Source organism: Microtus pennsylvanicus, chromosome 12, assembly GCF_037038515.1.
Source record: "Microtus pennsylvanicus isolate mMicPen1 chromosome 12, mMicPen1.hap1, whole genome shotgun sequence".
Lineage (NCBI taxonomy): Eukaryota > Metazoa > Chordata > Mammalia > Rodentia > Cricetidae > Microtus > Microtus pennsylvanicus.
In genome coordinates, this window is record NC_134590.1 from 85,242,841 (window position 1) to 85,314,929 (window position 72,089).

Here is a 72,089-nt window from a genome sequence, read left to right on the forward strand (position 1 = left end):
CTGATGACATCAACATGTGAATAAACATTAACGACAGCAAGTAAAATAAGAAAGCCAGAAAAGATAGTGATGCAATATTTATTTTATGAATGCATCTAGATCACAGTGCAAAGAGGGTATTAAACGTCATATACAATGTAGGAATAAGAAAAAAACAATGTGTTGGTAATAACAAGGACTTATTAGCTGGATATTTATATCTATCTATATCTATCTTTCCATCTCTCTATATATCTAGATATGTATATGCACACACAAAACAGAGGAAATCAAGTACCAAGCTTGCTTTCAATGCATAAATCTTAACTTAAGAACATTATGGGGTCTGGGGTCTATATTAGTTGACAGAGAGTACTTGGCTGACATGCATGGCTCTCTGAGTTCAGTCTTCAATATTGCATAAAACAAATGAGAGTCCCTAGATGATAATAACTCCAAGGCCTATAGACTATGACTATTAAAAAATAAACTGGTGAAATTGGTTAAAAGTGTAAAAAATGTTCTAGACAATGAAACTTTTAACATCAAATTCTGTCAAAGAGAAAATTAAGAACAGAAGTTGAACACCAAAACTGTTTAGGTGACATGAGAATACCAGTTTTCTATATACAACAAATATTTGCATAGAGAATGAAAAATATAGGAAACAAACATGAAAATTAAAGAGAATGAATTTCTACTTTCATTAGAAAAGTAATCAGTCATAAAACAATAATAGCAATGGCACTCTTAAAACCAGTATATTTTACAAAGTATATTTTACTGCCGTATATATAGATACACACACACATATTCTACACACTAAGTTCAAAAAGTAAGAAAAGAGTAGATATTTTAACAAGTTATCAGCCATCTAGATAAATAGAATAAAATATGGAGGGTTCTCTAGGGTATCCATAATGATCCGTTTCTCAAACAGCACTTGCAATCTCTGAAAATGCAAGGAGTTAGACACACAATATATACAATCCTCTCAATACATGCTTGAAAAATAAAAAGTTTTATAAAGAAAATAATGCTACCAATAATTCAAATCTTCCTAAATTTTTGTTTATCCTTTGCTAAGGTACTTAAGAAAGAAACTCAACACTAAAACCAACAAACCAACAACGGCATCTTGGATTACAGAGAAAAAACTGGAAGAACTCACGTGCTGTCAGAGTGTTTAAAGTCTTGAATATGATCATAAGAAATAGGTGGCTGAATTCTAAGAAAATGGGCAATGAACAAGGGAACTATCCTGCTAGGTGTACGACTAAGCCTGCTTAACAAGACAGAACTGATTCTGGAGGAAAATACATTGTGTAAGTTCCACGAGAATCCTAATAATCTAGAAAAGAAAGCCCTATTCACAGTCATGACACTGTAATTCCACAATGGATTCTCAACTTTCCCAAGGCATTAGGCATCACTGAATCTTTGATGTCTACATGCACAGAACTGCATGTCAGGGGCTGTTCTATCTACTGTCCTGTTCTTGCATGGTGTGGGCTCTGGAGTGACAAGTCAGTATAGAAAGGACAGGCACACAGACACCCACACAGAAGAGCTTGAAGGAGGAAGGTTGGACTCTCCAGTGGGTAAACCTCAGCGCCCTAGAAACTCAGCATGTTCCTTATATAGAGTTGAACAGAGAGGCAGGTCTATTGTAGACAGCTTGATCAGGGAGGTGGAGCTATTTCTCACAGATAAATAAGGAGGCAAGGTTATGAGACACAGCTGAACAAGCAGGTAGGGTTAATCTTGGGTAGGTGCAGTCTTAGTAGGGGAGCAGACTTCAGGATATAAACAACTGGAAGAAGAAAGCTAAGACCCAGAAGGGGCATTCTCTTCACACAGACCCAATGAAGGCCTTGCCATCTCCCTGTGCCTCTTCCAGGGAAGGCTTTCCCACTTCCATGGATCTGGAGCACTGGAATCCTTGATGTGACTGTACCCACATCAACAACATGTTCACTCATGATTTCACTCACCCCCCGCCCCATTATCTTCCTCCTGAGTTATTTTGAGACATAAACAAGATAAAACAAAGTGTTCTGAAAGTTATATTATCAAAAAAATATAAAATATTGAATAATCTAAAATAAAATACAGGGTCTCTCTCTCAACTGATGCTCGCCTATTTGGTTAGGTGCCCCACGGACCCACCTGTTTCCAACTTCCCAACTGGAATTACACTGCATACCATCACCCTTGGTTTTCTATTTTCGTGGATTTTGAGGCTGGAACTCAGGTCCTCTTGTTTGCAGGAAGAGCATCTTACTGAGCCATCTCCGCAGCCCAAATTCAACTTACATTGTAAGGTGTTGGCTGTGTCCTTTCTCATGCAGGGAGCTTTTCCCCTTAAGTCCACTCACTATTCTGAGCTATTCACTATTTACGTTCTGTGGACACTACCTTCCGCCATGTATATTACGATTCCTTTTCTCAGCAAATTGCAAAATTCCTTTAATGGGGGAATTGGCTTCTGTATCTTTGCTGCCTTTTGCAGCAATCAGCATAGCATTCCATGAATGATGATAAGAGCAAGCTTCAGTAAATACCGGAGATCCTGATAAAAATGCATGGAAATGAATTAAGTCCATAATTTCTAAAAAAGCAGCCGACAGCCACACCGAAGTCTGTGTGGCTAAGGAGCTATTTCTTTTGCTCATTTTAAATCTGTCCCCTGGAAAGTGCTTTAAAGAGCTACAAATAAACGTTCTCTACCAGGACCCAAGAACAAATCTGCCCCTGTCCCTGACCTATGAAGTAAATCTTTTTAAATAACAAGCCCATACACAGAACTCAAACAAACATGAAATCAATTAAAAGCAAATGGATATAAAATCTAAACAATCCAAAATCTATGTATAATAGGTGGATAACGAGTGTCTGAGCTTCAACAAAGGGAGTGCAAAGTTCCAAGCAAGATCAGACTCAAGGAAGCCAGTCACTAAGGCCCAAGGAAAGAGAGAGAATTCACCTGATCTTGGAACTGGCACCTACGCTGCATCTGATTAAATTCCTGCACATAGGTGTGGATACAAGTGGGTGATGGTACTAAAATAAATAAGCAGGACACAGAATGAAGAAGGGACTAGGTCAGACAGGGAGGAGGGGTGGGGAGCTGGAGATGACATGGGACACACAGGAATGTCTTTGGGGAGGTCCCCGGTCCTCGGTTCTTTCTTCAGCTTCAGAGGTCAGAGAGCTGTTCGCTAGAAACCCAATACAGCTAACTTTGTCATTTCTGTTGTTGTTGTTGTTTCTCTATTTTGTACTCATGCCCAGATTCAAAGTGATGGCTTCATAATAATAAATTAATAATTAAGGAACCCAAGAAAAGATCCAAACGATATGCCAAGAAGGGTTATAAGCTTGGCTCGATCTCTGCTTTTAGTGAGAGACAGAAAATAGGTTTGAATTTGCCTGCCTGGATGGCTGGAAGGCAGTGACAGACATCCAATTACAAAGCTCAGGGGGCATTTTCTCTTGCCACCCGTGGAAGCCAGACTGCCTGGCATTCACATTTTAAAACACTTACTTTTCTTCCCAGACTTTACGCGATCTAGTCGTGTTACCCAAGCCTTTCCAGGGGTTGCGGTGAACAAATATCTTCCCATTGAACTTTGTTCGGTGTAAAGATTGAGAGGTGTTTGGGGAATTCCTGAACTCCTATACTTCTAACATCCTAAAGAACTATGGCTCTGATTTTCCCACCTGAGATTCTCTGCCTTTCAACCTTTGCCTCCGGCTTTCAAGAATGACCAGTGAACAGACAGAACGGGGAGCTGCCGGTGCTGTCCACAAAACGAGGAACCGGACAGTAACTACCAGCTTGAGTTCATGACATGCATTGGTCTCAGTTTATAGAAAGTCCTCAGCTCTGGCCTCCTTTGCACCCTGTGAAGATGGCAGAGTGGAGACTGTCCTTTGCATTGTCAAAGCAGGGCAGAAGCCCAGCAGGCTAATCTGCCTGGTCTCATTCACACAGCTGGTGCACTGCCACTCTGGCACCGGAACCCAGAGACCCCTGAGTCATGTGGACATACGCAGGCTACAGGAACTGAAGGCTGAGCTCCACAGAGCATGAAGCTCAGAGACTTTCTAAAAGATACGGACAGAGATAAAACTCTAACCCAGAAATGGACTTAGCAAATATCAAAGGCCAGCTCCCTCATTTTGAAGATAAGGGTCTCGTGTGAATGACAGACTGACCTAAACTTACCCATCAAACCTACATAAAGAAAGTTCCCAGTCCAGTGTACTCTTTCACTCCATGACCTCCCTCTGTTTGGCGTGGCTTAAACAAAACAAAACAAAAACCTCAAAGGCATTCTAGATAGAAAGTCAGTGAGACAGGAGAGCATTCATTTACGTACGCGGACCAAGTAAATTGGAGGTCTGATCAAACAGAATGAAACTCAGCCTTGCAGGTATGTTAACTAGGGCAAAGAGATTGCCACTAGCAAACTGCGAGCACAGAGGGGGCTTGGAGGCTAGCGCCAGAGCTAGCAGGTCTTCCTTTGCTTCTCTGCCTCCTCCTGGGGAGTAGCTACGAGTCTGAGAAGGAGTCCATGTCCTCATAACCATGTGAACACTACCTGTCCTTCTGGCCGGTGAGAGCAGTTTCTAAGGGAAAATGCTCACTGCAGTGGCGGTAAGGAATAGTCATCCTCTCCCTGTGGTTTGTGTCCTGCACTTTCCCTGGACCTCTGCCAGTGTGTATGGGGCCTGTGCTAGCTGTCTAGTATGACAATGAGAGGCCATAATGTCATCACACCCAGATTACAGGACATAGATTCTCCTTTCTCAGACAAGCATCTTAAAGGACACAGTGAGAGTCGGTGGATACTAAACCTGGAACATGGTATTAAAAACTGAAGAAAAAATAGCTACCATATTACACTGTTATCTGAAAATATGAGTCATATAGGAAATTAGTTATTCGTGACCAAGAAAACTTGGGAACACTCAACTCATAGAATACAGACATTCCCAATCAAGCTAAAACCAAATAGACAGAATAAACGGATTCAGAAATTGAGAGTTTATCAAGGAATCTCTAATATTGTCCTGTTATATGATACTTAACTATCTGAGCTCCAAGAGAGTAGACAAGTCCCTAAGGAACTGAATAAGAACTGGAGGACACTAAAGACACAGGCTTCAATGAATCATGGGAGCCACCAGAAAACGCCCAAGCTTGCGGGATTGTTTTTGCTTTTTATTTCCTCTGTATGGGTATTTAGCCTGCAGTATATCTGTGTACCATGTGTGTTCTTGGGGCCTTCAGAGGCCAGAAGAGAGTGTTAGATCCCTGGGAAATGGAGTTACAGACAGTTGTGAGTGGCCATTTTGGTGATGGGAGTTGAGCCCAGATACTCTAGAGGAGCTGCCAATGCCAATGCTGTTAGCCTCTGAGCCACCTCTCTAAACCCTCAGTTATATTTTCAATGATAAACTAAGAATTATTGCTTGAATTTCCTATGAAATCACATGGCAAACGGCTGGTCCTGACTCTTGTCACCATGTGGTCCTCCTCTCCCTGGTGGCCTTCCTCTCCTCGGTCCTGTTATCCTCGCGGGTCTATACGTTTCAATGCACAGCATCCTCTCCCCGGGAACCGTTACAGAGGCCAGCTCATATCTGTAAACACTACCTGGGTGGAAAGCCACATTTCTCAAGGCATTCAAGAATTCAGCGACTCTTTGACATAAAGCAAACTCCAGAAGAAGGACAATCCCCTGGGTCCCTCCTAACTTTTTTCTTCCCTCAAGAAGCTCACAGAGCCAACAAGCAAGCAGCCCCTAAGAGCCATATGTGAGAGGTACCCAGTCCCCAGAGTAACAGCACTTCTTCTGTAGCCCTGAGCATGCATCCCACAGTGAGGCTGAAAAGCCAGGCCTGATCTAGTCTCCATCAGTCTATAAACAACAGAATTACATGGAAGACTGTGCACCCATCACCAAACAGTTAAACGACAGAGAGAGGGGAGATTTCACTAAACTATTTGAGTTTTTATCTCCTATGTCTCATTACATTTTTATTAAATAAACACATATACTTTTCTCTTCTAAGTCTGCCAATTTTTGATAGGCACCTTGCCCATGAACCTTCATTATACAAGTCGCTTCCACCTGCTCTGTGATCACATCTACGGCTAACATCCCAAACACTTCAGGTTGAAGACAATATTAGTCAATATTAAAAACATTACACTCAAAATCAAGTACAAGTTTAATGCAATTTTTAGTTTTTAGGTTTTGTTGCTGCTTTGGTTTTTCATTCTGGCCATTGTTCCTTTTTTTCTTTTTTATTTAATTTTCTCTGGGTATCTGTGGTATATATGTATGTGCACATGTATAAGAGGGTGTCCTTGCCTGTGGGTGAGAGGCCAGAGAGTCCCATCAAGCTGTCTTACTTGATTGTTTCCCTGTCTTATCCTCTGGGACAGCATCTCTCTGGACAGGATCTTACCCTGTCTACTAGACGGGCTGCCAGGGAACCTCTGGGATCTTCGTACCTGCCTGCCCTCAACCTCCACCACTTCTCCCCATCACCCCCTGTGCAGATCCCCCAGCTTGCAGAGTAAGCACTTTATCACCTGAGCCATCTACCTATCCTCAGCCAGGATTTTCTTTTTATAGCCCAGGCTAGCCGGAAACTCATCATTCACCCCTGTCAATCCCTCATACCTCCAGGCCCCAGCACTGGGATTATATGAGCGCACTGCCAGACACGATGCTAATGTTGATTCTTTCCTTTTTTCTATGCAGTTTTAAAAAAGGTCTGAAATAGAAACCAGTGAGAAAGTACATTAAAAAATAATAAACTTAATGATAATCGAAGTTTAAAAAGTGAATGAGTAAAGTCGGGGGGGGGGAGCCTTTGCAATTAAGTATTTGGAGTTAAGGGGATTATATTACTTTTCAATTAACCAGAAAAAGCAGTTAATCAGAACCACATATTTCTGGTGCTTTTCAGTTAGTGACAATTTTAGAAAATTTAGTATCAATATACATTGGAGTTTGTCACAAAGATAATTTGAGGTTGTTACAAAACGTATTATGTAGAGAATGTCAAAGGGATGTGGAGATTGTTAATAGAGCTAAAAGTGAAGAGGGAAGTGATTATGTTGAGTGCTGCTTATTTCAGAAATAGTCAAGAGTTAAAGGAAGGCAGTATTCCATTGCTCAACCTTAAATCCTTTCAGGATGGGATCATGGCTGGACCAGAAAAACGAGGAAGATGCACAACAAGAGAAAAACAGCAATTCCTTTCCCAAACTTCTTAATCCAAGTGGCCAATTGCTGGTTGTCATTGCATTAATCTAATTATAACTCTCTCCTATTGAATTTAAAAATACATGGAATGACTGGGGAAAAAATAGCAATGTGTAAAAATCAAAGGCTTCTACAGTTAATGTTACATTCAAAGGTAATTACTTAACACAGGCAAAGCCGAACCACACAACCTACAATTCTGGAACTTTCTATGGGCCATTTTTCTTCTATTTTAAATAAAAGAAATTCCTTTCATTTTGTCAAGAAAACTTTTCTCTACCTCACTACTGCCTGACAAGGGAACAGATGGCAATTTAAGGGGAGAATTTATGAGAGCCACAATCTTAATGTTGCATAAAGGAAAGAAAAAGACTCGCATCAAAACCACTGACAAATGTACTTGCTAATATTAATGCACTCCCCATTCATCCAATATGCTTCCTAATTGCTTTTCTGTACATAATAATGTGGCACCTGCTGCTCAACATTGCAAACGCATCAGGATTTCTCCAAAGTCAAACAGCTCTGCAACTGGCCCTCTCCCAGTGATAAATGTAGACCACTGTATCACGCACAGTTCCTGTCAGTGGCATAATTAAAATTTTATACTTACAGAAAAAGATAGTAAACAATCGGTTCTTAAATGGATTCACAAGAGGAACTCTTGTTACAGCCAACTTTATAATTAGCACGCATCATGTGCTGCTAACATATCCATGACAAGAGGAGGGAAGAATCAGGAACTTCGGTTGTTCCCTTTAATGCTACACTCAAGTAAAGAAAAAGAAAAATCTACTGTTACTGTACCACAGGGTACGATTCCACTGTCTACCGTCAAAGTCGCTATAGTTTCCCCCATACAATTAGTCTATGTTTTCTCAAATGACAAGAATACGAGATTAGATTAGGCTGCAAAATACTTGCATGCTCAGCCATCAGTAAAAAAGCACGACTTCAACTTCCTATTGGCTGAGGTCCTCACCTTTGTATTAGGAAGTACCCGGATCCAAAAGCTATATCTTGCTGGCCAAGGGTAGCATTCAGGTAGTATTAGTGAAGTTTGAGGATTTAAAAATGGATTTACCTTCTTACATACTTGAAAGAAAAGTAGAAAGAAAAATAGCATTCATTACACATGAAGATGATATGAAATTCAAATGTGTCCACAAATAAAGTTTTATTGTAACACACTCGGGCATTACACACAGTATAGCCACGGTTCCTGAGCAGAAAGAGTTTACTGACACCTGATCTAAAGCATCTGTAGTCTATAAATCTACGTAACTAGAATGTATAGTTATTTATGTGTGTGTGCACACCTGAAAGATTAGTGATCAAGATAAAAGCAAGGTTCAGCAAGCTTATGTCTATGTGTGAGCACATGTATAAGAGAAAGGCTAAAAATTGTATTTCTAGATGTAATTAAGTGTCAATGTCTGAATTGTGATAAAAATCTAATTATATTAATTAACCATGGGGGCTTTAATCTTGGCTATAATTATATCTAGCAAATTTACTCTTTTGCTTCTGTAACTAAACACTGGATGTGTCTTATGTCCAAGAAGAGTTTGTTCTGCTAAAAACTAAAAGAAAGAACAGCAAAATAATAGTAATTTACTTCTGTCTATCATGCAAAGTTGAACTCAAGAGAGATTCAATACAAGACCTCCACTTTGGGAAAATTGACTGAAACTACAAACACACACACACTAGACACACAAGGATAAACAGAAATATACAAACAAATGTGTGACAAGGTGTGAGGATGAACGAAGACTATTTCCAGGGTGTGACATCATACCAAGGTCAGGCCAGATGTCATCAATGGAAGAAGGGAGGCAAAGTTCACAAGGAGACCTTTACGGACTAATCACACAATTTCCAGTAATTACTGAATCAACAACTTTTTAAAAAATAGGGTTTTTTTTTTTTGGTTTTTTGAGACAAGGTTTTTCTGTGTAGCCCTGGCTGTCCTGGAACTCACTCTGTAGACCAGGCTGATCTCCATCTCAGAGATCCTCCTGCCTCTTCCTCCCAAGTGCTGGAACTAAAGGTGTGTGCCACCACCAACAGACTTTATTTTACTTTTAAAAGACATGTAAAAGACATTTTTATATTTATTGATTATTTATTAATTCGTGTGTGTGAATGTACGCCAGGTGTATGCAGTTGCCACTGGAGGTCGAAAGGGGTATTGGAACCCTGGAAGCTGGAATTACAGGCTGTTGTGAGGTGGGTGCTGGGAAGTGACCTCATGTCATCTGCAACAGTAGCAAGAGCTCTGAAATGCTGAGCTTGATCTCAGCCTCCATCGTTGTTTTCAAAGGAAAAACTTAAGTTACTTGAGAATAAAATGTTTCTTCGGTTCTGCTTAGTCCTTCCATCTGAAATTCTATTTTAACACAATTATCTCAATTGAAAATAAAAAACAGTGAGAAATGGAGAGAAAAATGCATATATGGGTAGATTTCAGCCATCTCCCTCTAAAAAAAAGTGGGGGAAGCATATCACATGACCTCTCATCATTGAGGAGGAGGACATCACGTGATCTTTCCTCATCACTGATGGTGACGGGGCATATCACATGATCTTTCCTAGTCACTGAGACTGTGAGCAGGAGTGATCGCTCCGTGATGGTGAGCTGGACAATGAGGAAGAGGTCTGGTGGACAAAGCATCAAGGTGCCTGACTGACTCTTGGGCTTAAAGTGGATTGACACAGGCTGTTTCAGACAGTCTGACCTGGGAACCGACCAAGGGCTGGTGACTCTTTCCTTACCTCCAGTGTCCCCTCTCTCATCTCAGGTCCCAGTCCCTCTCATTGGCCACAGTCCGTTACTACGGTCAATTACCATCTTTCACATCTGGGTGAAAATCCCTTTCTTCTCGGTTTAGGGCTGAAGAAGAAATCTGAATCTGGAGGTTTTTCTTTGGCTTTTGCTGCACCAGGAGCGCATGCCCCATAAGACGTCAGATCTTTTTTTTTTTTTTAACGGCCATACCTTTGAGCAAATAGTATTAATTCCAGCACTTTCAAAAAGAGGGGGAGAACTATCTGTGAATATAAATGAAGCAACAAATTCCACAGCTAAAGATCTCGGGGAGATTAAGGTCTAAATCAGAGGCACGAATGCAGATAAAATAATTGGTATCATGAATGAAAATGTTACACACTAAACTCCTAGGAAAAACAAAAACCATGTTTTGAAGATTAAAACCACATAAAAACGGCTGCTGTGAGTGAAAGCCTGAAGTATGTGTTCAGATTCCATGCCAGGGAGGAGATGACATTCATTTTTACAGCAGCCCCACGAAGGCAGGCTAGCAACCTGCTTAGAATACAATAGGCAGGATTTAAATTTCCTTCCCTTTACATGGCTTGCTCATTTGCATGCTAGGCCCCAGAATGGTCTTCTCTTTCTGCCATTTCACAGAATCGCTGCGGTCTGAGCGCTGGGAGCAAACTGCAAGGTTCAAGGGTGCTTGTGAGTTCAGCACAAAGCTCTTTTATCAGTGTGTTCGCAAGGGAAAATGCACTTCCTTTCCCACTTCATCGGGCAACTTTCCCTTTGAGGGGCAGCTTCAAAAAATCTCCTCCCTAGAAACAGCTCTTCAGCCTAGAAAGGACTCGATTCCTCCACCACCTCGCCATGGGGACTGCTAATGAAGAGATGAAATTAGTGTTGCCCTGGAAGAACTTTAGAAAAAGGCTCCTCTCTCCGTTTGCACCCTGGTGTCAGTTTCTCAAATTTCTTCATTTAAAAGAGTGCACGTGGCTGTTATTCGGGCTTGTAAGAAAGTCCAGCGGGGATGAGACACGGAAGGAGGACGCCATCAACACTCCGTTCAAACCCATTTCAGGATGATTAAAGCCTATGGAAATGTCCCAAATATCCAGGTCAGAGATGAATAATTGAAAAGAAGAAAAGGAAATAAACTCCAGACATTTTGCAGCTCAAATAGAAAATACCAATCGAATGAGCACAGTTGTTTTTTAGTGCCTAGACAACGCATTCACATCATAAAAGGACATTCTGTATAGAAAGAGAAATGTTCGCTCGTTGCAACATAAAGATCTCAGACAGGATGCTCGACAAAATAATAAAAGGACTATATTCATCAACAGATTTCAAACTGCAGGTTATCCTCTGTCACTGCCAGACAAGTGCTCCTAGGGACTGGGAAAGCCTGGGCTGGCGTTCCTATGTAAATAAGAGGGAGCTGTGCCGAAGTGGTGCTTTCTCCAGCAAGCAAGAGCCCTCACAGCAGGAAATGTTTTATTGTAATGCAAATGTATTTGATTTCTTCCCAAAATCCCCTTTCCTGTCGTTCCTGTCTGAATGTATCATCACCGTATTTGCAGTTCTATTAAGCACCATTTTATATTAGCCTAATTTACCTAACCTGCCTAATAGGAATCGGAAACGTTACAGTTATTTTACTGGATCCAATTAGTATTTCATTGTTTTAGCCTGAACACAATATTGTACAATAGTCCTCAATACTCAGCTAAATGGGATAGGATGTACTCCACGTAATACAATAAATGGAAGCATATGTTTTAAGCTAATTAAAACGCAGTTAAAACCTGCCTGAACTGAAACCAATTGCATCCTTTAATATCTGGTGAGTGACTATTTTTTTTTGAAATCTAATAATGAAATGTCATATCAGGGTGAACTTAAGGAAAACCAAACCAAAGCAAGAGTTAAGTACTGAAAATAGCTGGACTGAATTACCAGGGGATCATTTCCTGGATGCTCATCTCATTCTTCGTTCCTGTCACACAGCGATGAAGAGTGAGTGCTTCTCAAGCTAAATGCACAACTTCAAAAAAAAATGTGTAAACATCGTTGGGACAAATATCTGCCATCAGGCTAGGATGAGAAATGACTTAAGCGTTCTTACAGATAAAAATAGTTTATCATATTTTTTAACATCTGCTCACTCTCATGAAGTATATCAAGTACTCTATATTCTGTGTATCAGAAATAATACATTTAGCAAAAAAAAAGCTACAGAATACAAATCAAGAAAAGTTATTCAGCAAGGGTATTACAAATGTGGCAAAAAAAAAATCAGTTGATATCGGGATGGCCTGAAAGAAACTCATCTGTTCAGTCGAGGTTGTGAAGATAGTCATAGCAAGCACTGCAACTATTAGCAGCGTTAATACTTCACACTTGCTTAGACGAAACTCTTTACCTTGCAGGAAAATATGCTGTTTTAATTGCAGGATTCTCTCTCTGAATTCTTCTGTGTTTCTGTGCAGATTCCTCCCTCCTCTAGGAACTACAAGCACTGCCGAAATACAAGTAGGAAATCTCTACTTCTAGCCAAGAAGACAAAATGCTGACACATGACCCAATTAAAAGCACCTTATTTTTATAACCTCATCTTCCATTTTAATGAACAAAAAATAGAATTTGAACTTGCAGGTTTTCCAAAATACAGCTTTCGGAAAAAGAAAATATACATACAAGAGGGTTTTTGAACATTTAAGAAGAAGCAAAATGCTAATGCTTTAGCAAAATACCAAATGCAATATTTTTGTGGGAAAAAAATCTTATTTTACACATGGACAGTGGTAAAAAACAACACGAACGTGAGCTCCTGTGCTTTCTTCATTTTCCACTGTGACATTAAGATGGTTGTACCTCACACAAGCGTGTACTTCATGTCATTCCCTTTGACTTTGCCATTAACTCCATAACAGCTGGCATCAAATACAACAAATTGTCATATAATGAGCTTGTATATTGCTAGCAATTACAGAGTTAAGTTGGATAAATCCTTAGAGTACAGGAGAAGTGTGCTTTCCACCTGACAATAAATGAAAGGTGACTCTCTCTTTAATTTAAAACGGCCTAAGATCATATATAAAGCTCAACAACAACAAAAAATACAATGATTGAAACCCCATCTCCAAATTTTCCAAGTCTGACTATATCCACTTCATAATGTTTATGATACCTGTCATCTCCATCTATTATTTAAACACCTTTTATACATTCCTGAGTTATGAAGTATGTTTGTGATAACCATACTTATGAATTTGGAAGCTCAAATTGTGAATGCAATATACCTTGGCTTCCTTGTCAATAAATATATTTGAACAGAAGCCAGGTAACCAAGCCGTAATATTTCTTTAAGTAAGACAACAACAGGGCTGTGCTTCAAGGGGAACACCAAAACCAGGTTTTGCTTGGAAGCTCTTGGGAGCCCTATAAACATGACTTCTCCTCCAGTGAATCCATGCATATTAAAGGACTAATTTTTCTTTCATTATTATTTTAAGATATCTAATTTATATAACCTGGAGTTAGAGCTGAAGTTACAGTCAAACATCCAGAGACTTGAACTTGATTTGTCAAGATAAAAACACCCACAGCACATTACGTAAGGGGGCTAGGAGAGACATCAGATCAGGATAAGACTCCTCTTGATACAAACATAGCAAATATGGAAGGAAAATGGGAGCCATGAAATCTAAGCCATTCCAAAGAGGAAGTGGTGATCTGCAAAAAGAGGAAAGAACTGAGCTTCAGCTCCCAATAGAGAACTTAAAATGTTTCCACACACTTCCATTTTCCCATTCTGAATACTTTTAAAGAAGAAAACAATACATTTCCCATGTCGAGCAAGGACTGTACCCCTGAGCTGCATCCCCAGTCCAGAAACAGCACTTCTTAAAATATAAACTATGACATCTTCCATCCTGTGCTTCCCACACAGCAAATGCTGATTAAATGCTCCCCCAAACCTTTTGGAATTCTAGAAGGTATAAAAGTCTTCTTGTGTGATCGATACAAAATAAGATAAAATAAAATAATAATATTAATAATAATAGTAAAGCAAGCTGACTTTGGGGACGTTGACCAATCTTATCATTCCCTCGTGTTCCATAAGCAATTTGTATTATTGGGTTTGGAGACAGAGATTGGCACAGATTCAAAGTACTTAAGCAGATCAGCCCAAAAAGAAATTAAGCTTGTTGACAGGCAAGAATTTGAACTGAAGTGGAAATTGCAAAATGTAGCAATTAACTGTTACTCTCACAGACATTGGTGATATTCCGGGCATGTTACTCTAAAACTCAACACCTTAGTATAGTGAATATTTCAGGCAGGAGAAATTGAGAGGTAAGATTTGTATGAGATCCTCCCCGACCTTGCTGTGCCCTTTCCCCTGAAGTCAGGAAGGTTCTGGGGAACTTCCCTACAGCAGTGTTATAGCAACGGGAAAGGCTCATTGAGAGGACAGACTGGAAAAGACAGTGGAATCAAAGGTCTGGATGCAGACCTAACATTCCAACTGGGCAGGCCAATCACCCGGCTACGAAATCACCCCTCCAGAAGGCGGAGAAGCCATACCAACGAAACAGGAGAAAAAAATTGCCCCTCTAATGAGGCAATGCATTTTCTCCCCCCAGCACCCTTGCCTCTGTGCAACCACTACAGAGCTGCCCTGAGATTCTAGGGGGGTCTGCCCACCTGAGTCTCATCAAAAGAAGAAACTCCTTCTTTGTCTTCTCTTCTTCTTTTGGATTCAGGCCAGAGGCTAAGTATGCTTTTTCTGGTTCTTTGGTAATCTTGGGATTTCTCTGAAGCTCCCTGACACTTTTGCCATGTACTCACTTGTCTTGCCATGAGGCTGGTCTCCATGACTAACTCACAAGGCATGGCTGCTCTCTCTCTCTCTCTCTCTCTCTCTCTCTCTCTCTCTCTCTCTCTCTCTCTCTCTCTCTCTCTCTCCAGATGCTGAGATTTACAATTTGTCCGCACAGTATCTTTTTTTTTTTTTGGTTTCATTTTTTGTTTAAAGTCCAATAAAATTCTCCTTGAACTTGCTTCCTACTCCATTCTTAATTCTTTTATTAACGACACTAAGAACTGAATTCTGGTTTTCCCTGGTATCACATGATAACTCTAAAGGAACTCCTCAAACTTTGCAGTAATGGCAGGTCATAAGACCCTTATGTTGGGGTTGCCTTCCTATACTTAAAGGAAAGGAGCACCTCACCTCTAAGGACACAGAATCACAGAGACTCTGAATGAGCAATGTTCTCTCTGGGTTATCAGTGTAAAATTGCCTATCTGTACACTGCCTACTCTTCGTTAAACCTGCTAAAAAACACTTCCAACTGCTGCTTGGAACTTCATTTCCTTTTGAAGAATCACCTAAAATTTACATTAAATAAATGTGTATGCTATTCTCTTGTCACTCTGTCGCTGTTGCAAAAATTTCAGCTAAATAAACGTTAAAACAGTAAAAGGGAAAACATACTGTATTCCCTTTTAGCATCCACTTCTCACACTATGAGTAGACGGAGACAAAGCTGCAAATGCTATTTCTCATGTTTAATTAGCAGAAATGTTCAATTCCTTTTATAAACTTCAAAGCCTCATCCAGCAGAGGAAGGCTGATGCAGTCACTTAACGTAACATGGAGGAGTGTGCATTCCATCTCCGGGTGAGAAATGCTTCAGTGTCTCTGGCACCAAGAGCCGCATGGACCGCTGATTCTGTTAGTGCTTGGGTGTGGCCAAGCTACTCAGTTACTGCTACAACTAGGGGTAGCACGTAACCCCAAACTCTCCTTCAACATGCTCAACTCTTTGTGAGTTAGCTGTGCAGTATTAAGCAAAAGGACTCGTTCAGGCAGCAATCATAACTGATGGCTCGGATACAAGGACCGCAAAGACAGACTTGGAAATACCATCTGCAAAGTCCAGTTGAATGCACACAAGTACGCACATTTGGGACAAAGCAGAGACTAAGATAGGATCTATAGGACAAAAGAGGAAGAATTACATGCCAGAGTAGACCTTCTTTTAATTAACTTACAACTTTCTCGTGTTGGCTTATCAATGACGATAATAATACCAACAAAAATAATATTTTACAAAAGAAAAACACCTGCAGATGATTTGGAAACAAGAAGTGAGTTTTAGAATCTCAGACTATAAGAAGTATTTTCTATCTTACATGATAAATCTGCTGACCAGCACATGATTAATCTGAAATCTAAACATCAGACAAACTTTGCTTTTACCTCGAACTCATAAAAAACCATAAAGAACTTTCCTTCGATGGCCAGGCCTTCAAATGGGCCAGGCCACTTTACCTTTGTTCTGGGTTGAGGATTTGTGGGCAGATGACAAGGTGCTAATGAGAAGCTAATGTCCCCACATCTGGCAAACTGCCAAGCTCAGGATGCAAGGATTAGAGCATTTGTCTGAATTAGCACTGTACAGGGGAGGGAAGGGCTAGGAGACAGCCAACTCTGGATTGAAAAACTTGACTATCCTGGACTTCATCTCCCACTCCTAAGGAAAGGGGTATTTCAAGATAATTCTATACTTTCTCTTGGTAGCATGGGTGATTCTCATTTTGATACACTTGTCTCGCTTCTCACTGTGGGATAAATTAGTAAGCATTAGCAAGTTCAGTAGCTGTCCCACCTCATCACCACATCTGGATAGAAGAACAATGAAGAAGAAGGTAAAATTCTGTATCTACATTCCTCTCATCCATCATGAGTAGAAAATCAGTTTATACAAGTGTCTAGCCAGAACAGTACTCGCATTCAAAATTTAAGGCATTTTGTTTTCTAATTTTATCATCAAAAATTCACATCATGTGTTTTTAAGTCAGGGAGTTCAGCTGATCCTGCCTAAGCAGAATGGAACAGAGGTGCTTTTACATGGCCCCTTTCCCCAGGGTCAGCAACGTTCATTTTATAGCAATTAACTCTGTTAAATTCAAAACCACGTGAATATGCTGATAGAGATTTTTCTTTATACCAAGAAAACAAAGATAGGTACTAGAGTGAAGATGTGTGTTTAGGGTGAAAAACAAACTGCCTAAGGTCTGCAGCTCACAGCAGCTCATTTTCTTAGATACATAGGAACAGGCAGGGAGAGTAAAGAATGAAGAATGAGAAGAGGTCTTGTAGGACCATGAGACCTTTTAGTTGGGTGGTTGGTTCATTTACTCCTCTTTTCATACGGTTCCAAACTGGAGAGTCCCGCTTACCCTCTGACCACAATGCATAAACCTTCATCTCAGCACTGAGCAGTCCAGCTTCCTGCATCTCAGTTCTATGCTCTCTTCAGGCCCAGGTTAGACTTGTGCTCTCAACGCTATCCTTTCCTAGACTCACACATTCTTTCCAACAGAATAACTGATGCTGGTCATAGTATTGCTGTTGAGTATATTCAAGGAAAGTGATCGGGGGCACCAGATTTAGGAGACATAATAGGAAGAGTAGCCCATAAGCCTGTGGGAAATCAAAGTGTGTGTTATTCTCAGATGATTGGTACGAGCTGAGGAAATGGCTGTAGCAAGCAGACTCTTAACCAAGAGCTTCCAACAGATACTGAAAGGTCAAAGGTCACTTGTGACAAACCAACACTTTTTTAAAAGGCGGGGGGGGGGGCAGTAGTGACAACACAGGAAGAAGGCAAAATATTAAGCCAATTAGTAGACAACAGCTCAAGGGCATGATGAGCAAGCAGGAATTTGGTAAAGGTGCAAAGAGACAAATTCCATGACGATACTGAAAACTATGGCTAGAGAGATGGCTCAGGGCTTAGGAGCAATCGTTATTCTTCCAAAGGATCCCGGTTCTATTCCCAGCATCTACATGGTGGCTCACCACGACCTGTAACACAGTTCCAGAGTTCTGACACCTTCTTCTGGCCTCCCAGAGCTAGGCACACATGTGATACACAGACACACATGGAGGCAAAACACTCAAACAGAAAAATATTATTTAAAAAAAAATATGGTAAAAACTGGATGGCAGGACAAAGGAATAGAGAAAGTACCAAAACCATGAGAAAGATGCGTATTCAGTGCTACTGCTGGCTGTTTGACTTCTTTTGCTTTCATCAAGCATGGACTAACTGAGGAAATTTGCTTGAAAACCTAAGTGTGCAAGTGAGGGTGGGTAGCATTTGATAGCTGAGAGCAATTCCTTTCTGACTTTGCTTAAGCTGTGATGCTATTAATGTACCCTTGACCCCAAGGTTGACGCTTTCTCTGGGGGTAGAGGAGCAGTAATATTTGAGTCTGTCATAGTCGCATCAACGAAAACATTGTACAACAAAGCCAACCGGAGACAGCAGGTGAGAGAGTGAGACAGCAAGAGACAGAGAGAGGGCAGAGAGTGAGACAAGAGCTAAAAACACAAAGAAGGACCAAGTGTCAAAATTGTATCCTAATAGTGCTCTATGATTGAGTTTTCATTTCTTTATTCATTTACTTACCTATTTATTTCTGCACTGTTGAGGACTGAACATAGGAAACTTTTTCTGACAATGACATGTGAATTCCATATGATTGTCATGTGTCATAGGATTTTATTCTTTTTTGATTTTGTTTCAACCACTAAAAAATATTTAAAAAGAATTTGGTTAGACAAAATCAGAAACTGATTTCCTCCTGAGACCATAGTGTTTCAAGCTTGGCCTTTTGCTGTTTGAGGGAGAAAGACCAAAGCAAAATAAACTCTAAGCTGTGCTGTTAAATATCAGTCTCTCGAGTCAGCAAGACGGCTCAGTATGTAAAGGAGCCTGCTGCCAGGACCTGAGATGGATCGCTGCATTCACCAGGTGGAAGGAAGAACCAACTCTTCCAGTTATCCTCTGATCTCTGCACACTTGTGCACGAGTGCCTGCGTGAACACTCATGCTGATGCCCCCCCACACATATATACACACATACACAAAATGTAATTTGAAAAGTTCTAAAGAAGTCTTGGAATATCAGATTTATTTTGGACTGTCATTTAGAACCGTTTATAGAATATAATACCTGCAGGAAAATGTACAACTCAGAAAAATTTCATGAATTTAACACAAGTATTTAATCAGCACCTAGATCAACAAACAGAGCACTACCAGAGTCAGGAGTCTCCCTTGCTTTTCCTTCCCTGCCAATCACCATTACCCCGCTCCTAGATTGGCCACTCCCCGGTCATCTAAGCATTGGTAAGCGGTCCTGGTTGTTCTGTTTGGGGAAGGAGGTTATTTGTTTCTATGATAGCTGAATTTAAAAGAAATCAAACAAAAATGGTCATAGCATAAAATATGGTTGTAAGTCAGAAAGAAAGTGGGATGCTGCAACTGACATTTCTGTTCTGAAATCAGACACACACACACACACCAGAAAGGAAAGGGATTTCAGAAAACTTCCAGTTTTCTTCAGAATTCCAGAGGCAGAAAACTAATATATTTATTTATTTATAATTCAATTGCCTGTCCAAATATTAGTTTGAAATGTATCATATATACATATATATATATATACATATATATATATATATACACATATATGGTCAAATCAGCAGATCAAGAAATAAAATAAACTAAATTTTGAGGTGTGCCATTGTTGTCAGCCCTAATATCTTATTCATTTTTATTATTACAAAGTTAAAAAAAATCTTTTAAAATGTGTATGTATTTCTATATAGGTGCATCAGCTGCACTGTGGGGGGCTGAGTAGGTCAGCAGAGGCAGAGGCATCAGATCACCCAGACTGACATTTCAAATGGCTGGGAGCCACATGGAAGTGCTGAAAATGGAACCTGGGTCCTCTGTAAAAGCAGTAAGTGCTCTTACTCATGAAACCATCGTCCCAGCCTCCAAGTTAACAAATCTCTGAACTGTTATACACTCAACCATGACTGGCCAACACCCGAATTATTAGCCGAATGACAAGCCACAAAAAGTACTTAGTGACTTAGTGATTTTATTAGCTCTTTTCTTTTGTTTAGGTACTAACAGCTGATAATTTTAACCGTGACATCAAATAACTACCACACAATGATTATTAGATTGACACGATAATGAACTTCCTTCTTAAACCAGTATCCCAAGATTAGACAGCTTTAACAACCTAGGAAGGCAGACACCTTGAATCTCCAGCCTTCAGTTCCAGGATCTGGGAGTTTTGCTAGCATAGTCTCCTAGCAGATCTCATGCAGGGCCTTTCTCCCTGACTCTTATCCACCTTCAGATATTTTTACTACAGTGATTTTATACCAACAGAATCCTTCTCTTTATTTAATGGAGAAAAATTAAAATGCATTATTATGTTAGACTAAACAGCAATATGCAACTTGTTCACAAATAACTCATAGTATCTCCATATGTAAAAAGATTAGTTCTGAAGATCTTTAGAGCAATCCTAAAGATCTCAATTCTGTCTCATTGGCGTCAGTGTGCTTTGTATCTGGACCACGTCAAATCACCTTGCTTCCTCATCTAAAACAAGGTATTTTTACTGTCTTTCCAGCTATCTACATAGGTCACATATAGTTATAAAGAGAGACTTGTCTATATATAGAATAATATGCTTATTATTCTAGGAATATGAAAGTAATGTTCAATTAAGAGAACCCTCCTTTTCTGAAATGCCTGAATACCATCTAGTTTAACATAATTAAAGTTTAAAAATAATTTTCTTGAAATGTTATGAAGTTCTATAATATTTCAGAGGCTAAACATTAATATGTTTCAACACAAACTAATGAGTATTTTTAAATTCCAAGAATCCATTCTCTAGCAAGTAATGAAGATTTCCAGCTAGTAGCCCAACACCTTCATCGGCTATCCAGTGTGAGAAGTGGGATTTCTGTTAGTCTTCCTAGCCTGGTCAGTATCACTTCCATCCAACTGAAAGCACAGCTCAGATAATTCCTTTCTGTGGGACTGCATTCCTAAGGATGGCAGCCACAACAATGGCGTTCCACTGCTAGTAAGGGAGTAAGCAATCCCATGCCATTGCCTCCCTGGAGGCATAGCTCCACCGCCCATGGTAACATGAAAACAGATCTGCACTAACTCATCAGCATGAAGAATGAAAACGAAACAAAACTCTCTGGCTGTCTTACATACCTGTAACTGATCAAAAGGCAAGTCTATATTAGAGAAAATGCAAAGCTTCAAAAAACAAAGACTAAGTTGGGATGCATAACCCAGAACAGGCTCTTGTCGTGCTCACATTTTAGAGCAAACTAATTTTGAGCAAAATGATATTTGCTTGCTCTTTCTCTCCCAAATTGCTTAATCCACCCAGAACAATATGAACAGGACATTTGAGCAACTGGAAATAAGTGTAGTTCAGGTTCCTTTTTTAAAAAAGCAAAGTTAACATTTGAGCAGGGGCAATGCCCTGGCTTAAGACTCTCACTGGCCAGAGGGCTATGGAGAGGACAAGAAAAGAAAGCTTCCAAACATGAATTTAGGTGTGCCAGCAAAGGCTTAGACGCTGCCAGGACTGAGACAGGGGCATGGTGACTGACGGTAATACCAATATTCATGGTGCATGAACATTGATTGATGAAATTCTCAATGTGATAACAGCAAATCACAGAATGTGGGAGACACGATACTGTAGCACACCACTGTATAGAATCTTTCCATGAAGACATCTTGGGAGTCAGCAGCGTCAGAGTATGGTTAATGGTAATACTTCACGAACTAATTAAGAAGTGATCATTTGGGGTACCTGCTACAGCTACATATGAATATAAATATAGGCATAATAATTTAGTTTTTAATGACAAATGTGTTTGACACTGGGTCCATAATATCCCTGGCAGTTACACAGTTAATTTTTGGAAGTCAATACTTGCTGGCTTCGGCTTATCATTAGGTGTTTTATTGTTAATTTTGAGCAATTGGATAGATGTTATGTTAAGGGTTACAATGGACTTGCGACTAAGCCAATGGTTGAAATGGATGTCAGATTCTAAAGAAGAACCAGCAACTGTTTCTTACATGGTTCATCCCATCTGACGCAAAGAAATTCAAAAATACTTTCATTTAAAGATTTTACGTAGAAATAAACAAACTTATCTCAGGTTCCTTGACTTTGTGTGTTCTTTGGTTAATGTACCTTTTTGTGTCTTTATTATCTCACTTATACAATAAAGCTAATAAATAGTACACTATTAGTATCATAGGGTTTATGCCCTGAGTGCTTCTCGGAGTTCTACATTTTCAAATACAACTACAATATTTAAGTTCTATCCTGAAATACAGTGATATAAAGGGGGAGTTGAGGACTCCATGGTAACAAGATCCAGTTAGGCAGGCTCTCATCGTTTGTGAGCTACGCGAATAAACTCTACAGCTTGTATTTTCACTAAAATGTCCCTTGTAGTGGAGGAATAGCATCTGACTCAGTCCCCTGAGCCTCCTCTTTTCCTTTCTCTCCAGTCTACAGTGGATTCACAGTTACCGGTTTCAGCAAAGACAAATGTAACACTGGTATCTCAAATTTTTGCTACGGTTTATTTCTGTTTGTGTATGTGTCTCTGTGTGTGACTACGCATGTGAGCGTGTGCATGTGCGTGTGTGACTATGCATGTGTGTGTATGTATGTGTGACTACGCATGTGAGTGTGTGCATGTGCGACTACGCATGTGAGTGTGTGCATGTGCGTGTGTGACTATGCATGTGTGTGTATGTATGTGTGACTACGCATGTGAGTGTGTGCATGTGCGTGTGTGACTACGCATGTGTGTGCATGTGCGTGTGTGACTACGCATGTGAGTGTGTGTACATGTGCCACTATGCATGTGAGTGTGTGCATGTGCGTGTGTGACTATGCATGTGTGTGTATGTATGTGTGACTACGCATGTGAGCGTGTGCATGTGCGTGTGTGACTACGCATGTGAGTGTGTGTACATGTGCGACTATGCATGTGAGTGTGTGCATGTGCGTGTGTGACTACGCATGTGAGCGTGTGCATGTGCGTGTGTGACTACGCATGTGAGCGTGTGCGTGTGTGACTATGCATGTGTGTGTATGTATGTGTGACTACGCATGTGAGCGTGTGCATGTGCGTGTGTGACTACGCATGTGAGCATGTGCATGTGCGTGTGTGACTATGCATGTGTGTGTATGTATGTGTGACTACGCATGTGAGTGTGTGCATGTGCGTGTGTGACTATGCATGTGTGTGTATGTATGTGTGACTACGCATGTGAGTGTGTGCATGTGCGTGTGTGACTACGCATGTGAGTGTGTGCATGTGCGACTACGCATGTGAGTGTGTGCATGTGCATGTGTGACTATGCATGTGTGTGTATGTATGTGTGACTACGCATGTGAGTGTGTGCATGTGCGTGTGTGACTACGCATGTGTGTGCATGTGCGTGTGTGACTACGCATGTGAGTGTGTGTACATGTGCCACTATGCATGTGAGTGTGTGCATGTGCGTGTGTGACTATGCATGTGTGTGTATGTATGTGTGACTACGCATGTGAGCGTGTGCATGTGCGTGTGTGACTACGCATGTGAGTGTGTGTACATGTGCGACTATGCATGTGAGTGTGTGCATGTGCGTGTGTGACTACGCATGTGAGCGTGTGCATGTGCGTGTGTGACTACGCATGTGAGCGTGTGCATGTGCGTGTGTGACTACGCATGTGAGCGTGTGCATGTGCGTGTGTGACTACTCATGTGAGTGTGTGCATGTGCGTGGGTGACTACTCATGTGAGTGTGTGCATGTGCGTGTGTGACTACTCATGTGAGTGTGTGCATGTGCGTGCGTGACTACTCATGTGAGTGTGTGCATGTGCGTGCGTGACTACGCATGTGGGTATGTGCATGTGTGTGACTAGGCATTGTGTGTGTGCACATGTGTAACTATGCATATGAGTTTGCACATGTGTGTGTGACTATGTGTGTGTGAGTGTGTACATGTGTGTGTGACTATTCATGTATGTGTGTGCAATGCCTGCAGAGGCCAGAAGAAGGTATCAGATCCCTTGGAGCCGGAGTTACAGACGTTTCTTCTGATTCCCAACATAGCGCTGAATTCCGACGTCTGGTCCTCGTGATGGAGCAGAGGGAGTCCTTAACTGCCGAGTCATGTCTCCAGCCCCCACATTTGTATTTTAGATGTGCCCAGAATTTGTAGCTTTCTTGGTAAGATCCACTCTTTTCATAGACTTCTGCCTCAGAATTCTTAATTAGCACACTACATTCCAAAATGTTCTTTTTCACACTCAAAAATAAAAAAAGAAGAAAAAGAAAAGAAGAATTTGAATTACAATAATGTTGGGTGATGAGACTAACAGCCATGTTACAGTGCAGAATCCCAGACTAGGTCTGGGTACCCAGCCTACAGGGCGGCCTCTGGGAGCTTCTTTTCCAATATAACTGACAATCCTACAGGTAGCCAAGCTTTAGGGGTAATAAAGAGGAATTCTAACTTCGATGACTCATTTACACATGCCAGGCTCCTCTTCCAGGAGCTCTATGTTGTGAGAGTATTGAGTCAGATGCTTCACGTGAACAGAACACAGGAAACAAGGCTTGGGGCTTAAAAACATCAAGGGTCTCTCCTCGGTTCCTCCACTGACTTTGATTACAATGGCCCCATAAGATGCTGGAACAAAGAGAGAGAGCTCTAGATTGCTTGCCAGGCTAATTGTAGACAGCTCACATCCCAGAATTCCAGTACCCTATCACTCCTTAATGGGAAATCCGCAACTCCCCGGAAGGAGGTGCCGCTTTATGGCTGCCATTAACTCCTGGCTTCCTATTGGGAAATGTGCCTTTGCTGGAGGGTTTCTTCCGTCCATCCCTCAAAGCATAGAAGAACGTATTCCTTTTGGTGGGAGTCACTAATAAACTCCTGCTTCCGTGGCTGCCTGCCTTCTCTGTGCTTGTGCAGCTCAGCTACACAGATGACCAGATTTTCCCGCTCATGCGTCCATCTCCCGCCACCACGCCGCTGGAGCCTTTGAATTTCTCATTCTTTAATCAAGGCTTTGTAAGTTTTCCTTAAGCGTGCCATGCCACGTCCTTCCGCTGATCAAATTCTATCTATCAGGCAAAGTCACGCAGTTCAAAAGCTTAAAGAAAAGTTAAGTTTCCAAAAGGATCAATCCTGGAGAAAAAGTTAAAATGGAAGCAGTTTTAGCAAGAAATTCATGTAGTTTTCATGAGGTGGAAATGGGATTGGCAGGGAGAGCAGGGCCATGAGGGAGGACACTGAGAGAGGAAGGGGGAGATATAAGAGAGCTGGTGGTATCTATGGCAGTTTATATAAAAATGAGAAGCTGGGGAAGAGAAGCCCATGAGCTGAGAAGTTTAGGGTAGGGGGCAAGATGAGAGGAGCCAAGGGTACTGAGTGAGCCTGGAGGCTAGTGTGAGCTGTGATACGCCAAAAGGCACCACAGATAGCCATTTGCCTAGAGTTTCTTTTGAACCTGACAATATAGAATGATCTGATTGGAAATACAGAGATTTGCCTGGATAGAGATAATTTTGGAATCTTTAATGTCTCAAAATAAGGAATCCTACAGAAAAATGCAAAAATCAAGAATCTTGCTCACTTATTTACTTATAAATCAATATTTTTTTCATGAGTGTCTGGGCACATGTATGTGTGTGTGAACGTGAGTGTCTGTAGAGGCCAAAAGAAGACATCAGATTCCTTAAAGCTGGCATATAAGTTACCTGGGAACTAAAAGCTGGTCCTCTGCAAGAGCAATAAACATGCTTAACCACTGAATCTTTTCTCCAACAATCCAAACCTTGTTTATATCATGAAAATGTTTCAAATAAAAAGAAAGCCTTTACTACACTGCTATTATTTCATTACTATTGTAAAAAAAAAAATGCTACTCTGGAGAGATCATCCAGTAACTTCCTGTTTCCTTCGAACTCCCTTATCTCTAGAGAACTATTCTTTCTTGCCCTTTCCACCCTAATGTACCTCAGTCTTTCCTCTAACCTCCAAAGAACTATTCCTTTCTTTCATAGTATTCATGCCAGGAGCGTTTTGGACATATTTCTCAGCATTAATCTATCTTTAATGCTTATGTTTCAAAGGAGACACAAAATAGAGCTAAATAATGGGGAACCATTCACAATGTGTCAGCAAGTTGTTGCAAAGAAGTGGGGAAGTGGTTGTGTCAAAACTGAATATTTCTGTTATCACAAAACAGGAAAACATCTTAAATATTTTTTGAAGAGCTCTTTTGTCTATGTATACTATAGAAATGGCATCAGTGCCAGGACTTCCCAATCTTTTCTCCTTTCAGCACACAGCCCAAAAATTGTTCCTGGCTTTCACCTTTCCTGGAAAATGTCCCAGGGTTATATACAGCTCAAGTTGAAAGTATCAGCTAGGTGCAACATTATCAACCAAGGACTGAATTGTTTACAGAGGTTTGACACAGTATTTACCTTTGCTAGATACATCTTCCTTTCTCTTTTCTATTGTTTTCTTCTATCTACATCAACAACCTTAAAGTCCATAGACACAATAACATTTTTAGCAACTACCAACAAAGTAAAGTCTTTTCTTACAATGTTTTCGAGTAGCATAGCTGAAAGGAAAGAGGCAAGAATTTGTATACTTATTATATTGCTTTTTAAAGTGTTTCATCTTATTAATTAAAATTGCAGTGAATAATTTTTTGTTTCATGAATTTAATTATGTGTTTCCTTGTTTATATGTATTGGTTTATGTATTTGCTCATTTATTTGTTTAATCTGGAAAGTATTGTCAAGGAGCCAAAACCTTCTTAGAATTTGCTATCCTCCTGCCTCAATCTCCCAGTATTTGAAGTATAGGTCAATGGCACCATATCCTGTAAGAGCTTTCAGGATGTATTTTGTTTTCCATTGAGATGGTCCATACAACAGTCATGAACTTGAGGAAAAAAGAAACTAATAGAGTATTGGAGACACTAAGTGACCAGCTTCGATGATGTTTGAATTCTGTCCTTCCCAATTATAAGCAAATCAAGGAAGGAAACTGGATGGTAAATTTTTGTTTTCATGAGTAGAACTTGTAGGTAGAATGTAGAATTCACAGATAGAATGTAGGACTGGTGATCTTATGGGCAACTTTGGGATGTTTGAAATGACAAACCCTCACATTAATGACTCTTGGAGAGATGACATTGGCAAAACAAACCAAGTTTCTCCTTAGTGGAGCCGTGCCAAAATGTACTGAGTGATGCAAAGAGCCAGCGTGAATAGGGAACTCTCAGGCCAGACCTCACTTGAAGAATACTCCATTCAATTTTGGAGAAATTTTGCATGTTTCAAGTAATTGTTTAGCAACAGGCTGGATTTTCAGAGGGGAGATAAACAAAGGAAAACTGATTTAACTTTCTTAAATGGAGTTTGTGGTCTGCTCAGTTTTATGGTGTACTTTGGGGGCAATTCACCTTTCCTGGCCTCCCACAGCCACGGAAGTGTCTCGAGACACTGGAAGCCTGTGTGATGGCACTGTAATTTATAATGTTTCTTATGGGAGCGCCTGTGCTCTTGAGGAGGACTTGGGAAATCACGAGGAAGCCTGTCACAAGACACACAGGACAAACGGACCAGCCAGGAAGCTTGTGTCAGGCACACACAGTTAACTGATGGAGATCCCGCTGATAAAAAGTAGAAAATGCATACTTTGAAAAACGACTGCAGTTCTTCTATTGTGAATTTAATTTCACAAATTATACACTCAGGTTTAACATTCTCCAAATGGAAACAAGATGCTGAAGCTACAAAATGGCTCCTAACGCAACAAAAACCTAACTCTTCAATGTCCCTGCTTTCTGTTCCCTCAGCAAGCCGTCTTTATATTGGGAGCTCGGGCTTCTTTCATTGATACCTCTAAAAAAAATTGAAATAATCGGAAGAATTCTTCATCGTTTATGTAGATAAAAATGGTAAATAAATCATTGATACATTAAGAATGATTACCAGCATGTAAAGCGGAATGCAGAATTACCTTAGATATATTATCCACGATGCTTTTCGGCACAGCGGCTAATTACCAGCAGAAAGGTCATGCAAAAAAATAATGTGATTAGAAGAGGTTGAGGGAAAAAAAATAGCCACATATTTGGACATAGACCAAATTCCCTTTTTGCCACTGTAACTGAAAACCATTTCTTCAATATTTAATGAAACGCTTATGTTGCAGCACCTGGTCACATTGTCAGCACAGCCTAAGCGCTGCCTCCCCCGTGGGTCATTACTGCAGCCATCTGAAAGGGGGCAAACTGTTCATCGAGGACAATAATGCCAGTCTTTAAGAATCTACAGCTACAAAACAGCAGGAGACAGAGTTTTGGCTTTGATCTTGGGAAAAATGGCTGGGGGCAAAATGCTGTTCCCTACCATCAGAGACTGTACCGTTTGCAATAATTGTGTAAGTCAAAGCCATTCTCGGGACTCAACTTGGCTGCCCTGCTTTGCTTTCCGTCTCCCCTTGCAGAAAGCTCCGCAGCTCCTGGTGAGAGATCCTTGTCAACAGGAAAACACTAGTTCACGCTACCCTGCTAATGATCCAATGCATCAATACCTCAAACAATCACAACAAGCAGATGTCCTAAGTTAATATAGACTTCCCTGGGATTTTCCTGGTGAAACAAGGCTTTAAAAGGCATTAGTCTTTTGTCCTCACTAGAGAACGGCTAAATCCTGGCACCAATTCCTTGGGTATGTGAACCTCAGCCTAATGGAATTTAATTACTTTAGTGGTATTAATCATCTGTACAGTAGAGCAAAGAGTATTTTATTGCCACTTTTAAGGGTTATCGGCACATTTATTTCAAATGAACTGTCAAACTGCATTACGTGTAAGGCACGCCAGGTTTGAAATCTGCAGCTCAGGTGAAAATAAATTTACATTTTAAAACTCTTCCCCCACCATCAACATTCTACCCATTATTAGCAGCAGCACATATGTAAGACTCTCAAAATTAAAAGAAATTAAGTGTTGAATTACCTATTCATTTTTTACTTTCTGGTTTTATCCCTCATTCCAAGCCTTTTGACTACTCATTTGCAAAGGTTGCTTTATACGAAGGACCCCAGGAACAGCGATTGGAGTCGAATAGGCTGTGACACCATTACAGGCTTAGTTACCGAAAAGTGAGGCTCGCCTTGTCCATTATCAGGCAATAGACTCGAGCTCAACGCTGAGCTACGCCCGTCTCATGCTAGGCAGCAAGGGCTTCTGTTTTCGTTCATAACCAAGGAAAATGAGTGTACATGTCTCCATTCTCTTAGTTGTTTTAAACCCTATCTGAACTGTTTCATAAGAAGTTCTGAGAAACTCTGGCATCATGCCCAACCAAAGCTTGCCATCTGTGCTCAAGAGATCCAACACTGGACCGCATGACGACAAACTCAGGTTGATTCTGCTCAGTTCAGGAAACTTCTTGCTTCTAGCAAAGCAGTTGAAGGAACTCAGAGGTGGCAAGCTGAAGAGAAAGCGTGGAAACAAGACACAAAACAAGGACAAAGCTGGTGGGAAAGGTCTCCAGAGCTCCAGAATTCAATCCTCGGATTTTAATCTCTCAAGCATTAGTTCTATTCCAGACTAATTCTTGAATTTCTTTGGCTTCCACAACCCCAAAATAGTAATATACTCATAGGGTAAAGGTTCAAGTACAACAGTCTCTGTGCACATAAAATGACCTCAGCCCAGCAGCTGCATCCCGTGGGCCTTACTTGTTACTAATGGCTGTGGTTATCACACTCCTGGAGAAGCATATCCTCCTCTCCGCTGCACGGCTCTGTCATTGGTCAACGGGACACTCTGTGAACGCCGGTGGCATTAAAGATATCTTGGTTTTTCTCTGCCTCACCCTGCCCCTTCCCTCCCGATGTCCTCACAGTCCCTGACCTGTTCCTCGGCCACCTGGTTAAGGAATTTTCCACTCGTCTCATTGCAGAGACATTCTGCGGCAAGAAGCAAATGAGTGTAATTTGTGACATGAGATGCTGCGTGTGCGAAAGACACATAATTAGTGTCAGAATGGATGCATTTGCTTTCTAAAGTCTATTTGTCCTGTGATTTCAAATGAATCAAGCTGCTCCATCTCTCTCAACAGCTTCATACTACTCCATAATGAATTAAATGGCTCCCTTGAAAAAAAATGTAAGCATTATGAACAAAATGCTCTTTCAAATTTTGGAATAAGAAGGACTTAAAAGGACTCTTCTGTCTAGTACCCCTCAGTCTAAAGATCTATGACAGACACGGAATCATTGAAAGAAAAGCATTCTCTCAGAAACACACACACACACACACGTATTTATCTATCTTTCCAAACATTATAATCACCAGTTGTGGATGGGGGAGAGCAAGCCATGATGTTGAGCAAAAACAGAATAGCAAAGAGCTGAATTGCTTTAGAATGGTTCCGTATCCTAAGCATGCAATCAAGGCCCCAAACCCTTTCAAAGGCATTCATAAGAGAGGAAAGAATGTTCTACTCATAAATCTAAAAGGTTTTCATTCTCCCATTTTGTAGAATCCTTTATTTCCATTTGTTTCTATACCTCTTTCTTCTGGAATCCTCTTTGTATAGTATTAATGTCTCTTATAAGTTGTCTCAATAAGAATGGTGCTTCCAAGTGTCACAAACCTTGGCCTTCACTCCTTCTCTTTGGAAATGAAACAAGAACATCTTTTAATTTGATTAACGGTAATGTAAGAGAAGGGGAGAAAATTATAGAAGCTTTTGAGAGACAAGGTACAGCTAGTTGAAGATGATAGTATTATATCGGAGCTGGTTATAGCTGGAAACGGAAAACTCAACCTGGTCTAGCAAACTCATGCATATGCAAATTATCTGCCAAGTTCAGTTCCTAGTGATGATGGACACGTCAGATTTCATAAGGACGTTCAAGTTACTGCTACATTTACAGAACTAACCTTTGCCAATTGAAAAGCAGAAAATAAACAAAAGGAAAGAATGCCTAGATTCCATGCCATGGTCCCTGACAGTCCCGTCTAGCTTATTGTCCCCTATGCAGACTACAACCTGGGCTGAGTAAAAGTCCGACTATGGGAGCCTGCTTCCTTCTGATTTTTCCAGCCAACAGCTCTGCATCTTCATTTGGGAAAGGAAGACAATGTTAATCATTTTAAGAAGCACATGAGGATAAATGAGATAAAATTTATATGCCACGTTAGACAACATAAACCCAACGTGTTATAAAATGACAACTATATTAGAGGCAAATTAAATAATTTCATTTCTTTTCTTGGAGGAAGCCCCGGGCTTTTCACTCGTGAGCTCTGGCCATTAGTTCTAGGTAACACAGAGAAAGTATCCTTGCAAGAGAGAAAGTCTATCCTGAACTCTGTAATCTTTAAATACAGACTCCTCTTTTCATAGTGGGAAAGCCATTTGTTTTGATAACCAGAGGAAGAGAAGAGGGACCTTATTTTATATCTGTGCCTCCGGATAAGAGTGTCAACTCACAACCAATCTTAAATGCTATTTGGGGACTAGCTTTGCAAAGCTGGGTAAAAAACAAAAGTGCCCGCCCACAGCATTGGGTCCCTAGCACGGACTTGTGCTCAATCCATTCCCATCAGCACAAAGATTGCTGCTTTAAAGAGTAATCTTCCACTTATTAACTAATAAGTTCATATAAACATCAATAACTCCATTGCCAACATTGCCTTTAATGTAATGTCTTAGGCAAATGTGACTTTCCACTTACAGAAATTCATCTTTTGGAGATAATTTCCCTTTCCAATAATTCTATTACTCAACTCTTCTGCCAATTCCCTGCCTGCTTGATATGCTTTTAGGCGCACAGACTGATCCTAGATTCAGTATTCTAGGGGAAAGGGTGTCTCCTGCTGTACCAACAACTCGCTATTCCTGTGTCACTTCTGCCTGTCTTACTCTACACTCTGAGTCCTGTCTGCCTCTCGAACCGCTTGTGTCTGTTGGGGAGATTGACTGAGCTGCCCAGGATGGCTCGCAATTCACTCCCACCGCGCGCACTGTTTTAATCATATCTGCTTTCACAGTCATCGTATCTTTTATGAACTGAACTGTTCTTATACTAATTTGGCTTTTCTTTTATGTAAATTGGTCCAGGTAGGATAAGTAACACACTATCCAAAGATCGAATGATAAAAGCGATGTTAGCTCAGTGGTGAAAGAGCGATGTTTCAAACACAGTGTTAATCATTTCTACAAACATGAGAATCACATTAAAAGATTTTCAATATGAGTTAATATTGAAATATTTAATACTTGTGACAGAGATTTATGTGTCTATCTTGTTTTTCATAAATGTCTTTCCCACTTGACTAATTAACCAAAGGTATCTGTGTATAGACATCCTGCCTCCATCACAGCCTGGGTTCTTTCTGTACCTGTCTCAAGGCAGCAAACGGAATATCTCAGTTCTGACCACTGGTCCCCTCCAATGATAGTGTGAGGCAGGAAGATGAGGCCGTTGGCTCTCTGGCCAGCCCAGCTTCTCAGTATGTGCCTTGTGCCTGGACACAGACTGCTCAGTCTGCACAGTACATGTGTACCTTACAAAGGGCTGTGGCCCCGTGGACTACTTAGTTCAGACCCAGCTTGCCAAGGTCCTACTACATTCATTGCTAGTATAAAAAAAAATAATGAAAAAAAGTTTTAAGTTCCTTACAATATGTCACATTTTTAATTTTTTTTAAAAATGTGATTCTTAGTTTTCACCTAGATCATATTTAGTATTTCCAGTCTCACAACTGCTGACAATGACAACCATAAGGAATGCTCCTGGTGCCTTTGCTCCAGAAACGCTTTAGGGCTTAAGGTCATTGCCTAAACTCTCCAGCTTCGTTCCGGTCATTCTCAGTATCCCAACACATTCTTGCCTCCAAAAGTAAAAGAAGATATACTCATACCCTCCACCACCCTAAAGCCTGTTTTTTTTTTTTTCAAATGCAGCCAAGCCTTATTTGAAGAGAAGTCACACTTGTAATAATATTTAAAGCAACAGTTCAGGACAGCCCTACTTCTTCAGCAGCCTGCTAGATGGAGAATTATCAGGGCACAGCAGACAATTAGGATTGCTGTTACTATAATGAAGCACAAGGTAAAATAAACATGGTCTGCATACCTGCATACAGCACTTACAGGCACATATGTTCATTATATGAAAGAAGAGTTTATAGGGCTGAAGTGATGACTTAGCAGATAAGAGCACTGTTTGCTTTTTGATAGGACCTTGGTTCAATTCCCAGAAACCACATCATGTCTCACAGTCACTGGTAACTCCAATCCCAGAGGATCTGATGCCAACTGCTACCTTCTGCATCTTCAGGCATTGCATGCACAAGGTGCACAAACATACATGCAGGGGAAACACCCATACCAAAAAATAGAGAGGTTATAAATTGGGGGGAGTTTATATTACGTACCTATTTGGGATACTTATTTCCTATTGCATCACTTTCAGTCCATATTAATTTAGCTACTGGTTTAAAAGTAAATGACTTTGTAGACAGAGATAAAACAGAAGAGGGATAGGATATATGCACAGAAATATTGACATTAAGCTATAGAGACTATATGCACACTGATGGTTCACCCATTCATTCTAAAGACATCTACAGACATTCGTTCTGTGCCCTGAATTACTCTGCGAGTTAAAGCTACAAAAATAAGAAAATAGAAATGCCTCTAACCTCATAAATGTGGAAACCAACAAGAACGCGTAGCTTGACCTCTATGCCCAAGAATTCATTTTGAAGAACACAACTAACCGGTTTACTAGAAATCTGAAAAGTTCTGGTTTGAAACTGTATATGAACTTCCGGTTTTTAAAGAGTACTCAACATGAAAACTATCTTTAAATTACAGCTGCAATGTTTTATAGAACAAATGGGGATTATGAAACCCTTTAGACTTATAGGGTTTCATTTTTAACAGTATAAAGTATGAACTTGTGGTGGCTGAGTACATGAAGCAGGATGTGTACCTTTGCAAAAATAATTGACGGGAGTGCTGCATTGTCATGGAGCTGCCAATCACGACCCAGGCAAAGCTGACAGGCAACACTGAGGGAAAGCAAATGTAAAGGTCCAGTCGTTACCTGAATTTGCGGACTTCTTTTTTAAAGACTTTAAATTTTATTTTTGAGATTATAAGACAATTACATCATTTCCTCCTTCCATAGCCCTCTTTGCTCTTGTTAAAATTAAATTAGGAAGTTCTCAGAACCAGTCAAGAGATCGTGGCTGCCTAGACCATCTGGATAAGCAAGGTGGTGGGAAGGAGTCATATTCAGGCTGTTACTACAGAGAGAGCTGATGGTTCTCACTAGAAAGGAGAAGGAGCAAAAGGGATCAGCATCACCCAGGGTTTGACCTAGAAAAGGACAGATTTGCCTTTTTGATTAAGGTGTGGAAAGAAATCTGAATTTCAGTATGGAACATGAAAAATTAGAGTTATTAGGTACCAACTGGACCATCAAGTAAGGAGATACATAGTTCTGGCAGAGTGGACAAAGGATGGAGGCATTTTCATTTTTAAAAATTACTTTCTGCGTATGGGTGTTTTGCCTTAATGTATGTTTTTGTACCATATGCATGCCTGGTGCCCTCAAAAACAGGAGAGTACATCAGTGCCCCTCCACACCCAAGATTGTTACAAGCCCTCAAGTAGGTGTTACAAATAGATCCTAGGTTGTTAGGAAGAGCAGTGGATACTCTTCATCACTGGGCCTCTCTCCAACCCCTGTAGGCATAAATTGAGAGTTTTTAGTGTCTAGATGATACAAACTTCCATGTATTGCATAGGGGAGTGTCACATTTGGCATTATTAAGGGCCCATCATATAGGCAAAGAAGCCAAGAGAACGCAGGATTGAACATTGGAATATTCTCCGTTGTGGATGCCAAGAAGAGGAGGCGTTTGCCCTAATGAGAAGGTGACAAAGAGAATACTGCCCTGCAAGACCTATTGACATAGACAGTGCTTTAAAACGCAGATGGGGGTCACCATGTCAGATATTGCCCTCTGTCTATGTTAGAAGGGGAAAGAAACATTAGCCAAAGATCACAGGAATATATGGTGACATCAGCAGGGGCTGTTCTTAAGGAAAAGAGAAGAAACACCAGTTGGAGTAGATTCAAAGAGCACTTCAAGTTGTGGGTGCAGCTCAAAGAGCACTTTGGGCTGGGGTACCGCTCAGTATCTACCACTTGCTTAAGAGGCCTTTGGTTTGGCCAAAGAAATAAAAGGAGGAAAGAAGAAGAGGCAAAATGAAGAGACATATATGTTAAATAATCAATAAGTCAAACATAGAAAGACAAATGTGTTTTTATCTAATATATAGAATCTAAGAAAAGAAAAATAGACAGTTATCAGAAAGCAGCAGAATTAGTAAGGAAGGAGAAGTGAAGAGAGGGAGTATCGTAACGAAAATAGCAGATATGATCAAAGCCATATATGTATCACACTTTACTGTGCATTAATGTGAGCAATAAATATGTATCAACAGTTATAACTTTAAAGGTTACTATTGGGAAAAATGATTATAGATAACTTTTTTGAGATGTTGCGACTGTGTAAACATAAGATTTCAGGTTTATTTTTTTCCAGAGCAAATGATGTGAATTTCTGAAAAGTGGTACATAATTAGGTATTCTTGGATGTTTGGACTCATTAAACACAAATGGAAGGTCAGGCATAGTGGTACATGACTCTAACCCCATTACATGGGAGACTGAGACAGGAAGAGGAGATTTCAAGGCCAACCTTGTCCTATATAGGGAGTTCAATGCCAGCTTGGTCTATATGACCCATCTCAAAATTAAATAAACAGATAAATAATTTACCTAGTCATTTCATATAGCTAACACAACCTATTTATATCTCTAAATACTCAGATTTTCTGTATGCAGCAATGCTGAATGGTTAAGTACAAGTTACAATGATATATAAAATGAACCTCTATGTGGTTCTAGCAACAGCCAGACAAAAAGCTTGGCCCCAGCTTTGTTACTGAGTATTCCAGTTGACACATCCTAGTACTAACTCTAGCATCTAGCTCAGTGCGTGGCATGCAGGTCTATTTGAGTTCCTTCCACTTTTTTGAGTATCTGTTTTTTTCTTTAAAAAAAAATGCAATCACCCCTTTCTGAATGGAAGCATAACCTTGCTTTAGAAACTCAATCTTCAGACCGAAACATCAGTGCATTTTCAGCCCAAGGAGGAATTTAGAGGAGAAGACAAGGGTGGGGTCCCTGTGATGGTATAAGCGGTTTTACAAGAAGAGGAAGTAAAATAAGATTAGACAATCCACTTCCCTCGACATTTAATGCCTTTCTACTTCCCATGGTGCAGTTACAAAGCTCAGTCGATGAGACACATCTAATGTGGATTTCTAAGCCTCTGGAGCCATGAGAAATGAAAGGGAAAATATCCAGGTATTCTATTAGAACACAGAGAGAGACTGAAAATAAATGAGAAAAATACTCCAGCACAGCATATTAATTTCTGGATGTTGCTTACCCTCATTCTACCATAAAGATCAATTGTAGGAAACAGCTTTTGGGGCATTCCTTTGTCTATACCACATGTCATCCTTTTTATAAAAAGCAAACTTATTTTTTTAAAAAAAATCAAATACATTTCTGAGCACAAAAATTTATGAAAATATCTTGGATGATTAAAGTTAAATCAATAAAAACTTATCAGATTCTATATTTTTACAGATCCCATGTATCCAGACATAGAAGGTTATAGTTTAGACCTCGAGGGTTTTATAATATGAGCGGAAAGATAAAGCAAACACACATGGAATTTACCTAAAAAACGTGTAAGTCAGGATAAGGAGTTTAGAAGGCCAAAGGAGAGATGTCACAACATTGATAATAAACCTGTTGTCAAAATAAGAGCTCAGATAAGAAAAGCATCCCCAAGGCAATGGCCCTAGGAGTAAGAATCATGAAAAGGAAACTTCCTGGAGTGGGGCTGATGGAAGGAACCAGAACAAGCCTGTGAAAAGGACTCCTCAGGGAGAGAGAGGGCAAGCTACCTGTGGGTCAGAAATCTGACATGTTTGGCAAGCTCTCCATCAAAATGTCCCAGAGCTGTCATTAGAGAGCCAAATGGGCCAAATCGTGTCTAAGGTCTCTCAGCAAAGTGAATGAAAGAGTCCAATTAATGCAGAGCTAAGTACTGGAAAGTGCTCTCCTGGAAGGCTGCCTTTCCAGTCCCCTGACTGCAGCCACTGTTCCACCACCAGCCTCTCTCTAGCATTCTTTACTGGAATTGTCGTCTTTCATTGGGTGAGGCACCGGTCAGCTCCAAAGCTGTTTCCCTGGTGTGGACTTGACTTGTGCAGTTAGTAGCAATCGAACGGACCTTTTATGAAACAACTTCAAGACCAACAGAATGGAGAAAGTGGACACATCTACTTAACCTGTGGAGAATCACACAGGATTTTTTTTACCAAGCCATTTAAAAGTCACAAATGTTAATACAGTTAGCATCTACAGTGCAGTGTAGCAACAGACTTTGTTACCAGCCCTTGTGAGGCTCAAGTTAGGTCAAGTTTCATGAGTCAATGATGAACGGAATGTGATTTGCCTCTGGATAATTAAGAAGAGAAAATAATTAATTTCTGTATTTCTTTCTTTACCAACGTCTTCAAAGTAATAGCACCATTAATATTAGAAGCTAACAAGGTATTAGAATGGAGTTTTCTGGTTAAATTAGGTGAATTGAATGTAATTTGATATTTTTTTCTCTGAATCTTAATAGGTTTATGGGCAGTGAGAAGACAAGCCTGAGCTGAACCAGACTAATTTGACCTCAGCTCAAGGGCAAACTGTCCACACTAAAAGCAAAAATCCTTAATCAATGGTTCTGGCCTGTTAGTCAAATCGTAAGACTTCTAAACAAAAGTTGAGTTTCCTATTTAAAATGTTGTATTTTGACATTTACTTCACCTAGGCCAGATCTTGGCAGCATCGAAGCTTTAGAATGGACTTTGATTGGAAGACTGAAGTCCTTCTTGTCTTTCAACTAGATAATATTAAGGAAAGCTTTCTTTTCTGAATACTCGGAGCTTCCAATTGCTCATCTTCTCAGCTTGCTAGCATTGTCAGGAAAGGCTGGCCCCACGGCGTGCACCGCCCAAACCTCCAGTCCATCTTGGAAAACCTTGAGTCTCTTTTGACTCTCAAAATGCCAAAGATCTCTTCGATTTGATTTTAGTTTTAAAAGAAGTTAATTTGGCTCTAATTATAGGAAAAGTAACTGCCTATAAATTATAGCACGCACATGCAGACACACACAGACATTGACACACACACACACACACACACACACACACACTTACACAGTTGGTACAGCAAGGCAGGATTTTTATTGTAATCATTCCAAATTTGAAAGCTCATTTCCACAACTCTCTACCACAATGGAGCTGAAAATGCAAGAATGAATTGCTCAATAAAAGTGACTGCATATCTCCTTTGCTATGGAAGGCAGCTCATAATGTTTGTTATGTCAGGCACATAGTCTGTCAGCCAAATCATCTAGGAGGAAAATCCAAATAAATTTAGGACCCAGAAGAAAGCACAAGGACCAAATCCCCCAACCTGAATGACATTTCCTAACAGTATCTAAAGTTTTGCTGACTGGATCAAGCCAGAGGAGAAATAAAGCAAGCAAACATTTCTCGTTTTGTTTTGTTTGTTATACATTGGAAAAAAAAATCATGGATAATCATAAGCCTTGCTTCACCAGGAAAAAAAATAACAAGATTTAAAATTGTTATAATAAGGCAGTGGTAGAGAATACAACTACATTATGTTAATTATCATGTTTATGCTATTAGCCAATGTAAATTACTACACTTATTAAAGAGGCAAAAATGACTCTGGTTTAGCAGATATAGATAAGTTATAGTAAGGTTTATAGGCTGAGACTAAAATTATGCCTCCTTTGCAATAAAAATAATGGCTTTAAATAGAAAATAATAAATAACATAAGTGAACGAGCAAGTGTATACTAATTAGTCTAACTTTTATAGAGGGCAGGACCCCAGTTTTATTATCAATAGTGTATCATACTCTAGTCAGCTCTGTACAACTGCGGCCTTCTTTAGTTAAAGTAAATGTTTAGTGTGTCATTATGGCTTTAATTCATAAGGAACACGGTTCCTTATTTCCTCCCTGCCTTTTACATACATGAAGAAAGAACCAAAATAATCTTCATGACCTTTTGACCCATTTGTTATTTTAAATTATCCCCCTACAGCCCAAATAAAAACCCAGGAAATATTTCACACACACACTTACACACACAAACACACAAAGGCACATGCACACTTACACGCAGAAGAGCGCTTTTGTTTATTTTACTTTTTTCAATAAGATTAAGTTTCATTTTGCAATACTAGGATGGCCTTGACTCCCTCAGCTTACTGCCTGCTGGGATTAGTGGCATGTGCAGGCTAGGAAATATGCCTAGCATCTTCTCACAGTCAGAGAGAGAGAAAGGGAGAGAGAGAGAGAGAGAGAGAGAGAGAGAGGGGGGGGGGGGGGGAGGGAGGGAGGGAGGGAGGGAGGGAGGGAGAGAGAGAGAGAGAGAGAGAGAGAGAGAGAGAGAGAGAAGAAAAAAAATTGGAGGTGCCATCTTCATGAAGTAAAATTGTTTTTTAAAACTGGGGTAAGCAAAGGTTTCTTTTATTGGTCTTAAAGTAATAAAATGGCTCTGTCTACTGCATATGCTGTGACAGGGTTGGCAAGGAATAGTTAGCGAGCACATTAAACCCAGTTTCATCCATCAACACTTTTGCATTACCTTGTATTTCCCTGTAACAATCACAAATTAACAGGTAGGTGCAACGTGCAAAGACGAAAAACTACAACTTTCATAACACTTGAGAGGGAGGAGTTTATCTCCACAAGAAGGAGCGTGGTCAAATAGCAATCAGCAATTTTTTTGCTTGCAAATAAATATTAAAATTTATAGATTTAGCACCATAAATATGAGGATATTGTCTAGCTGCTTATTTTCAGAATGAATTCTTATACTCTCTGCTTTTAAAATCCAAAAAGTTTTTTAAAGTGATTTTTCTTGCCTACAGTAAAAATATTAAGATTGTTGACATGAATAGAAAAGAAAATTACAGAAACTACAAAAGCATTGTAATCAAACAGTACAGGCCTTGAACAGGAGTCAGAGAGATCAAAGGAACATTCTAGAGAGATCAGAAGGGAATTAGGTCACTAGTTCAACATGTAGAAGATACAAGATGATTTTGCTGAAAAATATTACTTAAAAATAATTATGTTGGTGGCTACCCTGGGAGAAAATAAACATGATACACTAAAATTACAACTGTTAAAAATCCAGATGTAAAAAACATAAGAAAACTGAATACACAACCCAAAGATTAAAAAAAGGTATATATGACTAAGACATTTTCTAATGGTTTTTATATTTCTTTATTTAGGTCTGTGTGTGTTCATATAAATAGATTACATGGTGCACATGTGGAGGTCAGTTCCGTGTTTGTACCATGTAGGCTCTAGGCATTGAATTCAGCTCATCATGACTGTCAGAAAGCACCTGCACCAGCTGAGCCATCTCTCCAGCCGGCCTTTTCCATAAAAAATACTTTTATAACTCAAACCCACTGGAGGCTAATATATTTAGGAAAATTACAATCCAGATAAGACTGAAATTTATGATCTATAATCTACAACTAGGTTTTCATATTGACAATAAAGTGATATATATATCCAGTGTTGATGAACCTTGATAATACTATGTTAAGTGAAAAAAGTCAGGTACAAAAGGTCACACATAAACTAAATATTTTTTGAGTAAAATATCAGAATAGATAAATTCACAGCATGAATGTCTAAATGTGGATAAGTGCACATCTGATTGCAGTTCCTATGGACTGCAGAAGATGACATTGGATCCCTTGGAGCTGGAGTTATAAGCACTTATAAACCACCCACCCTACTTGAGTGCTAGGAACCAATTCCAGTTCTAAGCAAGAGCATTATACTCTCAAGTGTTGCGACACTGTAAGGTATCCTTCAGAAGAGAACAGGCTCTAAAAAGCCCATTCATTCATGTACTAGGAACAAATTCTGGTCACACTTCTAATAGGCTCACATACTGCCCCGTTTATGGAAGTTTCTGCCCTGCTCAGTCCTACAGCCATTCAGTCCCAAAGAAACAAACAGAGGCTTATATTAATTATAAACTGCCTGGTCTATTAGCTCAGGCTTATTATTAATCAGCTCTTACAACTTAAATTAACCTATAATTCTTATTGATGTTTAGCCCATATGGCTTAGTACCTTTTCTCACTAAGGCATTCTCATCTTACTCCCTCTGCATCTGACTGGTGACTGCATCTCTGCCTTTCATCTTCCCAGAATTTTCCTAGTATGGTTGCTCTGCCTATACTTCCTGCCTGGCTGCTGGCTAATCAGTATTTATTAAAGCAATACTAGCAACAAATCTTTACAGTATACAAGAGTATTATCCCACAGAATGCCCCAGCCACAGAACTGTCACCCACATTCAGAGGGCCTAGTTTATGCTTATACAGGTCCCCTCCACCTGCCAGTGCATGATGTCAGTCTGGAGTCAGTGAGCTTCCCCAAGCTCAGGTCAGCTGCTTCTGTGGTTATCCTCACCATGGTCTTGAACCCTTTGCTCATATTATCATTCCTACCTGTCTTCACCTAGACTCTGGGAGCTTGGCCCAGTGCTTAGTTATGGATCACTTCAACTGCTTCTATCAGTGGCTGGATGAAGTTTCTATGATGATGATTAAGGCAGTCATCAATCTGATTCCAGGGGAAGGCCAGTTCAGACACCCTCTCCACTATTGCATAGGGTCTTAGCTGGGGTCATCTTTACGGATTCCTCGAAATTTCCCTAGTGTCAGGTCTTTTGCTAGCTCCACAATGGCTCCCTCAATCAAGATATATCTTTCCTTGCTCTCCCTCTCTGTCCTTCCACTATCTTGACCATTCTATTCCTCCACACTCTCTTCCCCCCTCCCCTTTCCCTCTCCCACTCCCCTCCAGCTATCCCTTCCCCCCACTCCAATTTTCTCAGGAGATCTTGTCTATTTCTGCTTCCCAAGGGGATCCATGTATGACTCTTATAAGTTTCTCATTGCTACCTAGTTTCTCTGGGGTTGTAGACTATAAGCTTGTTATTCTTTGTTTTACCTCTAATATCCACTTATGAGTGAGTACATTCCATATTTGTCTTTCTGGGTCTGGGTTACTTCACTCAGGATTTTTTTTTTCTAGTTCCATTAACTTGCATGCAAATTTCAAGATGTCGTTTTTTTACAACTGAGTAGTCTCCATTGTGTAAATGTACCACATTTTCTGTATCCATTCTTTGATTGAGGGGCATCTAGGTTGTTTCCAGGTTCTGGCTATTATGAATAATGCTGCTATGAACACAGTTGAGCAAATGTCCTTGCGGTATGAATGTGCATCCTTTGGGTATATGCCCAAGAATGGTATTGCTGGGTCTTGAGGTAGATTGATTCCCAATTTTTTGAGAAACCACCATACTGATTTCCAAAGTGGCTGTACAAGATTGCACTCACACCAGCAATGGAGGAGTGTTCCCCTTACTCTGTACTCCAGCATAAGCTACCATTGTTTTTTGTAGGTTTTGTTGTTATTGTTGTTAGTTTTGTTTTTGTTTTATCTTAGCCATTCTGACTGGTGTAAGATGGTATATCAGAGTTGTTTTGATTTGTATTTCCCTCATGGCTAAGGATGTTGAATATTTCCTTAAGAGTCTTTTGGCCAGCTCTCTCCTCCAGCCTGGCAAGATGAAAGAAAACCAAGCGGAAGAAGGTGGCCCTGGCCTCCACCGTCGTGAAGAAACAGGAGGCTAAGAAGGTGGTGAATCCATTGTTTGAGAAGAGGCCTAAGAACTTCGGCATTGGGCAGGACATCCAGCCTAAGAGAGATCTCACATGCTTCGTCAAATGGCTCTGCTACATCAGGCTACAGAGGCAGAGGGCCATCCTCTATAAGTGGCTCAAAGTTCCTCCTGCCATTAACCAGTTCACCCAGGCCCTGGACCAGCAAACAGCTACCCAGTTGCTTAAACTTGCCCGCAAGTACAGGCCAGAGACAAAGTAGGAGAAGAAGCAAAGGCTTCTGACCTGTGCTGAGGAGAAAGCTGCCGGCAAAGGGGATGTCCCAACTAAGAGACCACCTGTCCTTTGAGCGGGCATCAATACAGTCACCACTTTGGTAGAGAACAGGAAGGCTCAGCTGGTGGTGATTGCCCACGATGTAGACCCCATTCAGCTGGTGGTCTTTCTGCCTGCCCTGTATTGGAAGATGGGGGTCCCCTACTGCATCATCAAGGAAAAGGCCAGGCTGGGGCAGCTGGTCCATAGAAAGACGTGCACCACTGTTGCCTTCACACAGATTAACTCGGAAGACAAGGGTGCTCTGGCCAAGCTGGTGGAAGCTATTAGGACCAATTACAATGACAGATATGATGAGATCCGCTGCCACTGGGAAGCCAACGTCCTGGGTCCTAAATCTGTGGCTTGGATTGCCAAACTAGAAAAGGCAAAGGCCAAAGAACTCGCCACTAAACTGGGTTTTCTGTACATAAATATAATTACAAAAAAAAAAGAGTCTTTTGTCCATTTGAGATTCTTCTGTTGAGAATTCTCTGTTTAGTTCTCTATCCCATTTTTAATTGAATTATTTGGAATTTTGGTGTCTAATTTTTTTTAGTTCTTTATATATTTTGGAGAGAGATCTGTCCTCTGTCTGATGTGGGATTTGAGAAGATCTTTTCCCATTCAGTAAGCCGTTGTTTTGTCTTGTTGACCATGTCTTTTGTTTTCAAGAAGCTTCTCAGTTTCAGGAGGTCCCATTTATTATTTGTTACTTTCAGTGTCTGTGCTGCTGGGGTTATATTTAAGAAGTGGTCTTCTGTACCCATGCGTACAAGGCTGCTTCCCACTTTCTCTTCTATGAGGTTCAGTGTGGCTGGATTGATGTTGAGGTCTTTGATAGATTTGAACTTGAGTTTTGTGTATGAGGATAGCTATGAATCTATTTGCATTCTTCTACATGTTGACATCCAATTATTCCAGCACAATTTATTAAAGATACTTTTTTTCCATTGCATAATTTAGTTTCTTTGTCAAAAATCAAGTGTTCATTGGTCTGTGGATTAATAGCAGGGTTTTTGATTCAATTCCATTGGTCTACCTGTCTGTTTTTATGCCAATATCAATCTGTTTTCATTACTGTAGCTCTGTAATACAGTTTGATGTCAGGGATGGTGATGCCTTCAGAAGTTCCTTTCTTGTACAGGATTGTTTTGTCTATCCTGCATTTGGGGTTTTTTGTTTGTTTGTTTGTTTGTTTTTCCACATAAAGTTGAGTATTTTTCTTTCAAGGTCTGTGACAAATTGTGTTGGAACTTTGATAAGGATTGCATTGAGTCTATAGATTGCTTTTAATAAGATTGTCATTTTTATTATGTTGACCCTACCTATCCAAGATCATGGGAGATTTTTCCATTTTCTGATATATTTTTCAGTTTCTTTCTTCAAAGACTTAAAGTTCTTGTTGTATAGGTCTTTTACTTCTTTGGTTAGTGTTACCCTAAGACATTTTATGTTATTTGTGGCTATTGTAAATGGTGATCTTTCTCAGATTTCTATCTTAGCCCTTTTATCATTTGTATATAGGAAGGCTACTGACTTTTTTGAGTTGATTTTGTATCCTGTCACATTGCTGAATATATTTATCAGCTGTAGGAGTTCCCTGCTAGAATTTTGGGGGTCATTTATGTATACTACCATATAATCAAAAAATAGTAAAAGTTTGACTTCTTCCTTTCAATCCTTGATCACCTTTTGTTTTCTTATTGGTGTATCTAGAACTTTGAGTACTATATTAGATAGGGATGGAGAGAGTGGACACCCTTCTCTTGTTCCTGATCTTGGAAGAATAGCTTTTAGTTTCTCTCTGTTTAATTTGATGTTGGCTGTCAGCTTGCTGTATATTGCTTTTATTATGTTTAGATACCTTCCATGAATTCCTGATCTCTCCAAAACCTCTATCATAAAGGGGTGTTGGATTCTGTTGGAAGCTTTTCAGCATCTAATGAGATGAGGATATGGGTTTTTTCTTTCAGTTTATTTATATGATGGAATACATTGACAGATTTTTGTATGTTGAACCATCCCTGCATCTCTGGGATGAAGCCTACTTGATCATGTGGATGATTTTTTTTATGTGTTCTTGGATTCAGCTTGCCAGTATTTTACAGAGTATTTTCTTTTTTTTTTTTTAATTTTTTTATTGATAAAAGGAGGATAAAGAAAAGAAAAAAAAAAACAAATTTCCACCTCCTCCCACCAGCCTCCCATTTCCCTCCCCCTCCTCCCACTCTTCTCCCCCTCCTCCCACTCTTCTCCCCCTCCTCCCACCCCTCTCCCCTTCCCCCCACTCCTCTCCCCCTCCCTTTCCAGTCCAAAGAGCTGTCAGGGTTCCCTGCCCTGTGGTACGTCCTAGGTCCTCCCCCCTCCATCCATATCTAGGAAGGTGAACATCCAGACTGGCTAGGCTCCCACAAAGCCAGCACATTGCATAGGATCAAAACCGCGTGCCATTGTCCTTGGCGTCTCATCAGCCCTCATTGTTCGCCATGTTCCGAGAGTCCAGTTTTATCCCATGCTTTTTCTGGTAACAGTCCAGCTGGCCTTGGTGAGCTCGCAGTAGATCATCTCCACTGTCTCAGTGGGTGGGTGCACTCCTCGTGGTCCCGACATCTTTGCTCATGTTCTCACTCCTTCTGCTCCTCATTGGGACCTTGGGAGCTCAGTCCAGTGCTCCAGTGTGGGTCTCTGTCTCTATCTCCATCCATCGCCAGATGCAAGTTCTAGGATGGTATGCAATATATTCGTCAGTATTGCTCTAGGGTAGGGTCATTTCAGGTTCCCTATCCTCAGCTGCCCAGGGAACTAATTTTTCATCAATGTTTATGAAGGAGATTGGTCTGTAATTCTTTTCCTTAGTTGAATCTTTGTGTGATTTAGGTATCAGGGTAACTGTAGCTTCGTAAAGAGTTTGACAATTTTTTTTCTGTTTCTATTATGTGGAACAATTTGAGGATTATAGGTATTAGCTCTTCTTTGAAGGTCTGGAGTGTAAGCTCCTAATGAGTAGTGATAGTGAGGACATGGAAACCACTCCCACAGACTTCTCATTCCAAGTCTAGCACAAGGTAGGTGCTCATCTAGGAGAAACAGACCAAGATCCCCCCAACAATAGAAAACATACCATTTTCACACTACTTAAATGTTCTTTCACCACTGTGACTTGACCTATACATTTGTGTGTATGTGTAGTCACACACACACACACACACACACCCCACACACAGCAATTAAGAGGAATAGGAGCTATGAATGTGAGAGAGAATGGGGTGTAATATATGGGACAGTTTGGAGGAAGGAAAGGGAAATGGAAACTAAAGTAATTCTATTTTAATTTAATTTCAAAAAGATTTTTAGAAACTCTATCTCAAAAAACCAAAAAAAAATTTTTTTTTCAAGATCACAGAATAGAGTCATCTCCTACAGATAATCTTAAAAAGGTACTTGTCTTGTCCTAAGATGAATGGCCCCTAGGAAACATGGGATTCTGTTATCCATGCTGGCTTTGGGGGATTTCCATCAGTGACAGCAGGGAGAGGGGGTAGACGGCACAGTCCACACAGGTATGAAACTGTGATTTAGAAGAGCTGCAACCATCATGGTGGGCCAGGAAGCAGAGAGTGGAACCCAAACCAGAACAAAGCTAAAACTTTCAGAAGTTCACTTCTAGAGACTTATATCCGTCAACTAGACATAACCCCTAAATGTTCCCCAAATCATACCACAAGTTAGGAACAGTCACTCCAAACATGAACCCCTAAATCACATTTCTGATTCAAACTGCAACACTCTAACCTACCCATCTAAATCTTTAATAAAACTCAGCCAACCAAAATGTCTGGTGGTTCACATCACCTGCTAGCTCCTGCTTTCTTCATGTCTTCCCTCTTCAAACACACATACCATTCTACATAAGCTCAATTATATAATATAGTCATCACTACTATCAAAAGAGGGCAGAATAAAAGACCAAAGACTCTCCATAATCTAACCCTTGGGATATTCCAAGCTCTATCCTGAGTTGGGCCCTTCTTTAGCTTTGAGATCTAACCTTGTAGATTCCAGTTTGAGAAAAAAATCCTGTCAGCTTAATTATAAAAAATAAACAAACAAACAAACCCACATTTGGTGTCTTTCTGATTTTCACATATTAACTCCCCTGTACCATTTCCAGCACAAGTTCTACTGAGCTGCTCCCTCTTCCCCCATGTTTCCTCTTTAAAAATATCCATCCACTGTCTGCTCCTGCTCCTTGGCTATCAATCCCTTTTGTCCCATTGGGGTTGAGCCTGCTTTCTCTCCATGAGAGCAAAACCCATAGTCCATCTGCACATGGCCTGAGGTCCTCACCGAACAAAGTCTGCCTTGCTGTCTTTAACCTTCCTTTCTTTAGCCCATTCCAGAAAAGAGCTAAGTTTAAACACTGAGTTAAAAACAAGCTCTTTCTTTCAGATTTAAAAAAAAAATCAAAGATTTCAAATTATTAATTTTAGAAGATTAATGAATCAGGCAGAAGAGTTGAATATTATCTTCAAGTAGCTAAGGTACCACACAGTAAAATGATACTTAGAGAATCTACCTCAGGAAATGGAGCTGTAAAAAAAAAAGAAATATGTATTGACCCAAGAAAAGGGATCATTAGTAATGTGAGGTCACCTCTAATTAGATAACCTTGATGGACAAAGTAGGCCTCCTTAATCCTGCACTTCAGATGGGACTGCAGGGACACCTTCCTGAAAATAATTAATGTTGCCCATGACAACCACTCAGCACCCATTGGGTCATGATCATATGACAAGGGACGGAGCAGGTATATCTCAGAGAGGTTAATAGATGACACTGGCATAGCCGAATAAAACAAAAGTTAATCCCCAGAGAGATCTAAACTTTTGACTAGAGTATAAAAATATATTCATTAAGAGAAGAAAAAGAATTACATTGATTGGATCTCATATTTTCAAAGCTTTGAGTTGAGAAAGTTTCATTACCATCAAATACAAAAATATGAGATATTACAAAGAGACTTTTAAGATAGGATGATGATTATTAATTTAGGAAATGTAAATTGGTATAGACCTTCTTAAGCCATGTCACTCAATGAGTCTCTAACCTTTGGCCCAGGAGACATGATGGCAGTCTCTTATGCACTGGAGGGACAAGAAACTTCCTTTGGCTACTTTTTCTTCTGGGAGACTGCAACCGGTTTAGCTGAGAAGCAGGAAATACATCTAGAACAATTCAGTTTTGCAGGAGAATAAAAGAGGAGCCATGACAACTGCATAGACACTATTAAAAAGGTGGAAAGCAATTTAAAAGAAAAGTAGCAATGAATTCTAAAGAGAGAGAAGTGTATGGGAGGACTTGGATGGGGGACACTGAAGAGAGAACGGGTGTGACTATATTATAATCTCATTTTTAAAATTTTAAAAAAAATCAATGCATATACGGGAGTGGAGTTGGGGTGAGAGGGATGGACACAATGAACTGAGCAGCTACAGATGAAGCCCCAGGGAGGAAGAGAGCAAGTTAATGTATGGAGCCAGAAGGACACACAACACAATAGAGTAACATGACGGACGCGACTGTGAGGTATCAGAGGATCCAGACAGAAGAATCCAGCTGTTTGCCAATCCAGAGAAGACACATGAAGGTGGAGAGCTGATCTACATTCCTGAAACATAGTCACCACTCTTCCTCAGACTCTGATTTCCAATTTTTGTTTGTTTTTGTTTTGTTGTTTGAGATAAGAACTAGCTTGCTATAATTTTTTCCCAGACCACAAATCCTACTTTTTATACTTGTACAATTATGTTTTTTCTTTTGTTTTGTTGCTGCTCTATCTCACACAATCAAGAGCATTAAAAACGAGGAGGAAGAAGAGGAGAAGGAGGATGATGAGGAAAAGGAGGAAGAAGAGAAGGAGGAGGAGGAAGAGGAGGAAGAACAGGAGGGGGATGAGGAGAAGAAGAGGAGGAGAAGGAGGAGGAGGAGAAGAAAACAAAGAGGAGGAGAAAAGGAGGAGGAGAAGGAGGAGGAGGAGGAGGAGGAGGAGGAGGAGGAGGAGGAGGAGGAGGAGGAGGAGGAGGAGAGGAGGAGGAGAAGGAGGCGGCAGCTTCAAAGATGGTTGTTAGAATCTAGATTCCCTCTGAGCCACGGCCTAGAGGGTATTGCCTATGATGCACATCTTATTTCCCCAAACATGGGCTCTCTGTCCAGGCTTTTCTGCGGTCCGGATTCCACTCAACATCTAGCTTCTTGGTGATTTTTTTTTTCCTACACTGTGCCAGAGACCTGTCTGAACTCCCTGCCTGGCCTAGCTAGCTCTGATCAATAATTTGCCTGGGAGCCAGAATTCTTCTATCAGTACTTCCTGTTTCAATTCTGTTTCATTATTCATTGTGGTTCTACTTAGCACAGGCTCCCATCCAAGATTAGAACTCATGTCTGTCTGGAGTTTCAAATTCCAGTTCCACATATGTCCCACTGCCACTGTGTGGTAGGTACAGTGATGTGTTGCCCTTGTCCTCATTGCTGACATGAGGCCTGCAGACAGTCTTTTCATGGCTGTTTCAGTATGAAAGAGGAGCTGTGTTCAAGATCACACTCTCTAAGCTTAGTCAACATTCAATGATCAAATACTGTGAGACTGGAAAATTCTCCATGGTCCAGTACAGTCTGAGAGTTCATGTTGGGGACCCCCAAGACATGGAAAGTAAAAATAAACCTGATCATAGCTGATGCCTGCTGTCCATCATTCAGGGGATGTTGTTGTGGGTCATTTGGAAATATCCAGCTAATAAAACACTATCTCAAAGTATGCACCCTAGGGAATCCAACTTAAACCACGGTTTCTTCCCAATATGTAAGTATTGGATATTTGTTTCTTATTCTCCTTTCCATCTCAGCGCAAAGTTAAAGAATAACTTCAGCCAAGTTCATAGCAATTTCTTACACAACATTTTGGGAGACTTTTTAGGTAACATATCCATGAAAAGATATTTTATTTTAAAAAATCCTGGATCTAGATATTGCCACATGTTCATGTTTAAAATGTGTTATGATTTCAAGTACCTTAATGTCTAACACCAATCTTTTTATAAAGATTTACTCTATACATAATACTGACTTCCTTCCTGATCGAAATGGACCCCAAACAGAACACTTTAAACACTGATCAGCATCTTTTTCACACCCTACACAACAGATGCTCTCCACATGGTTCTCATTGGAAAAGGCTTGAGGCACTTTGGAAAAATGCAGAAACAGTCATGGTCCGCATAGTAACAGAGAAGGTTAAAAATCATTTTTTCGTCTAAGGTAAAAAATGCCAGGTATCCTGGCAGTAAGTGAACCAATTCCCTCCCCTAACTCGCCCCAAAATTAACTGGCATATAATGCTGAATAATTTTCTCTGGCTTTGTAGAGCATTCATGTAGATGAAAAATCAATATAATTGCATCAGCTTAGGATATAACTCCATTTCACACATAAAAATGTATTGTCACAAGTGTAGCATAAACTTCATTTCCTTGCAGTATAACAGCTGTGGAATCAAGAGAAGACTACGCAGTGATTTATTGTGAATTTACCAAGATGTCCATCAATGATAATTTACATTATTGGGTAGCCACCATACCAACACTGTGATGGTACACTACAGCCAACTTTATCCCATATTCCAGCCTAGCCCTGCCAACCACTTGTAATCTGAGCTATGAATTATCTTTTTCTAGATCATGTTCCCTTTTCTTCTAACTTACTAACAACTTGGGAATTGTGTTGAAGGTGTTTTCAAAGACTAGTATTAAATACATATTTCCTCTTTGGATAATTGGGAACTATAAAATCTTTCTAATAAAAAGATTATTGGTCCAGATAAGGCTAAGAATCATTCACAAAGTCTATCTTACTGCCTGTCAAAGGTGTTAATTTAGATCTTCATTTCAAAAATGCTTTTAAGTAAAGAAAATTCAAGGTTTAATCAGAACATACTGATTCTAAAATAGACCAGAATCATTGCTCACATTATAATTCATGGCAATTAAAATATGACAAATAACGGCTCACATGAGATAGAAGTAAAAGCATCTGTAAAATGCTTTGTATACTTCTCTTCTGTCCATGTTCTAAAGAATGAAGTAAAGCCATCTCCCTACAGAGGCAATGCTTTATTTCCTGAGTCTTCTTTAATTAGAAAATTCTAATATTTAAAATGGTTTTTAGAAAGAAATTAGTAATATAAGCCTAAGGCTGTGGCAGACAGGACTAATGACTTTCATCTCAAAAGTTATTCATTAAGACAAAGTTCCAAAGTCAATACAGACACCACCTGTGGTCACTGACCAGGAACACTGAGAACAGCACAGTCTGTGTGTTACTATGCCATTTGTCATCTCAGAGGAATCTATAGCTGCCATACTGGCTAACAATGGACTAAGTTATCTAGAGGCCTGACATATTGTGCTCTTTCTTTCGCACCTATGGGCTCACTATGTGTAAAGAAGAGGACACCATTCTGCTGCAATACACCCTTAGCTCTTAACAAACTAGTATTGTCATTTGAAAGCACAACTGATGTCTAGTGATGTATAAAGAAAGCCTTTTACTCTCACCACAGCATTGATCATAGACCTTTTCAATAAAGGGACATGGAGCAACACTGTATTGACCCTTAGAATACTATGGCTTCCTTTCTTGGTTCTCTACTGTGACTAATTTAAACAGCCATTCCCCCCACTGCCTCCCTTCTTTCCACCACCTACCCACTAGGTGGGGAGAAAGAGAAAGTTCCTGATTTTCACTGAGACAACAAGACTTTCAAACAACATTGCTCTTCATTATCCCAATGAAGGAACAGATTCAGTCAGCCACTTACTGAGTAGAGGAAGTGTAGAGGCTTTACAGTCTATGAAATGTTCTGCTTTAAGATTAAAGTATTCCATACCCCACACTCTTTTACAGAGAGCTAAGAGAAGATCTCTGGAGGATCTACTAGGAGTCAATCTATTTACCATGATTCTGCTTATTAATTATCATCATCATCATCATCAGAGGGGAGCAAAGGCAGCCTTTGGCCCTCCCTGCTGTCAATTATCCATCCTTCAAGTAAACCGAGAACTGCATCATATAAACTTTAGAACAAGGAGTCCTATGAGATCAAAATAGAGGGTGGTGAGCCTTGGAGGGATCAAAGTGACTTTGCAGGGGACCTGAGAATAAACTGCTGACTAAGGTAATGGGGAAAGTATTATAAAAAGCCTACCTAGACAGCAGCATGGCCAAGAAAGGTAGAAAATGTCCTCCGAGGGCCACATTCTAAAGGACGGCAGATAGAGAAAGTCCATGAATAGGGAAGATGTGTCTACAGAAAAGCAATGGGCTCCAGATCACACAAGAAGCAAAGGACCTGGGGGAAAGCCATTGATTGGTTTTGTTCTCAAGCACTCTGTACTCACTCAAAAATTTACCTCCATGCATTTTGCTTTCATTTTGTTTGTTTTATTTGTGATGCTGGGGTTGAATTCAAGGCTGAAAGGGAAGTGATCTCAACCCAGCTACATCCCTTGTCTATTTACATACAAATGATAAACAGGGGGTTAAGAGGTAAAGGAGGCTCACTAATTTTATAAGAGCAATAATAAATAATGCATTTACAATATTCTATAAAGAGACAAACATATTGGCAACGGGTGTATGAAAAATGTCCTAGGGGCTGGAGAGATGACTCAGTGGTTAAGAGCTTTGCCTGCTCTTCCAAAGGTCCTGAGTTCAATTCCCAGCAACCACATGGTGGCTCACAAGCATTTGTAAAGAGGTCTGGTGCCCTCTTCTGGCCTTCAGGCATACACACAGACAGAATATTGTATACATAATAAATAAATAAATATTTTTTTTTAAAAAAGAAAAATGTCCTATATACTAATCATTAGGAATCCATAAAATGCTCCAGGAAGAATGTTCACTATCAAAAGAAATACAAACAATGAGTCCCAAAAGATGTGAGAAAAGGGGATCTGTTGCTTGGAATGTAAATTAGTAAAATCACTGTTGAAAACTGTAGGAGCTCCTCAAAAAATGAAAACTAGAACTATTGTATGATCTGTCAATCCCACTGGTAGGCTCATAATCAACTAAAAGAAAAGCCAGTCTAGTAAAGAGATATCAGCCGTCTTGTTACACTAGTCACAGCGGCCAAGAAATAGAAGAAACTAAAAGTCTCCAGCTTATGAAGGGCAAAGAAAATGTGGTATGCCCTCACAATAGAATATTATTCAGCTATTTAGCTATATATATATGTATATATGTGTAAGATGTATGTGTGTGTGTGTGTGTGTGTGTGTGAAATCCTATCATCTGTAACTACATGAATAAACTGGAGAGCATATGTCAAGCATAGAAAGACATATACAGCATGATCTCACTCATATGTGATTATTAAAAGGCTTTTGTCATAGGAGTTGAGAGTAGAATGTTGGTTAACAGAAGCATGAGGAAGTGGTGAGCACTGGACACTCAGTTACAGTTCAGTAGGACTCAGGGGTTCTTTTGGTGGTTATTCATTGGGGTGACTATAGTAATGATAATATATACTTCAAAAAAATCTAGGAAAAATGCTTTCATCATATGAAACAATAAATGCTGATCTGGGCACGCTGGCACACAGCTGCAATGCCAGCACTACAGAAGCTAAGCAAAAGGATCTTGAGTTTGAGGCCAGGCTGGACTACAAGATCCTGTCTCTCAGAAGTGTTTCCAGACAAAAACAGCTTGAGAAGACAGGAGTGTTTAACTCCACTAACAAATTGTATTACAGGATAGTGATAAATGTGCATAATTTTATGTATCATAAAACATAAATTTAAGATTTAAAATATTATATAAACAAATGCAAGTTATTCATTGTTGAACCTTTAATAATTATTTCATTATTTATAGTTTTAATGTCAGCAGTCAGGATTTTATGAGGCCAAGGAGAGAAAAGAGAAAGACAACTGGTATATTAATGCTTGTGAGGTCCATTGTTCCACCCCAGGACCGTATACTCCTACCCACGTGTGCACACATGCACACACGCACACACGCACACACACACACACGTGCGCGCGTGCATGCACACACAAAAATTTGAGAAAAATATGAACAGGAACACAATGGAATTAAATGAACTGATTATATATGTAATTCATTATGCATTATATATTCCTATTTTAAAAATGTTCAGTATAAAAACAACTATATCCCATATTAAAATACAGCAGGACATAAAAGCCAGAATGTACACCCATTTATTAACTAACTCCTGCTACAAAGAACAGTCAAGTTTGGGATCTCAAGATATAAACATGAAGTTTCCCTAAGTTTTGAATGTCACCTCTATTAGCCTTATCTGGGCTAAAATCGCTGCTGTGTAGAGAGAGAAAAAGAAAAACCTCAAGTGTTTATTAAACAATAAAGCAATCAAAGTATCTTAAAACAAACAAAACAATGGATTTTTCATCTTTGCAGCTGGAGAGGGAAGCCACTCACAAGCTTTTGCCTTTGCTTTGCCTCCAAGTACATTGGGATCCACACTGAAGAGGGAGGGAGGGAAGCCGGGTTTCACTATACTATTGATCTATCAGAAAGAACTTAATCAATCTTCTTCATAAACTATTAAAGTCGAGCTTGAGAGATGAACTCACCTGACGCATTCAGCACTGATTGCCGCTTTCGAAGAGGGGAACGGCAGTCATATCTGCGTCTACAGCTGTGATTCAGTTTTTAAGGGACAAGAGTTTTTCTCCATTAGTTTCTTCAGAATGCCCCAATTAAGGAGCACCACTTTGATACTGGCCCGTGGTAAATGACTAACAAAATGAAGACCATAACCTCGCATTCTAGCCACAGCCTCCGGAGAGAGCGGGAGCCCGAAAAGGCGTATGTTCATCAAAGGGAATTTAGCACTAGTCCCAAGATCCTGCTGTAGCGTGAATTCTGAAAAATGCTCTGGCAGCCTGAAACCAATGTTGAGACCTTAAGCTCAGATAAATCTTGGAAATTCAAAGGGAAACTCAAGGCAGCAGTAAATCTGTCTTTACTGCATATACATTTCAGCCAGGGGCTTCTCTATGTAGTATTAGCTTATATGACACCCCATTCAGCATCTAACTGCCTCATCAATACAAGCAGAAAGGTCATTTTATATTTACAGGCCAACCTCAAAGGCACTAGATGCTGTACACTGGGGGAGGGGAGGCCTCCATACTCTCTTTTTATTAGGAAAGGCTAATAGCACAAATCCTTAATGACCAAAGAGCATTCCCTTTGGCTCAGCTTTCTGGCTTCTATTGCCTCTTTCCAGGACCTTCGGGATCAGAAACAAAATACTAGGGTAAGTGACAACAAAGAATTATCTGGAAATATCACTGCCTGACTGAGACAGTGACTTATTTTCCTGGAGCCGATAACATACCAAAAGAGATGAAAAGACTGCCCAGCCATTAAGAGCGCATCCTTCTCTTGCAGAGGACTGGAGTTCAGTTCTGAGCACCCACATCGGGTGGCTTCACAACCATCTATAACTCCATGTCCCACTTCTGTCTCTGAGGGCCCTGTACTCAGGTGCACAGCCCCACAAACTGACATATACATGCAGTGATTATAAATAAAATACAATCTTAAAGAGAAAATATCTATTCCTCGCCCTATTCATGACGTCTCTGTTTTGCCATATTCTCTGCAAATGTCATTTGGTTTTCACGGGCTCCCCAAACATCTGAATCCTTCACACAATCCCTATGGAACTCATGTTGTGGTTGGAACTACAGCAAAATACACTCATCTTGTGGAATATGCAGGTAAGTCCCAGAACTCTTTGCAGATACAAAAACCCACAAGTCTCTCATACAAAACAGCATCATATGTGCATATAGCCAAGATAAATCATTGCATCAATCATCTATCAACCACTTATAATGTCTAACACAATGCAAATGCAAAGTAATGGTATTTATGCTATATTGCCTAAAAAAATAATGACAAGAACTGAACTCAGGCTGTGGTGAAGTTCAGGGGTTCATTATAAATTTGGCATGCAAGAGACCCTGGGATAGATCGCCAAAACGACAAATATACTTGAAAGTTTGCATGTGGTCAGTATAGAAACGTTTTTAACTAATATTTGTAAACGATTAAATCCACAGATATCCGCATTTGGGTCCCACTGTGCAGAGTAAAGAGCTAGAGCCTTTCCATAAAACTCAACTAACTGCCTATCCAACTGTGATCTGGAACCCCTTTCAAAGACGATTGAGAAGCCTCATCAAAAACCACACCAGCTTTATCCAGCTGCCTCTCCCTCAGCCTCCGTCTAGCCACACTGCTCCTCAGCTTCACAATTGAGACAAACAATGAAAGTGCCCATGTCTGTTATTAAGTAAGAGGCTCTCGTGTGTGTGGGTTCCTTTCAAGATCCAGGGCTGAGGACCTCACTCTTTACCTAACGGATGTAGGAAGACCGGCACAGTATGGGAGTCTAATGTTTATTTATTGTAAAAGTCAAGAATAGCTGCAAACCCATTAAGAGGATACTTCAGCAGATTATATTAATTTATAATTAATTTTCAGTGGTATTTATAAGAAAACCCTTTCATCGGTACAACTTAGACTTTGCAAATTATAATATTAACTAATATTAATTAAATAATAATTTATAAATTCCAATAGTTTTAATTATCTTTTGATTAAATTACCTGTTAGTCAATTCCACACTGCTTTTGATATTAATTAGCTAACTTAAACATGATCTACTGAAACTACTCCCCTGTGGATTAGGCATATTGTCTAAACAGGTCAACACTGAGATGCTTAAGTGTGACAATTTAGATTGCATGACTAGTAAAATTAATTGTTTAAGGTGCTGGCTTTTCCATTCTCAATTTGCCAGTGGGTAAGATCTTTAAAATCCACCCTGGCTTTCCCGAGGCCCAAATTCCAAGACATCCCACATTCTGTTACTCCCCCACACACTTTCCCTCCCATTTCTCTACCCTGTTACAGAACCTTCTAGTCTTCTGAGACCTAAATTAGTGTCAGCCTATTAATCATCCAACAAAATATGTCAGTGGAAAATGAAGTTACAAACCTACCCCCTCCACAGGCAGCTTCTCTGCCCCTCTTCCTACCAGTGGGGCTGGGGACCCCAGCGCTACAGCCCAATTTAGGTCTCCTTTGTGAAGTGACAAGCAGCCCAGACCTCATTTTTTTCTGTGTGAATATTTAATTTAAAGTCATCTCCCACACAAGTTCTCATAGAGAATTGTGCCTGTGAGTCCACACATGGCTCTTTCCTATCGGATGCTTTCCCCACCCTGCCCCACCCCACCACTGCAATGCAGAAATTAAGTTCTCCTTAATTTTATTAAACAGTTATCAAAATGACAGGCTATGTTAATCATTAAATCACCAAATTCAAGGATGTACTCTAAGCAAGGAGAGTGGGGGATTTTATCTTCACTATGAAGGACAGAGAAAAAGAGTACTGGCTTCCAGAAGTTCCTGGGAAACACAGAAGACTACTGGAGCCTCAGGCCCCAGACTCACACGCTTTATTCAAAGGTAACCCTGGCCAAACGCCTCCCTAAGAGGGTGTCACAGAAGATTTCACGACAATATGTGCCTGCAAGTGGGCAGCTTACATGCTTCCACCGTCGCGTGTGCTGTCTTCTGACTAAAGCATCCTCAAAGTCCTTGTTGCCACAGATCACCGGGGCTAAGTTGCATTGGGAATCCTTGGCTTTTCTCCAGGACAGTTCTTGTCTGGGTCCTCCACACTGGAGCTGAGAAAGGAAGGGCAGCTGACTGTGAAAGTCAACAGACCCATTTGCTAGCTCAGAAGCTCCACAGAGAAACAGGAAAAAAAGGAACTTGAGAAGATATTGGTTGCTATTTCTGTTTTGAAATTTTGATGAACCAAACCTACTAATGTATGGATGAAACAGGAAGGGCTATATTACACAGTTCTGGATTGCTGTAGGCTTGTTTTGCTCTTCGGCAATTCCGGGTCTAGTGATCTCCCTTTATTTTTGAATATTCTTGCTTTAAAACAATGAATGACTAGCTTCCTACATGAGTTGATATAGAAAAGTATATCTATATATTTGAAAAAACCTTGTGCAAAAAAGCACAAGAATTGCTTTGTTTTATCATTGGAACAGATTAGACTTAAGCCTGTGGAGCTCTGGTGGGACAAATGGACCACACAACTGAGCTTTTGTATAATCACAAGTGAAAGTTTTTCTATAAATTACTTTGATAAACAGAGAGGGAAAGTAACAGGAAGAGGAACAAGTGACCATAAAGTAAAAGTATTAGAAACACACAACTGTACACTGAAGCAAAGTCAGGAAGACATTCCTGTTTGAACATAATCTCATGTGAATTCAAATCTGATCAAAACCAAGACAAGGTGAAGGCACAAAACACATGTGTTAGGGGACCAAACATGCCAAGTATAGGTCCCAGGGAACAAAGATTCCCAAGGAGACAGCATGTTGTATCTTCAGCAACTGCAAGGTGGCTATGAACACAACATAGAAGAGGAGAAAAGCAGGGAACAAGGATAAGGAGGGAGATGTGAGGAGAGAGGCGGGCCACTGTGGGAACTTAACAGTCTATTCTGTGTGATGTCATAGGGAAGGAATGACAAAATCTGAGTGTTTATATTTTAATTTTTTAAATTGCATTTCTACATGGTATGTTTCCACTATTCCCTCTCTCCTCTCTCCATCCTCTCCTCTGCTGTCTATCTCCTCTCAAATTCATGGATATTCTAAATTTTGAATGAATTACTTTTCTTTCTTTCCTTTTTTTTTGTGAAGAAAAAGAGATTAAGGATGGAGTTAAAGGGAAAGCAAGAGGCTGTGGTCTGGCTGAGGTGTGAAAACCTGGAACACAGTAGTAAAAACAATGATGACAAGTGCTTGAATTCAAGACACACTTTGAATATGAAGCCCAAAACACGTTTGCTCATACGTTAGGTGTGAGTTATAAAACAAATTAAATGTTGCAAGAAAATCTAACTAAAACTTATCATTACATTGCTAATGTTAAAAAAATCCTAGATGTAATTCAATAATGAAAGACTTTTGATAAAGGAAATACTTAGTAAAATAAAAGTGGGCAATCCTATGAATGCATTTGGTGTATAAGAAGAAAGAGTTACACAGAACTACTGTAAATTTTAGCAGGAAGCACAGCCAGCTGTTTAACATCGGTTTCCACTGATCACTGCTTAAAATACAGGCACTACTTGATATGTGTGAGTACAATTTATGAGGGGGGAGGAAGGAAGGGAGGGAGGGGAACAAGGAGGGAGGGGAACAGGGAGGGAGAGAGAAAGCGAGAGAGACAGAGGAGAGAAAGAAGGGGGGGGATCTCACTCTCAGCATCCCTCCAGTGCTGTCTCAGGTTGCTTGGCTAGATAACGCAACAATGGTTTCTCATAGTGTCCCTGCTTCTTAGGCTTCCAACCCCATAATGAACATTTGGGGAGAAGATCTTCTGGGTCTCACCTTTGACAAGGTTTAAATTCCTTATGGCAGTTTGGACATGATTCAAGACATGAGCCAAGTCACTCATGGCACAGAAGCCAGAAAGCACCAAGGAGTGTGTCTGTGCCAGGTGACTTTCTACTGTCCAGCTAGTCAAAGCCAGACCATGGCTTATGGAATGGTGTGGCCTGTGTTCTGCCCAGTTCTTCCGTCCTGAGTTATCTTCCCAAGGAACGATCCTACAGAAGCATCCAGACATGTGCTTTAGTGACCTCATGATGCTCTCAACCCAACCAAGAGGGCAAGATTAACCACAGATCATATTCAAGAGAAGGATGTACACTAGGGACTAGCCCCAAGTAAAACATACCAGTTTTTTTTAAGATGAATGCTGCTATATTGCTGTCTCATAAAACAATCACATTATTCTTAGAGTTAACTAAAATCATTTTTTCACTATTGTGTTAAAAGTTTTGCCACAAAATTTCTAGAAATGCTTAAGGAATTTGTGAGGTATAACTAACGATAATAATACATGGTTTTGGCCCTTGAATGTCACAGACTGATTAAGCTTTCATTTTATTTGAAATGAAATAATATGTACTATTTTGGCATATAGTATGACCTATCAAATGTTAGTAGAAAAATAAGAAATGAAAACAGTCAGGCATGGTAATTCACTCTTCTAATCCCATCACTTTGGAAGCTGAAACACGGGATCACAATTCTTATGTCAGCAAAGTTCTCAGAAGCCAAAACAAAAAGTTATTCTAAAATTGACCTAAAAATATTGACATTGAAATAGCATTTTTCTCATGCATGTACCTCCATCCACATCCTTGCATATGTCAAAATTTCCCACAATGCCCAGGTATTAAATGTAGCTATGCAGGCACATCTCCTTTTGGATTTCTATCTGAGGCCTTACATAGCTCATAGTAATATGTCAACAAAGCTGACAAGTGCACTTTGACTTGTAAAATAAAACTCATTTTTAAAGTATCATAAATCTAACAGAGCATGTCTTATATTCTGCTTGGTAGAAAATTGGATACTAAACACCAGGGACAAACTGATCTTCTGAGTCTGGCGCGTGAGTAAGTACAAAAAGAAAAAAAAAAGAGAGAGCGAGAGAAAAAAATCGTTACCTGGAGTTGGTAGTTTAACTGATCATGATCAATTTGAAGTGCTTATTGCTTAAGTAAATGACCTTTGGGGTGATTTCATTAGCTCACACACTGCAAAAGGTTATATCTGAATTCAATTTTATGATTGAGTCTAAGCATATAAAACCTCAAAATAGTTTGAATGGATAGGAAAGTAAAAAGCTCAGGTTCTGAAACAAAGACCTGCCCGTTAGGATGCCGACTACCCATGTATCTTTAATTGTAAATACCTGAGAGAAGACTAGCAATGTGCTGAGATTTTCACTCCGTTAATGTCCGTGGTTAAAAACGGCTTCCTAGTTGCCCACCTGCCCCAACTTTGCAGTGCTATACATGACTATAGAGGGGATTTCCTTGGCTGCTTTGATGAAATCGCCAGACTTTGCCGAGTTGCGCTGTCCATTAACAACTTGATTTTGTTTCTATCTTCCCTTCCCTCTTGAAAATTCAATAAGGCATTATTCTTTAAAATCAAACACTTCCTTAAACACCCTTGAAAGGATTTTGCATGCTTCCAAGAGACATGCTAAGCAAGAGAACCCAAAAAGTGTTTAAAAACTGGATTGGGCATAGACACATCTAGTCTTCTGGTCTGTTGTCCAGAATGTGAGTTTGGTCTGATTACTTACAAATATTCATTAAATCGCTCTGTCTTAGATATGTTTTCTTTTTCTGATTATAATGTCATTTAAAATATAATGTCTTATCTCAAAAGGAAAAAAATAACCGACAATTTTGACAAGCTTTCGAATTTCGAATTCTCCATGGGAAAGGATGAATTCCGTGTTCTTGTGTACTTTCCCACCTATTTGGATACCGATGATGCATCCTTGAACAGTTCTCACATACACTGAAGGACATGTGGCTGTGAATAAACATGTCACAATACACAAGTGACTATCCACATGTGTACACAATGTACTCTGCTAACTTATTTCCTGGATCTTACATACTTATTTGGCTGACTTATGGGTTATGGGATAATTAATTCCCATATATTCTGAAGATTAGGTAGACAGAAAACAATTTTGCCCAAAACTTTAGAATAGGAAATGTAGACAGAGGCAGCTCGTTTATTTCCTGGCCTCCCAGACCCAAAATAATCACACAGAAACTCTATTAATTAAAACACTGTTTGGCCTATTAGCTTATGCTTATTTCTAGCTGGGTCTTATATCTTAAATTTCTATTCATCTGTATATTGCCACATGGTTGCGGCCTACAGGTAAGGTTCTGTCCGGTGTCCAGCGTCTGTCTCCTGTGCAGCTACATGGTGTCTCTCTCTGACTCTGCTTATTCTCTTTATTTTATCTGCTTACAATTTCTGCCTCACCCTATACTGTGCTGCAATAGGCCCAAAGCATCTTCTTTATTAACCAATGATATTCACAGCATACAGAGGGGAATCCCACATCAAGGCAAGTCTTCCAACTCAAATATGTAAGTTATAATTAGGGGACTAGATTAATTATTATTCTTATGTAGCCAGATTCAGATTCAGCTAGTCTGTGTGAATTCAAAATTCACATTTTCTTTTCCCAGTTTATAACTTCGTACATTTGTGACTCTGATTTTGTGCATATTACCTCTATCCGTACCTTCCATACTTGACATAAATGTTCTAGAATTGAAAGCCTCAACTAAAGCTGAGCCTCGCCCTTCTGAAATCCACAGACTTGCTCTTATTAAATCAAGTTTTTAAATCATTGAGTCATTAGTGTATTTAGGATTAGATTCCCATGTTCTCTCTCATGTCTGTCCTTTAGACATCAACTTACATTCTTAAACCCCTCGACCACTACAGTTGATGCTTTAAGTCCCTGGCACTGTGGAAGACTCAGATAAAAGTGCTCAAAGTGAGTAAGCAATGGCACAAACTTCAGCCAAGCTCAGTGATACAAGAATGCACACAAGTGGTTGGAAAGAAGAGGATGCTGTTGTGGCTGGACCATACATTGGAATCAAGGCTTTAAAGAGATAGTAACTGTTAACTATATTCTTAACCCCCTCAACCAGTCAATAGGAGATTGATGGGTAGGTAACACCAGGGAATGCTATCAGCAGCTACTTCCCATTGAGCATGTGCTCTTCTCTATGATCCATCCCCCCCCCCCTTCCTTCACGCATGCTTCTGTAAATTCCTCTTCTATAGCTGAGAAACACTTACCCTCAGAGACAGGGCAGTTTCACTCTTGTCACAACTATCCTGGGTTTGGAGCTTGAAACCACATGTTTAATGGCCACTCTGCAATCTGCACTCAGAAACATGTACAAGACCAGGACAGTCCACTCCCTAAAGAGCAGAGCACTATTTCTTGGAAAGAGCTATGTATTTCTCTTTTTTTCTAGGAAATCTAATAAAAATACACGACAGAAGCCACTTAAATAAGGCAGTGTTTTGTTTCAGGTAAAGGTTTCAAGAGTCCGTGGTGGCAAGAACATGGAGGGGAGCTACTCACATGCTGGCAGACCAAGAGGCAACAACCCCTCGGCCAGAATGACACATGGGTATGTCTACCAGGGAGACCCCACATCTAAAGTTTAGAAAAATTACAAAATTATCTGGATACCAAGTATTCCTTGTGGGATAACACTTTATATCCAAGTGAGAAGCAAGTGAGAACAGGCAGGAGCCACCTGCTAAGGGGCATCCTCCACTGTGCTGCTGCTCGGTGTTGTGGGGATGGCACACTTGCCACTAGACAGTATTTATTGCTGGAAAGGCACAGTAAGATTGCCAGTCAGCAAGGTCCTCTGGAGAAGATGCAGGGCATTGATTAGAGGGGTAAGATTAGATGACTACTTGGATGTCTATTGTGTTTATAGAAGTAAGAAAGAGTAAGAGGCAAGACCCAGAACATTTCTTGGCATACAGAAGAGAAGACAGTCATCAGACATTCAGGATGCTTGACTGAGGGGATGAACTTGACCCATGCAACATTTTGCAATGAAAGATGCATAATAGGATCATCAATGTAGAGCTCTAACACAGAAAGGGAAGTTAATGAGAAGCTAGAATGTGTTACGGCTTGGATCTTGAACATCCCTGAAAAGCACATGTGTTAAAGACTGGAACTGCAACCTGAAGAGATATGGAAAGGTGGTAGAATCAGTAAGAAGTGGGAGCCTAGCAAAAGAAAGTTAAGTGACTTGGAACATGCCCTTAAAGGATTTGATACTCCAATCCTTTGTCCATCTTTCCCAGCCATCATGAGGTAAGCAACCTACTCTGCTTCATGTGCCCTACCATGACATCCTTCTGTTCATCAAAGGACCAAAAGCAATGAAGACAGCTGATAGGGACAACCTGAAGCCATGAGCTGAAGCAACATTCACCACATCTCAGGTCATTCACCACAGGTAATCACTACAATTGTCAGCAACACAGCAACACAGAGAGGGTAGTCAGTTCAGCTTTAGACTTGGTTTTGTGGTTTGGTGAGAGAGCAATGGGTGAGAGGCCAATGGGCATTCAGTTAAGATGGAAGAGTAGTGATCAGGAAGCACAGAAGTTTGAGATGCAGGGAACAACAAGTAAATCACAGCAGGGCTAGTCATAGAAGTGAACGGCAGCTGAAAGGAGAACCTAACCTTAGAGGTAAAGAGGAAGCTGAGAAATCACAGGTTGAGAGCTGACAGAAGGGATCGCTCTGTGAAGCTGCTTGAGAATGTACATGGAACTGTCACTGAAGTCCCAGAAAGAACAGGCTCTGATGAGGCACAACCAGGCCAGTAATAGCAAGTGCTTCAAAAATAGCCACAAAAATATGACAAAGGCAAACAAGCAGACATTCTCAACTTTATACTCTACCGAGGCATTTCAAAGCAAAATACCATCCAGTGGAAATGTAAATGGCTCTTTTTTATTTTTCAACTTGTTCATATAGGTGAAACTCTGCTGTGCATATAACTACTTACTGCACCTTGAAGTGTAGGAGAAATCAGAAAACAAAACAACTTACAATGTTTCTGGCAGTGCTATTTATAGTTAGGAAACAATCTAAATAAAGAACTTGAATGTAATAGAGCTGAGTAGAGTTATGCTAAGGTGAAAGGGAAGGATGAGCTTGGGAAAGAAAGCTACCAAACACAAGTGCTTCATCACAGGGTTTTAAAGAAGTGTTTTTGGATTACTTAACAGCTGTTCAGTCACATCAGGATGAGCTAACAAATCCATCCAGGTTGCGCTTCATTATGCCCTTTAACCTCCACATTGCCCAGAGCACTGTAGATGGCATCTGAGACTGTACCATAGAGTCTTAAAGAAGGCACTGGCAACCTTAATAAATGAGCAAAAGCAAGAATCAATAAATATGTAGTTAAAAACAGGGGTTTTTCTATCAGGAAGTGATGGAGGAAGGTCATTGGTTAAGTAATAAAGAAACTGCTTGGCCTCATAGGTTAAAACATAGGTGGGAGGAGTAAACAGAACAGAATGCTGGGAGGAAGAGGAAGTGAGCTCAGACTCGACAGCTCTGCTCTCTGGAGCAGAGAGACGCCATGCTCCCCACTCCTGGGCAGACGCACGCGATGAAGCAAGCCACCAGGTCAGACATGCTGAATCTTTCCCTGTAAGACCAGGGCTACACAGATTATTAGAGATGGGTTGACCGGGATATCAGAATTAGCCAGTAAGGGCTAGAGCTAATGGGCCAAGCAGTGTTTAAATGAATATAATTTGTGTGTTGTTATTTCGGGGCATAAGCTAGCCAGGCGGCCTTGGTGCTGGGGACTCAGCCCCGCTGCTCCTATTACAACAAGGAAGATTATGGATTACCACTCTTGTCTTCACTTACCAGCTCTCCATACACTGGGCAAGGCTCTAAATTTCTGTGTTATAGTTGATCATAGTCTTATTTAGGGTTTCTATTGCTAGGAAGAGACACTATGACCAAAGCAACTCTTATAAAGGAAAACATTTAATTTGGGCTGGCTTACAGTTTCTGAGGTTCCATCCATTATCTTTATGTTGAGAAGCATGGCGGCATGCAGGCAGACATGGTACTGGAGAAAGAACTGAGAGTTTTACATTGGTCCACAGGCAACAGGAAGTGAACTGTCTCTACACTGGGCATAACTTAAACATATGAGACCACTAAGACCACCCCTGTAGTGGTGCAATTCCTCCAACAAAGCCACTACTTCAGCAAGGCTATACCTACAAATAGTGCCACTCCCTACAGGTCAAGCATTGAAACACATGAGACTATGGGGGCCATACTATTCAAACCACCACAATCACATTTCACTGTTTACTGACAAGATCATTTTTTAAAAATCACATATAACACTCCATATTTGTTACCCACCATATATACTGTACTTTCTCATTTAATCTATATTAAATCTAATTTAATTGTATTAATTATTATTGCTACTCTCCTTTTATAGATAAAGAAACAAAAAAACAAAAGAGAATTCAGGCACTTGTTCAGGAACACACAGTGCAAAACAGGCTATCTCTGGCCAAAGAAAATGATATTAGACCCTGTGGAATGACAAGAAACAGCATGGTGGCCTCAATTAAACAAGTGTCTATCTTATGGATGCGGAGGGATAAGAACGTGTGGTGACTGATTTGAATAAACAGAGGATGTGCTTATTCAAACATGGATGCTATGCAACAAGTCTTTCTTAACCCCAAACATAATTTCAAAAAAGAATCCTATGACTCTAGAAAGATATTTGTGAAAATATAAATACATATGTGTATATATTCACATACATGCAAGACATGCGAGTACATTCTGTTTTATCCATACATGTTTGTATGTAATATCAAGAACAGATTTTTAAGAGCAAATACACCCAAGTGACAATGGTGACTTTTTTTCTTGCTGAAGGGAAAGCTATGCTGGTGGGGATGAAGTTTCAGCTCAGCCTGTTGCCCTGCTCAGAGGCAGACAGCCTGTCAATCAGCAGGGAGGGACCTTACCCAGGAGTGGAAAGGCAGTCACCTAACTGCTCTCTACCAATTTAGTTGGGGATTCATTCTAACTATTATTTGAAGTGCCTAGAAATTAATGTAATATTTCCTGTACTCATTTGCGATGCCTGCGGGCTAGAGGCGCCCCTGTGAGGGCCAGAGTGGGGTAGGGAGCTGTATCCAGGGCAACTCAGAACCAAGTTAAAGCAGGAGCAGTGCTTGTAGAGCAGTGCTGACACTGGGATTAGGAGCTGTTCTCGGAGACCGTGCCAGCCTGATAAATTGAAGTGGTAATTTGGGATTTCACCAGAGAGAGCAGTAAATGTAATAGAATGAGAAAAAAAAAAAAAACCCAAGGGGAGCCAAGACTGAGAGAGCCATCCAAGTTGGTTTGGGAGGTTTGGTTGGGTTAGGTTTTGCGTTTTAAATTCAAGTCCCTCTTTTTGCCTCTGCATTTGAATCCTGAATTGAGCATCTCTTCTGCTACTGCAAATCTATTAGTAAAGTGGATTGCCTTTGTTAGTCTAAATTGCTGTGTGTTTGCAAATACATTTCAAGAGCATGCCACTCAAGAGGAAGCTTCTCAGGGACCCAAATTGCAGTGCCTATAAGTAACTCTTGACCTCAATGCATCTATGCCCTGTGCGTAATGAAAGTAGGTGCAGAAGCGGTTGACATCTCCCCAAACTATTCATCTCTTATTGATTCACTTGTTCTATTGTGAGCAGAGAGACACCTACACGCTAGTTTAAAATTAGGAGCTCCTGAGACCGTGATGAATGGAAGAGACACAATTTGCCCTGTGGGATTTGGAAGTACAGAATTTTCTCAGCTAGGGATTGTTGGGGATCTTATTGTCCTAGCACACCCAAAGCACGTTCATTAATTTATTTCTTTAGTCTACACACCCCTGTACATTTCTAGGATTCTTATTTTTAACCACAGTTGCCTGGTAAATCTTCCATGTGCTATATAATTTTTAAGTGAAGGGAAAATTTTGAACATTCAAATTAATTGTGGGATATTATGAAAGTGAGATGAGGGGATAAATAAGGCTTGAGATTCTTTCATCGAATTGAAATTCAGTAACTCACAAATAATACTGCCCATGCACACCAAAGAAAAACCAACCCATGCCAGTAAACAAGCTACAAAGGCAGCTTAGGCTGCTTTAAACACACAGTTTAGGCTCGATTTCCACTGAAATTATCTCTCATTTCTAACACTTTTATTTGATTTTTACATAAAATAAACAGTCATCATAATGTTCACATGATATCTGTCATCTAATTCTCATGGCCAGGATTTAGTTTTAAACTTTCTTCCTCCACCAACAAATTAGTAATAGGGAAATGCCAGAGAATTCATTAGTCGCTAAGCCCTGAGAATGACCCCCAGGGCAAGGGAAGAATTTCAGGGGTTAAGTTAGGCATGTTCTTCATCACAACGATAACAAAGCCAGTGGCCTCGTTTTACATGGTCTTTGCAGATAGCTGTGCATACCCGGTTCATTCTGTCCATCCCTCTTGTAGACATGGCTCCATTCCTCTGTAACACCATAACCAAAGTGCATATGCCAGAAAACATTTCAGGAGCCTCTCATAAGAGTCCATACTGCATTTTGTGTTTGTATTTATTACCGTTTATCTTTAAAAAGTCATTTCCAGAGTCGGTATACTTAAGACCCCACCAAAAGCATATCATATCTCCTATTCATTGGCTAGACTCCTATTTACCTACACACACACACACACACACACACACACACACGTTAAGTCTTGCCTCCCTCTCCCCATTTGAGCTCAAATAGCCTTGTAGAAATTTAAGAGAACAACATGTGAACGCTAAATACCCAGTTCCACTTCTCCAGAGAGCCACATCTTGACAGCTAGTTCCATACGACCATCTTTGCATTAGGAAAATGGATGGGAAATACACAAAAGAGAGAGAGCACTCACTGGCCTGTACTCTGCAGGCATGCAGCTGTGTGCGTGTTTTAACAAGCAATAAATTGCAAGATCTTGGAGACTCTGAATGAACTGAGGTGGAGTCCATTTGCCCACAAACGGTCTGGTGATGCTGATGCTGGCCATCACTGAACTACTCAGTGTAGCCAACAGCTTCAAACAAAATAAACATTTCTTTATTTTGTCTGTATACTCCTTCCTTCAATGTATATTTTTAAATTCGCAGATCAACTATCCTATGCTACTCCTGTCTCATGAATAACTTAGTAGAACTATACACTTCTTTGTAAATATATAATTTTTCAATGCCTAAAAAAACTATTAGTGCATGAGTGAAATACACAGTTAAGAATAAGAGCCAGTTCTTCAGCAGGAAGTGAGGAAACTTGAGGATAATTAATGAATCTAGGACTAAGAACAATGAAATCCTTGAAAGCCACTGAGCCTGATCTTTTCATGTATAAAATAAGAATGCAGCACATTTTTTCCCTGAGACCCACTCTGGTTTTTAGATTCAGTAATGTTGGCCATGGATTTGCCTTAGTTGCAAAGGATAATGCACAATATGTTTTTTGGGCCCCTTTTTTATACCACCAGGCGGTGGGGATGCACACCTTTAATCAGGACAGCCTGGCCTACAGAGTGAGTTTGAGGACAGCAAACCCTGTCACACCTGACTCACAAACAACCAATGGGGGGAAAAACCCTGCTGATTCAGGGAACCACTATGGAACTAGCAAGAAACCCGGCACTAGAGAAATTCCCAGGAATCCACAAGGATAACCAGCTAAGACCCTAAGAACTAGAGCAAAGGGTGCCTGAACTGGTTTTGCCCTGTAGTCAGATTAATGAATATCTTAAATTTCACCAGACAACCTTCAACCAGCAACTGATGGAAACAGAGGCAGAGACTTGCAGTAGAGCACTGGGCTGAGCTTCCAATGTCCAGTTGAAGAGTAAGAGGAGGGAGAATATGAGCAAAGAGGTCAAGACCATAATGGGGACACCCACTGAAACAGTTTACCTGAGCTAATGGGAGCTCACCAACTCTAGCCAGACAGGGAAGGACTCAGCATAGGTCCAAACTAGTCCCTCTGAATTTGCGTGACAGTTGAATGGCTGATGCAGACTGTGGGGCTAGTGACAGTGGCACCAGGATTTATCCCTACTGCATGTACTGGCTTTTTTGGAACCTATTCTCTTTTAAATGGATACCTTGCTCAGACTAGATAAAGTAGAGAAAGCCTGGAACCTTCCCCAAAGCAATGTGCCTTACTCTCTCTGAGAAGTGGATGGGGGATGGGATAGGAGGGCAGGTGGAAGGAATAGGAGGAGGGGAGGAAATGGGAACTGGGATTGGTATGTAAAACAATAAAAGAAACTATAAAAAACAACAAATCTTCAACCCACATATCTACTCATATTGTCAATTTTATAGCACTTGAACTAAGTATTAATTAGTAAGATTGTTGAAAATAACACACTTTTTCTTCGTTCATTTTTATCAGCTCTAAACATAAACTCCTTTTTCTACTTTACTCAGAGGAAAGAGTAATTCCTCCAAAAGGATCATGAAATTTTGAGTAAAACTCTTTATCACAAGGAGAGGTGGGTCTTGATAAGGCACATTAGCTCTCAGGAAACAAGTTTAGGTGTTCCCAGCCTATGGAAGGATTATGTGCTTCATCAGCTCACAGGAGTATAGCTAGGATGTACAGGGATGTAGCTGCTGCATTAGAAGGTTCTAGAAGTGTTTTCATCACTTTATCCATCTTTCCTAAATAATTTATCAGATACCCAACTCGAATACACTTTGCATATGGTTCTGCAGACACTTTTCTTCTATAATGATGGAAGTAGACACAAATATGCAGGAGAACCTTCTCGGCATTGCGTGGAGCCATGGGAATAGATTTCCTCTGAAGAAGATTTTTATCAGGATAATTTAATGATCTGATACAAAAAAGGAAAGAGGTGGACTCATTACTTATGAAATGCCAACTGTACAGTATATAGATATACGATCTGTATATGTGTATGTATCAGAGAGATGAGAGAGACAGCCATACAGAATTAATATTACAATTTCATCACATTAAATTATATTACAATTTGCTGTAGAACATGAGGCTACTGAATTGGGGTTAACTGAATTGTCCAAGGTCATGCAGCTAGTCTCTTGTGTATTCAAACAAATTTGTTGGACTCCAAAGCCTGCTCTTTCACTCAAAGGCCATTTTCTGCAGAGTAGAAAAGTTACCTTTCAAAGCAATGTGAACATATGAAATTGGGATTAGGGGGAATTGAATGGGCAGAAAGAGAAAGCGATGGAAGGCTAGTTTAAGCTGGGTCAAGAAAGGGTGATGAAAGAAGAGCCAAGGTGTACATGGAAGCGCGTGGGGCAAAAACAGACAAACTTAAACCCAGAGCTGCCAGAGTGTTAGATGCCAGATGTAGAGAGTTCTGTACTTAAAGTGACAATGAAATGCTTTAAGTGAGGATGTTACAAGCTGAAGCAATGGTAGGAGATTTTCCTGAAGAGCTAGTAGACTGTGCCCGGGAGGGAGAAAGACAAGAAGGAACAAAGAGGCTCGCTCAGGGCCACCATTGTGACTGCAAGTGTCCCAAAGACATAACTTGAGAATACCGTCATCACTTCCAGTTTCTTGAGTGCACATGTGCTGCATCTATTAAAGTCTGGTCCCATTGGTTCATTTATCTTTCTATTTTTTACTGAAAGAAAAATAAAAGTGGAAAATAGAGCCCCAGTCCTCATCAGTGAACCTCAGATCCCTCGTGGTAATGGGTTAGGTCCCCAGAGGGCCCCACATTTTCAGTAGGCTGCTTGCACACACGAACAGGGCTCATACATTTTGTTCATGGCCCTAAAACAATTGATGTACTCCAGTATATAGTGTATGCTTTTTATAATTACACCAGAAGAAGGCATTCTTTATGGAAACAAATGCGCTTTTTAAAAACACATTTCTGAAAAGCAGCAGGCAAGGCATTAATAACAAAGTGAAATGATGAACCGAATGGAGGTCTGAGAAAAATTCTATATTTGTATTATACAGGCATTGTTTTCATTCCCAGCGCCTTATTTTTCATGTACATAAAGAGAAAGCAAGCTACAGCAGGGTGAGACAAAGATCAATGCTGAATGTATTACTTGGCACTGGTCAGATGCAGTTTAATAAGAAAAAAATTGATCCATTAAGCTAAACCTAA